We start from the raw sequence: 72,089 nt of genomic DNA, 5'->3' as shown, positions 1-72,089 counted from the left end.
AGGTAAAGAAAGACAGAGTGAAAAACACAAAGATGGCAATGTATGTGTGTTTGCGCGCCAGCACAACTTCAGCTGAGTTTACATAGAAGCGTTAACCGGCTTTAACATGTTGATATTCATCAAAATTTGTCAGACCACGACAAGCTTGTGCATACCGTGTATAGTTTATTTTTTAATATCGCCCTTAAAAGCCATATTGTTTTTAAAACGAATTAAATTTTCTTTGTAAATATTAAATATAAAATGAACAATTCTATTTTTATATAATAAACAATATATTTTATTTATTTATGAACCTTGACAAAATAAAAAAAAAATTAAAAAAACGGATGGAAAAAAAGTGACTATGTGGAGAACTGTGGTGACTATGCGGGGAAGTGACTAATACAAAATAGTTAAAAAGTTCAATAATTATTTGATAAAAAAAAAAAAAATCCTGTCTAATTTACAAAAAAAAAAATTAAATAATTGATATTTTGTTTGTTTAGAAATCTTTTTTACGTGTCAATAATTTTTCAGTAAAAAAAAAAGAACAAAAAAAAAAAAGAATAACATCTTGTTATTTTTTTACATAACATAATGGTAAGTCAATTATAATTATAATTGTTATAAATATAATATAATCGTGGTTTAAGAATTATTTTTTACTTTTTTCTTCCAATCAAAATAAATATATTTTTTTATAAACTAAATATATATAAACCTATATTTGATCACTGAAAAATGACGTCAGCATTCTCTTTGTTTGAAAGAAAAAAAAAAATATATACCATGTCTCACTTTACTTTACATAAAAACGTAAAATTATTGTTGATCATGTTGTAATCGAATTTATTTATTATATATAAATTGTACGAAAAAAAAAATAACTTATTTTTTTAGTTTTACATATTTTTTTCATTGTAAAAAATATATATATATATATTTTTTTTTTTGTTTCAAAGAACAACAACTTGATTTATTAATATTTAAACTTTTGATAGCGAAAAAAAAAATAATGATAAAGATATTTTGATTACTGACTTCATTTTGGTATTAAACCAACATAATCTTCATCACAATGGCGACAAAAATTTAATATTATATTTGCATTATTATATTCTTCTTTGTACACACAACTAAGCAATATTGTTGTTTTATAAATATACCAGATGTTACAAGTCCAACATAAAATGTGAGATCAACTCGTAGTTTACTTTGATTTAATATTTTATCATTAAATTTTAATAATAATACACGTTGCCAATTTTCAATAAAATATTCTGAATATTGAAAATATGTTTGATGCATGAAACTAGATACTTTTATTGCAGCATTATTAATAGTCCTATTTAATTTTGCATTAACCAATGCCATTTTTTTCTAGGATTCTACTGATGATGAACAAGATTTGACTTTTTATGTCGACCCAATAATTGCAAGTCTAGATATTCAAAAAATATTATTGAAAAAAAGTTTTGGTAAAGGACCAGCAATCGTTGAATACTTCAAAAAGGCTAATAAATTAAAAAATGGAGAGTCAACACGTCGATTAATTGGATTTTATATAACACAGTATATTATCACAAAAAAACAAAAGTGAGATAAATATTCAATTTTTAAAAATACTTTTGAATTTAATTTGTTTGACTTATAATTTATATCATTTGTAAAATTAATAAAACTTTTTTTATTTAAGATTCACATGTTACGATAAGAAACATTTAGCTAAAAAAATAGCAGAAGCATTTCCTGGTGAAGATGCTAATTACTGGTATACAACAGAAGACGAAGGTGGGCCTGGTGGTTATTTTCATAGTTCAATTAAAAATCAAAGACACCGCCTAAAAAAAGAAAGAGAAGTCACACCACCTCCTGAAATACAAACACCAGCAGGTAATTTTAATAATTTTTTTATCACTGAAAAAAATTTTCCATTGATGATAAATTCATTGATAAATTTATTTATTTATAATTTTTTTGTAGTGGATCAAGATATTTTGACTTTCATGGAATATTTAGAAAGCCATCCTGACTGTATACCATTAGATAAAACTATTGAGGCATGGAATGGAACTGAGTGTTTACGCAAAAAAGATCTTGATGCATTTCAAAAAGAAAAAAAAACATTGAAAAAAAATAAAAAAAAAAATAATGATCCTGATAAAATACCATTTTATACAATTGAAAATTATATTGAAAAGTAGAAATTTAAAAAGTGATGAAGGACCACAACTCGTTGATCAAGATTTCTTATCGTGGTATCCATTAGCAATTGGTTTTAATGAAGCTAATTTTGACAATTTTTTAAAATTTATTACAACTTCGTTTGGAAGAAAAAAAGAAAGTGGCAAATGGATATTGATAATGCCAAAAGATTAATTGAAAATTCCAACAATACCAATGTCATTTTTGCTGCAAAAATAAGAATGTTGCCAATGTTGATTGCTCCACGTGGAAGGACATCTTTGACATTAAAAACATCAGTTGAAAAATGTCAATTAAGCATGTTAATTCTAGTAAAGGTAAAAACTTTTTACACATTTTTTATAAAGATTAAAAATAAAATTTTGAAAGAACAAATTTTGATTAAAATGAAAATTATTTTCATAAAAAAAAAAAATGAAAAAAAATTAATATATTTTTTTATTTAAAGTTATTTTATTTATTTATTTTTTTTTTGTTTCATTAATTTTAAGTAAATTTTTAACAAGTGTTATATTTTTTTATTTAATTTCAAAATAATTTCATTTAATAATCTTATGACTTTTTTTCATGATAATCCATGTTAGAAGTTATTTTATTTTATTTTTATTAATCTTAGTATATTTTTTATTTTTCTGTCTAGGATATTACAGAAATTAATAAAGCATATGACGAACGAGCCAATGAACTAAAAAACAGGGGTAGTTCAGTGTCACCAATGATGATTGCTGTGGGTGAAGATTGGGAAAATATTGATGAAATATACATTTGCATCAATAAAAATCTTTGGCTAATGAAAAATATCATCGTTGCCTTCGATACATTGTTTAAAAGCTTTCATGTATTGGGAACAGGATTTCCAAAAGAAAGTTCTGTCTTGTGGGGAATCATTCAAAGATTCATATATAAAATGGATTTACCACAAATAGATTCTGGAGCTACCGGCATACTGGTAGACTTGAAAAGAATTTCAAACACAAATCGAATTGGTGATCAAAATTTAAATAATATTCAAAGAACATTACAAGACCAGGCAAGTAAACAAAATACACAAGTTTATGGCATAATAACCAAAATTGCTAATAATCAATGTATAAGTTAGAAAAAAAATTTGAAAAAATAATGATATTTCATTTCACCAACAGCAACAGCAACCAGAACCACAACAACAACCAGGGCCACAACAAGAACAGCCAAAGCAACAACAACAACCAGAACAACAACAACAGCCAAAGCAACAACAACCAGAACCACAACAACAACCAGGGCCACAACAAGAACAGCCAAAGCAACAACAACAACCAGAATCACAACAACAGCCAAAGCAACAACAACCAGAACCACAACAACAACCAAAGCAACAACAACAGCAAGAAAAACAACAACAAAACAAAAGTGCTGAAATACAAAATATGGATGTTAGCGACGATAATGATAATATAACTTCATCAAATGAAGAAAGAAAAAGTTTAGAAGTTATTGATAATAGTTCATCAGAAGAAGTTGAAAAAGATGATATAAAAATATTGAATAAAAAAAAAAAAACATTTGCTAAAGACTTAAATAATTTACAAAGCAAAAAAAGAAAAGTTGAATATAAATAAAAAAAATGATTTTTTTGATAAGAAAAATATTAGATATATAAAAAATAATATGATAAATTAATTTCATGTTTTTCTGATGAGCAAAATTCAATATATATACATTAGATTATTCAAAAAATATATTAAGTATTAACGTGCAGAGCACAAAAAAAAAAAAATTAAACGATAAAAATAAAAAACAATATTATTACAAATATAAAAATGCTGCATACGTAAAACGTTTTACAAAAGAAATGAATATGTAAAACAAGTAACAAATAAAATAATAAATAAAATTATTAAACAGCATAAAGAAATAATAAAATTAACAAAATATAAAAATAACAAATCATACGTTAAATGTTACTATTGAAACATCTTATGATGTTGATGATTCAATAGACTTAAAATAATAAATAATACATGGAATATTCATTACTGAACATCTTGCATTGAAACGTGGTGCACCATTTTATATAATTGCCAGTAGTAATCATGTCAAATCATTGGCTACATTTGCTTGTATTAATTTTTATTGTTATATTTAAATTATTATTAATTTATCTATTATTATTATTATTGACTTGTTTTTTTTTTAGGAGTGTAATATATGAGCCAAAAACTTGACATCATTATCAAATTTCAACAAATATTTATAATAATATTTTTTATGAAAAAATAGATAATATTAAAACTAAAAATACATCTAGTAAATATAATGACACATTATATGATACTGAATAAAAAATGGATATTATGGAATAATTTGTAGTCTAAATTAATTCCATCGAAAATATTGCTAGAGAATTAATTTAGACTAATAATTAATTTATTCATTTTTAACTGAATAATTTTTTATAAAGAAAAATTAAAAGTGTCTATAAAAATATAATGTGTCAAAAAAAAATGAATGAAAAACATTTTTAATTGTTTTTTTTTTTATTTTTTAAAAATGAATAAAGTGTATCAGAATCTACAATCGTTAGCAAAAAAAAAAAAAAAAAAAAAAAATCATATTAATAATATCAATATTTTTTAATAATAACAATTATTATTATATATTTATTAGATAATTAAAATTTTAAAAATAATAAATTATATAATAGTTTTTATTGAAGAAAAAAAATTTATATTCCAAGTATTAACGTGCAGAGAACAAAATATAAATTAAACAAGATAAAAACGAATTAAATTATTAGAATCTTAGATCTTTTTTTTTTTTTTTTTGACTACAGACAAAAAGTTAATAATTGTTTTATTTTAATAACAAATAATGATAACTAATATTTCATAAATTTCAAAGAAATTTAGCTAGTTAAAATCAAGAAAAAAAATGATACTTGTAATTTTTTCTAATTACATTTAAAAACAACAAAAACCTCATAACTATTATGAAAATTATTTATAGTCAAAAATAAGTAATGCACTAATGAGCAAAGATTCTATTTGTATGGCTTAAAAAAAGCTTTTTAGTTTTAAAAATATCATGACTAGAAATTAAATTAAAAACATCACGTTTGTATTGTATTATTACAAAATTGGTATTAAAAAAAAATTCTGTTGCATCAAGTGTTTGTAATAGTTATATTTTCTAAAGTTTATCATAATCATAAATAAATACTTGAAAAAAAAAAAGCTTAAATGTATCCAATACTATTATAAATTTTGTCATAATTTATAATAAAAATTAATTATTGTTGCTATACTGAAGCCTAGCGCAAAAAATATTTGATTAATTATGCTTTATTTTATACATAATTTTTAATAGAAAAAAATTAAACTGTTTTTTTTTTTTTCTTTTAAACTATTAATAGGTATATAAAAATTTCAATAATTCTACCCTATAAAAACTCATTGATAATAATAATAATATTGATAATAACATTATTTGAATAAAATGCATTTGATTTAATTAGCGTATTCTATATTTAATTACATAAAAATTATTTTGATGTAATTATTTTAAATTTTATTATCATTGTTTTGATTTTTTTGCCAGTAGATGGCTTATGGGCATTTGACATTTTCTTATGAATTTTTTATACTGTGAACATTTACATGCATGCTGATTTTACGGTCAAACTAGATTTTTTAAAAAATCTCCAACTGACTAGTACCAGCTGGTATTTCAAATGAACTAGTGAATTGGCATTTTAAATGAAAAATAAATTGCCCTATAAATGAATAAATTAATTATTATAATTATATATTAAGACTGAATGATCAAATTATTATTAAATTGATAATTAAGATCATTTTTTTTTCAGATATTTTTATCTCAAATTTATACTACAATGTGAAAAAAAAAAAATCTATTTCATTTACTTTTGGGTATTGAAATATTAAATTAAAACACGATGAATCTCTTTTGAGACAGTTTGAACTTAAATTAAAATTTAATAGTAAAAAATTAAAGATTTATGATTTTTTTTTTTAACATTTAAATATCTAATAAAATTATAAAAGTTAAAATTTGATATATTTTAATTTCAAATAAATATATAAAGATAAAAAAATAAAAATATTTTGTTTGAATTTGAGATATTTTGTACTCAACTTCATACTTAATAGTAAAACATTGAAATTTTTAAGTATTTTTAAAAAATATTTTAATATACAATGAAATAAAATAAGTTAAAATTTGAGATAATTTCATCTCAAATAAATACTGAAATGTAAAAAAAATAGAAAGTTTTCCATTCATTTCAAGATTATAAAATATTAAATTAAAACACGATGAATCTCTTTTGAGATACTTTGAACTTAAATTGGAATTTAATAGTAATAAATTAAAGATTTATGATTTTTTTTTTTAACATTTAAATATCTAATAAAATTATAAAAGTTAAAATTTGATATATTTTAATTTCAAATAAATATATAAAGATGAAAAAATAAAAATAATTTGTTTGAATTTGAGATATTTTGTACTCAACTTCATACTTAATAGTAAAACATTGAAATTTTTAAGTATTTTTCAAAAATATTTTAATACACAATGAAATAAAATAAGTTACAATTTGAGATAATTTCATCTCAAATAAATACTGAAATGTAAAAAAAAAAAAAGTTTTTTATTCATTTCGAGATTATAAAATATTAAATTGAAACATAATAAATCTCTTTTGAGATACTTTGGACTCAAATTAAAATTTGATAGTAAAACATTAAAGATTTATAATTTTTTTTCAAAACATTTAAATATTTAATGAATTTATAAAAGTTAAACGTTGATATATTTTCATCTCAAATAAATATATAAAGATGAAAAAATAAAATTATTTTGTTTGAATTTGAGATAATTTGTACTCAACTTCATACTTAATAGTAAAACATTAAAATTTGTTAGTTTTTTCTTGGAACATTTTAATATTAATTGAAATAATGTAAGTCAAAATTTGAGATATTTTTATCTTAAATTGGAACTTAAAAGAAAAAAAAACAAATTTTTTCCGTTTATTTTGAAATATAAGAATATTAAATCGAAATACATTAAGAATTATAGGAGATTCTTTAATCTCAACTTGACACTCAAAAGTATCACATCAGAAATTTTTAGTTTCAATATAAAAAACCTTACGATTAAATAGAAATAAATACCACTTACCTGGAAACAAACTATGTTTTCTGACAACACTCAACCGTATTCATTAGACACTATTTTTTCTCATATCCAAACAAATGTATTTTCTACAAACGCAAAAAATTATCTCGAATTAAGATCTTTTTCTTTTCGACTCAATATAAATTTATCTCGAGATAAAGACGATTTTTTCCGAGATATTTAAGTTTTATTTTAGAACGATTTTTTTTACAGTGCAACTTTTGGTTGGTTGTCCATAAGTGAGAGCTACGAAATACAGTGTAACCACGCTGTAAATACTTGGGACTTGTGTTTCTAGAACCTTTATTGTTGACCTTGACGACTAGTTCACAGTTGTTTGTGGTAACTTTTCTGTCGCAGGTTGTACAACATGTAGTCCAATGTCGTTTCATGAGTTCCCTTTTACAACGTGCACATTTAATGATACTTGCTCCATGTTCGGATCACAGTTGTGAGTTATGCATTAATAAGTATATTTCTTCACTGTTTGGATCTCGCTCTCCGGTGTAACATTTCATGCAGTAAAGCGTTTCACTGTTTCTGTGAACATTCTGGTATATTACTATACAGGAGACACCCTCTACTGGTTGTACACCTTCTCCCTTGATGATATCTTGTTTTACGCCAAAATTCTTCCCATCTGGTGCATAGACCACATCATCGTCTGCAAACGATTGTACTTGGGTTACGAGGTAAGTAGCGCTTGATATATTTTGCCGACCTCATCTTGTTGTTGACCCTCCTTGTTGCTTGATGCTGGTGATAACAATTAAACATTTATATAAATTACTTTCTACTAATTATCGACTACTTCTTATATTTGAAACTATGATTTATTCGATACTTATTTCTACGTGTTTATGTTTTTAATATGTATAACGTTATCCCACTTGAAGGGATAAATAATTTAGAGGTTACTTATTCCTTCAAGTTGGTTTTTACTTCACTCTCAATTCGTTTATTGAATTATCTTAATATTTTGCCTATTTGTCTGTCTATTTCCGAATATTTATTTTTAGCTTCTTTGTAATCTTACAATTCTTTGATGTAATTGACTGTTTCCGTGGCCATTAACATATGATTCAATATATAATTAATGACCAATTAATATACATATATATTGACCCTGTATATATAATTTAATGATAAAAATTGAAAAAGTCCGGCGTTTATCGCTGTAATGTATATCGTGAATTCGTGATACTTTATGGTATTCACAATAGGTTCAAATACCAAAATGTTAAAACTGGTTGCCGGCTCAGTTCTGGTAGGTGGTTCAGGGTCTTCGTGTGTTAATAAATAGTACAAATCAATTAATAATGTATAGTGTATATTTCCAAATTATTCAATTTATTCAGTTTAAATTCCCGAATATTATTCAATTTCTTGATTCGATTATTCAATTGTTCAATTATATTATTCAATTATCCCAATTAACTTGACTTTACTCGTAGATTCGTGGTTTCTTGATATCGTGGTCTCGTGAATCTCCGCGATGTACGCGCCCTGGATCTCACTACTGGTCTAGTTAACTCTTTCTCCTTAATTACTCATACCCCGTTCCCAGCGGTAATCGTAATTAATTGTAGGCAGTCCGTTGCCGGTACTACCACCTGGTCTAATTGTAGTCCGTTACCGGTACTACTTCTCTCACACACACACTTTAGAACAATATCGTGGGGGTAAGCGGGCTTACCACTGGGCATACGTTTCCAGTTGGCAAAGAGCTAAAACCAGAGCATTTAATCTGTACCAAAAATAGCCAACGTTTCCTGACTTTGACTTTTAAGAATTCTTTATTTATCCATACAAGTACATTAATGTTTTACACGTGTTCATTACATTGGTGTATTGTTACATATTAGTTTTATTGTTTTATTTGAGGTTTTATCTTTTTGTAGATGTAACGCAAATTAGATGTAAGTTTTTATTTATTTAAAATTATTAAAAATGAGTGTTTGTGTTAATGTTTAGCCTAACATCTTTCATAGGAAAAAATATTCATTAAAACCTAATTGGAATTTCCAACGTTTCCTTGCCAACGTTTCCTTGCCACACGCTCCCGGTTAAGCGAAGCGTGTATACTGGGCAGTTGAAAAAAGGCAAACGATGCGTAGCCCCCTGGCGTCGGACGCCCGAACTAAACATTAACATTATTATATTTTTTTACATTGTGACATCGTCACATCGCAGGACATTACACATTAATGTAATCGATTGAATGTACACACAGAAAAGGATATGTTAACAGTTAACATATCCTGTTTAATGTTAACATATGCCATGTTAAAATGGGTGGTGGCTGATAAGTTTACATCAAAGATATATATATTAACATTAAACATACGTATCTTAAAAGTAAATATGCGTATGTTAACTATTAAGATATCTGAAATTGACACAATTTGAAGGTTTGGCTGATAGTTGAAGACATTTACGTATGTAAATATAAAAATTGAATGTAAAATTAAGAATGAATTTACAAAAAAACTAAATTTAATTAAATTTATGACAACACGAGTACATATTATATTATATTACAATTAGAATAGTATCACAATATAATGTCAAAAAAAAAGATGAAGAGAAGACGCATCAAAATCAAGAGTAGACTGGCGCATCAAAATATTTGGCCGCGTAAAGATACGTATGTTAACTATAAACATACGTATGTTAACAGTTAAAATATCTATGTTTATTGTTAATATATATATCTTAACATTAAACTTTTGTATGTTTAATGTAAACATATTGGTATGTTAACTGTTAACTTATCCTTCTCTGAGTGTAATAAAATATTTTTTAAAACAAGATAAATATTTTTAATAGTGTTGCCGCGATACGATACGATACGATAATCCAGGCATTATCGTATCGTATCGTCAAATTTTCACGATATTATCGTATCGTCGAGGGCATTATCGTATCGTATCGTGAATATTGTGAATATCGTCAAAATTATCGTAAAATTATCGTTAAATTATCGTCAAATTATCGTCAATATTATCGTCGATAATTTCGTTAATACTACGAGATTGTCGTGAATATGGCGATATTATCGTTAATGTCACGAGATTGTCGTGAATATGACGATATTATTGTGAATAATTTCTATTATTTATATTAATAAAATTAAATAATTCTGATATTTTATTATTTAATATTATAATTTTTATTTTGTCGTCATATTACTGAGATTTATTCTGCTGGGCATTACTATACGTATGAAGAAAAAAAACAAAAATAAAAATACTCAAAATAGGAATTTTTTTTTTACAGTGTGCCAATAGATTGTAATCAATGTGGAAAAATATTGTTAGAAAACCAAGAACCGACCAACTGTACAGGGTACACGGAAAAATCTCGTAACCACAATATATAAGTTTGGAGAAAATAAATTCGGACATTTCTTCAGTAAAGAAATTTTCTGTTCAGAACTCGAATCAATTAAATTTGAATATTTTATATCAGTCCATTTTGATTGATTTACTTCATTTTATGATTTGCAAACTGTGAAAGCAATTTTTTTTATAAATTTATTGATATATATCTTTTTATTATTACTATAAATGTTTTATAATATTCATTTAACTGATGCAAAATGTTGTACTAAAATGTAATTTTAATAAGTTTATAACTAACTTTCATTTTATATTGATTATAGTTGAAAAACCCGAAAATTTAGAAATTTGGACTCACGCATTTTTTCCTTCGATAAAAAAAAAAATTCCTGAAAATGGCACTTACGCCCTTCTTCAGTATTATATATCTTATTGTCAGTATTAATATTATTATTATTATTATTCAGCGAGATATTCAGCCTGACATGCAACTACTCCGAAAGAAGTTTCACTCCCCTCGCGCGTACTCGCAACACGCTAATTTTTTTTTTTTAATTATTGATAGACCTTTTCCGTTACTTATTCACTTATGTACTTTTTAAACTTGAAGCAATTAAATTTCCGTTAAATTTAGGTCGAATTGCGACAGAAGCTTCACGTCCCTGTGCGTACAATACACTTTTTTTTTTAATATGCGGTGTCCACTTTTTAATTCTTCCGAGTTTTTAAAAATTATAGAAAATATTCTTGAAAATACACTTCATTAACTTGAATTGCTTGTTATTAGTTTTATTGTGTGGTATTAGGTCGTAGGTAATCGATATCAGCGTTTTTCAGCAAGAAACACTTTCTTGATTTTGTTAGTCGTTTGCCAAGAAGTCGTTAGTAATCGTCTTGCGGGAAAAAAATATAAAATTTTGAATATTGTTAACAATGACTTAAAATATTCGGGTCATTTCGGAAATTTTTGCGAGTACCAATAAAGTTTTTATGTTACAAGGGCAGTGGGAATAATGTGTGAATTTCCAAAGCGTAAGAGGGGTAGTGCGCTTTTTGGAAATTCACACATTATTACCACTGTTCCTAGTAACATAAAATATAGTTCGTTACAAGTGCCCACTCAGAGAGTGTGCTCTCAACGAATTTGGAGGGGCAAGCACGAGCCTTGGCGAGAAATATACTATTTTCTCATCAATAACCTATCACACAAAGAATATTCAAGTACATTCATTAATTTCGTTGGAATTTTAATACAACAAGTCGAATTCTCTATTCTTTAATATATTCAATAATAACAAAAGAAATGACTTGATAATCGAATATAACGATTCCAATGCAATCTTTACGATTGACATAATTGTTAATTTTAATCAATTTCTTTTTTTTTTTTAAACAACCATGCATACATAAAATATTTATGTACAATTCCTTCAATTTTTCTTTTCTTCTTCATATGAAATACATAATGAATAATCAATATTATAGCAATTTGTATGTGACATATTTATTAACTCTATATTTTGTTATCATGTATAAAGAACAACTCTTAAATATATCCTACTATTCTGTGAATTGATATAAGCGCACGAACATCGAGAACAGTGAATTATCAATGAAGAAAATATCCTTAATTATAAAGGCGACAAGGAAACTTTTCATAAAGCTCTTATATAAATCTTTTACACCCATCTTGATATTTCTAAACAATTAAAAAAACTAAAATTAGTGATAAAAAAAAATTTGTTATTGATTCGAAGAATATCTTTTGATGAACAAATATTTAAGTCTATATGTATGTTTAAAAAATTATATGTCTCCTCCTGAAGATCAACGACTCAAAAGCAATATATATTCCGTGTAGTGATCTTGTTCAGAAATGATAAAACCGTCAGCGCAACCGCAGTATTATTGATCATCAAGGAACTTGGGTGACTCCCTTTTGTCAAAGTATTCAATGGATTTATCTAGTGAGTCTTGCAGACCTGGTGACTGAGTTGAGTACACTGTGCAACTACGATATAAATACAGAACTAAAATCTTGGTGCAGTTGAATAAACTGTTGTAAACGTTTGTAGTATCATACTTATCGATGATCACTCATCACGTTTTCAAGTCTTTAGTACATATCTTTTGAAATGTTAAAATTTTTTATTAGAACGGACAATTAACTACTGGGAAACAAGAACTTGCCAATTATTGAGACATAATTGATGCACACAGTGAGTATTTTTTTTATTTGTAAAATAATGGTGAAAATGATAAAGAGAAAACATTTCAACTTCACATTTTTTTGATTCATCGACAATTATTAAAAATCAGTTTCAGTTTTGTCAAGTAAAGTTTTAATAGAATTATGTTTTCTAAAGAGGATTGTGAGCCTGCAGTACTTTTGACTCATTTTATTTATGTAATATTTATTTCACGATACTTGATCCATACTGCATAGTAAAAACGTGCACTTCAATAATTCAATTCAGTTTTAGTATTTGAAAAGTTATCTCCAAAAGTAAGAACCACAGATGGTAACGAATACGACCATTTCCTTATTAATGAAGCTTCATGATAATCCAGTTTTCTTAGAATAATATTAATTGTCTAGGCGGTGGAAATAATTCTAGAACCATTTCGATATTATTTAAATATATAAAATTTTCACTTTAAAGAAATGAAAATAAAAATTTTCTTGTTAAATGGGTCAAAATGACTACTTCTTAAAACCATCCACGATTTAATGCTCATGTTACAGTTTGTGACGTGACTGCGTTTTTCCCAATGCATAATCTATAATTTAGGTTTTAAAAAATATAATAATTCTGTCATTTTTCATTTGCGTACTTTAACAGCCACTGAAAAACTATATCACTCAATTTTTAGACTGTCAATAAACTACATTATTTAGGCATCAACTTAAATTATTTTTTGAAAATATTAAGATATTAAAATCAGCAAGCAATTGAATTTAGATTTGATAGTTATGACTGGAATAAGATTGATTATAAATCCTGACGATAACATGAGGTTCGTGATAAAAGAGATGAATTAAGAAAGAAAAATACAAGGTGTCTCTGGTGTGTCAAGGTGTATATCTGCATCAGTAAGACACAATACAGTGTGGGAAGAACAGAAAATGTTTGATTATTTTAATCTTTGTGAGAATAGAAGCATAAGCAAAAAAAAAATTATCGTGTTGCGAGTACGCGCGGGGGAAGTGAAACTTCTTTCGGAGTAGTTGCATGTAATTCTCCCCTCTTTATCCGCTTGTGGCCGAGCGTATACCAGAGAGTATACGAGAGAGTATACGAAAGCTTGTGACAGAGAGTATACGAGAGCGTGTGACAGAGAGTATGCGAGAGCGCGTAACGCTAGCGGGGCCTCGAATTTTGTCGCTACCCTCCGTAAAGAAGTTTCACTTCAAAAAAAAATCGAATAACATTAGAGCTAAAAGTGTACTTAATAAATCCAGGCATATTACTCATATCGTGTTATAAAAAAAAATTTATCATTTCTATAAGTAATTTTTTCTATATTTGTTAACACGCACAAATATCAAAAAAAAAAAAAAAAAAATTTTGTGAGCCATCTAGACTCGCGGGTTTATTATGTGTAAACATCTTCGGCGTGTTTCTACGAAAAATTCCTACGAATGCGCAAAGTGGTTAAAAATGGAGTTGAAATATGAAAAAAACGGCTATTTATCGGTTGTATGTCGTATAGTTATTGAAATAACGATTAATTCTCAAATTTAATAATGGCAATCAATAGAGATCGTCAGGGAGAAGAAAATGTTTTTAAAAAAATTTCGATATCTCGAATAGTTTTCGAGTTGTAATATTTCTTAAAATTTCGATTTATCGATATCTTTCTAATGTTAATAATAATTGTTTCATAATTTATAATATAATGGAGCTAAGTAAAAAAATATAGCTAAGTAAAAAATATAGCTAAGTAAAAAATATAGCTAAGTTAAAAATATAGCTGGTAAAATTATGTAGATATTGTGTGTTTGGCTATAAATATATACACGGAGAGAATTTTTTATTTTTTTTTACGAAAAAAACATAGCAAATTTTACAATGGCCCATAGCTGAGCTGCGCCATCTTTCGGTTTCATGATATTTTCATATGGGCCATAGCAAAATATCGTGTGGGCGTGGCTATTTTTTTTTTTGTGTACCATAGTAATTTTTGTTATGGTCAAACGCAAAATTTATTCCATTTATTGAAAATATTATAAAAATTTTTTTTTTTATTGTCAATATCTATATAATTTATTTATTTGTTTTTTTTTTATTTCTTTTTATTTTATTTTATTTTTTTAATTTATTAACCTAAACCAGGATTTGAACCCCAAACCTTCCGAACAGAATGCCTACGCGTTATCCGCTGCGCCACAACAACATTTACAAAAGCTAACATTTGTTTGTTTTTCATTAAACATAAGCAAAGACACGCCTGCGCGATCGGCTAAAAAGTGGGGGTGGTTGACATTTCTGAGTCTGTCATTGCTTTTGCTATGGCCCATTGTAATTTTAACCATGTTGCTTTGTATTTATCAGTGACACCTATAGGATTTCTAAGAGAATTAAATTTTTACTATGGCACATTGTAAATTTTCAGAGGATCATTTTAATTTTGTCCACAGCAACAACGTAAAATTTTATGAATAACAAAGCAAAAAAAAATATATATATATTTTGCTATGGTACAATGTAATTTTTAGGCTGGATTATTTTAACTTTTAAATTTGGCCTTCGTAAAATTTTCTTTATGCATTGTAATTTTTAATCTGAACATAGCAAAAAAAAAAACATTATATAAATTGCTATGGTACATTTTAATTTTTCAAGACAAAAATTGTTTTTTTTTGTTAACATAATAGTAAATATTTGAATAGTCAGAAGATAGACCCTCAATGATATGGCGCCATAGCAAAATTTGCTGAAAATTTTTCTAAGTAACTAAGCTAAAAAAAATAGTGTAAGTAAAAAAGATAAGTAAAATTATGTAGGTATTGTGTGTTTGGCTATAAATATAGCTAAGTAAAAAATATTGCTAAGTTAAAAATATAGCTAAGTAAAAAATATATAGCTAAGTAAAAAATATAGCTAAGTCAAAAATATAGCTGGTAAAATTATGTAGATATTGTGTGTTTGGCTATAAATATATAGCTAAGTAAAAAAAATAGCTAAGTAAAAAATAAAGCTAAGTAAAAGATATAGCTGATAAAATTATGTAGATATTGTGTGTTTGGCTATAAATATAGCTAAGTAAAAAAAATTCCTAAGTTAAAAATATAGCTAAGTAAAAAATATATAAGTAGCTAAGTAAAAAAAAACAAAAATTTCGACTTTTTTTTTGAAAAAAAAAAATTGTATACATTTTAAAAAAAATATCGATAAAATATCGATAAAAAGTAATATATGCAGGTGAAACGTTCAACTGACTAATGTTTATGAAAAAAAAAAAAAAAATTTCATTGTCTATTTACAAAAAAAAGTAAATTGTAAATAAATTTCAGTTATACCTGTTAGAATTTGTATACAATGTCATTTTTAGATTTTTTAAGGTAAAAAGTATGTGTTTTATAGTTGATTTGAAACAAAAAACAAAATGTTATGTTTAAAAATTTACGAAAAAAAAACGAAAAGTAAATTTTAAAACAATTTTGATTATGTCTGTCCAAATAGATATATAAAATATATCCAAATATAAAATAAATTGATTTTGTATTTTCATTGAATATATATTTTTTTCACTTATAAATGACATATGTCAGATATCTCCTAATTCATTAATATTCAAAATTGCCTCATGGTAACAGTTACCGACCGCTGGATAACCTATTATACTATACATAATCTACCATTGCGCTTATTATAGTAATGGAGTCAGGCTAACATCCGTCACAGGATATGACGCTCTTTTTTTGGTTTTTTCATTTCACTCTTACTGGCACCCGCGCCTAAAGATGTTTACACATCAAAAATATATGAAAATGGGAAAAAATATGAATATGGATTTTTTAGAAGACGTAAAATGAGTATAAGTAATTGTTAATTTTTTTGCAGTGTTTGCCGATTTACACAAAATTTTTGATGATTAAAAATTGTTAATATACAGACTGTATTTAATCTGACAATAGATTGTTTTAGAAGAATATGCCTTAAATTGAAAAATAAACAAATAGTTTTTGTAAAAATTATGGGCCCCAAACGAAACGCACAGAAAAAATTTATTTTAAGTAATAATTTTAGAGAAAAATCCATTGTCAGATAAAATGGTACCTTCTGCATATAAATATATATCAAGGATTACCAGTATTATCTTATAATACAATAATCATCGATAAAATTTATCGTCTCATAAAAAAAAAAGTGAAAATTACATTTTTTACAGATTAGCGATGGTTTTTGCCCAGGTGATCCCTCGAAGAGTTGTCGATAAATGTAGAGGATTTTTTATTTATTGATTTTTTCGATTAATCTATGTAAGTTGCCGTTGATGACTTCATAGCGTTGCTGACTTTGAGCAAAAAAGTCACAAGTTCAAATCTTGCTGGATCCTAAAAAATTTCAGTTAGTTTGTAAAATACTTTTAGTGAAAAATTATTGTTAATCGATAAGAAATGTAATTACAAAAAATTATATATCTTAAAAAATAATAAAAACAAACATTATTAAATAGTTTTTCCCTAATTACTGATATCTCATTAATAACGTGGGTCCGGTACAGACTGGATCCAATTTGAGTAATGAACCAGATCTGATTTGGATTCATACTGGACTCAAATTTTAACGTCCGGAACCGCTAAGGTTTCCGTATAACAACCAGATTCAATCCAGAGTCTGGCCGGTGTTACGTTTTCAGTCCGGAATGGATCTGGCAAGCCGTATCAGATTCAAAATCAGGTGAACTAGATATGATTCGAATCTGAACTGGACTGATATTTTTACTCGGGCTTATGCCATAATTTAAATCATTCCACTTTTATTTTAAGAAGTGGCTTCTTGAATCAAATAATGCATGTCTTGAAGTACAGATATTTCATGTTTTTAATTACTCGCGATTGTTCTGAAATAATGAAATTGTCATTTATTTCAAATCATAAAAGTATATAATAAATGGTTTATTTTTTAGTTTTCGGCTGCCTCAAACTTATGATTAAGTTTGAGTTCCAACGGGAATTTGAACCTGGAACTTTCTGAATTACCTAATTACTAAAAATTTGAAACCTATTCCTCTCAAGACGTGAGACCCGAGTAGAAATTCAGTTCAGGATATGATCAAAACTTGATCAGGCAACTTGATCTCAGATCAAGTTTTGATCAGACAACTTGATCAAGAATTGATCAAAACGTAACGCAAAAATGGATCAAGACTTGATCAAGATTTTTGATCAAAAAGTGATCAAGAAACATTATCAAAAAATGATAAAAAAAAATTATTTATCAAATCACTTTTTTTTTCTTTTTTTTTAATCAGCTAATTACTTATTATTTCTGGGATAGCGTTAGAGATAGATGTGCTGAAATAAAAGACAAAGAATATAATTAAGTAAATTTGCCCAACTAGAGGGGATCGAACCTACGAACAACGGATTACTATTCTAAACGCACGCTTTAGCCCGCTCAGCTACCGGACAATCGATGCAATGTATAGTTTTTTAATCCTCATATTTTACATCCACTCACAAGAGGCAAAAAGAAAATGATAGATTCAGAGGAAGATTAATAATCGGAAAAAAAATAATTGTGCAATATAATAATTATTCCTAAATAATTATTTTTGAATATATATTTTAATCAATAAAATACGAAATAATTTTTTTGTATTAATTATTTGTTAATTCGTAATAAAAAATTATGGATACATATTGGAATAAATTATTTAATAGAAGAAATATTATACAGAGCTGTCATCAGCTCTACATTTTAAATATGATAAAACTAAGAAAATGTTGATCATAATTTGACCAGGTTCACTTGATCAAGATGTGATCAAGATACTTGATCCTATCTTGAACAGAAAAAATTGTTTTAAAAAAATATTTATCTTAAATCATCCAACTTGATGATTTTTTGATCAAGATTTGACCAGACTCACTTGATCAGGATGTGATCAAGACACTTGATCCTATCTTGAACAGGAAAACTTGTTTTAAAAAAATATTTATCTTGAAAAAAACCAGAAACTTAGAAAAAATAACGAAGTTCTTCCGCCCGGAATCGAACCCGGGTCTTTTGCTTTCCGGGCAAACGCCTTGACCACTAGACCACAGGGCTTCTTATTTTTTCTAAGTTTCATCAAGTTAACTCCGACGTCCTTCTATGCGTCAATTCATTTTTTGAAACTTGATGATTTTTTGATCAAGATTTGACCAGACTCACTTGATCAGGACGTGCCAGTTTTTTATCAGAATCAACAAAATGCTTGGATGAGTAAGGAAATATTCGAGGAATGGTTTACCAATGAGTTTGTGCCACGTGTAGAGAGGTTTTTAGAATCTAAAAATCTTCCTCTTATTGCAGTGCTATTCATAGACAATTGTAAAGCACATAAATTTTTAAAAATTGGCAATATTGAGGTAGCATTTTTTCCACCAAATGTTACTTCTCTTATTCAACCTCTTGACCAAGGAATTCTTCAGGCTTTAAAATTAAATTATCAATATTTATTGGCGACTTCTATATTAACATGTCAAAGACAAAATATTTTATTGATTGACCATTTGAAGACAATTGATATTAAACAAGCTATTGAATGGATCGCTGCAGCATGGGAAAAATTGGAACCAAAAACAATTTATAAGTGCTAGAAAGCGCTTTGGCCAGTTGAAAAATGTGATGCTGAAACTCAGACTGACAACAATTTGTTATGCTCTGATCTCTGCCTTTTAGATGCATCAGCTTTTGAAGTTGCAAATGACGTTAAACTTCAGAATAATAATCATTTGATTGATTTATTGCAACTGGTCAAACAGATTGACGGATATGAAGAACTTGACAAGGACACTTTGTTGAATTGGATAAACGAAGTGGAACCAGGCATTCGCCCAGGGAATAATGTGTGCTGTAAGAGGGGTAGTGCGCTTTTGGAAATTCACACATTTATTTCACTGTTCCTAGTAACATAAAATATAGTTCATGTGCCCAATCATCAGCACACTCTCTGAGTGGGCACTTGTAACGAAATATACTATTTTCTTTTTCTTTTTCTTTTCTTTTTTTTTATTATTGTTTATTTTTAATGGATTATGTACATAATTAGTTAGTCAAGAAGAGTGGTCAAATGACAAAATCATCGAGCAAGTGCAAAATACAACTTCAGGTAGGATTTATAATAATATTTTTTAAATATCCATTGATTATTTAAGCTATTTCAACATGTGAACTAATAATAATTTAATTTGTTTTATCTGATTTTAGAGCAAGCTTTACAAGAAAGTAATTTTGAAGAGGATGGTGAAGATTTTTTATCAAATTTTTTATCGACATCGTACGATACTTTATACGGAAAAGAATAAATACTCATTATTTATTCTCTCATATTTATTCTTTTCCATACAAATTATTATAATTAATTATAATTATTTTATCTAAATAAATAAATAAATAAAAAATAAATAATAATAAATTAATCAATCATATAGTACATGTCATTTGTTCTTTTGATTTTTATTTTTCACCTCTTTGACAAATGACTTTATTGAGAACGTGAGTTTAGAATTATTTCAGCTTGACGTATGACACAGAGGTGGGGGAACCTTCGAGCACGAAATAGGGAAAGCGGTCTTATTGCGTGCGGCTTTATTGAGAACTTGTACTGTATATAGATAGATATATATAGATTTTTTACTTAGCTGGTAGATATTTTACTTAGCCTTAATAATAGCCAAACAATCAATATCTACATTATTTTTCTTAGCTATATTTTTTACTCAGCTGTAATTGTAGCCAAACAATCACTATCTACCTTATATTACCAGCCAAATCTTTGACTTAGTCGGTAGATTTTTTCGTCAAAATTTTTTTTTTAGGGAATTTTAATTTCCTATTGTTTTCGCTTTTCTTCTGGACCCCCCCCCCCCCAACCATGGTAGACGCCCCCCTAAAAAATTTTCTAAGTCCCTTAATCTCAATACGATAGATATGGAAAATATCAGTAAATATAAAAGGAAATATAGAAAAATCAATGAATATAAAAAAAAAATCGATAAATATGGGAAAATATCAGTAAATATGGAGGAAAAATCAGTGAATACAAAGAAAAATACGATAATTATAGGGAAATATCAGGAAAATATCAGTAAATATAAAAAATTTTCTAAGTCCCTTAATCTCAATACGATAAATATGGGAAATATCAGTAAATATAATGAAAATATAGGAAAATTCACTATAAATAAAAACGAAATTTCTCCGTAAAATTCCGGAAAAACTCCGTAAAATTTCTAAAATACTCCTTTAAATTCCAGAAAGCTCCGTATCGCACCGAAATTGGCCCATTAAAATTTCGGACAGCTCTGAATTATTCCGTAATTTTTCGAAGTGAACCAATTCCGGAATAATCCGAAGCAATTCGGAATGAGCCGGAGCAATTCCGGAGAAATATTTCCACCAGGGATATAGAGGAAAAATCACTGAATATAAAGAAAAATACGATAATTATAGGAAAATATCAAGAAAATATTAGTAAATATAAAGGAAAATATAGAAAACAATAAGAAAATATCAAGGAAAAATTACTGAATATGAAGAAAAGCACGATAAATATAGAAAATATCATTTATTAGAAATAAATATAATTTACATAAAAAATTAAATTAAAAATTCAATACAGTGATACACTTCGGGCACGAATTATACATAAAAGTGAAATAAAAGAATGGAAAAACGAACGAGAAACTGGTAAAAAATTTACGATGGATATATGTGATGAAACTGACAAAATAAGATGTTTTTTTTTTGGAGAAGCTGCGAATAAATATCATGGATTGATTGAGGTACCATTATCAATAAAATGTATAAAACAAAAAGATTTAAAAAAAAATTATTTACATGATTAATTATTAAACATTCAAGTTAAACAAAATATATACGATCACTGAAGGATTAGTAAGAAAAGTTAATGAACAATACCTATCAATAAATAATAAAGAAATAATGATACCAGTACAAGCTAATATAAAATTCAAAGACGATGAGGAAAATGAAAATATACCAAAAATTAATTTCGAGTTTAAAAAAATACAAGAAATCATACATCTACCATTTAATTCATTTGCAGGTAAAATTACTTTAGCAAAAAAAAAAAAATATAACGATGACTTCAACAACAATTAAAACGTTGAATCCTGATTCAACCGAGGGAAAAAAGTAAATAAAATAAATAAAATTGAATTCGACAATTCCATAAATAAATATTTGACATTGACAGGCTAAAATCATGTGTAAACAAAACACAACAAAATGAGTAAGAACAGAGAATTCAAAAAGTTAAAAGAAAGTGATTCCGGACATGAAGATGACCCATTAGAAGGAACAAGCAAAATGAATGAAAATTAAATAAATTTTAGTTGTAACAATAATCATTGTAACGATGGAGAATGAAATAACTTTGTAGTCACGAATTTCAATATATTAAAAAAGAAATTAAAATTCGCCCCGCAGGGCAGGCACAGTTGCTTCAGCAACTGTCTCATCATTTTGTTTTAATTTTTGTTGTCGTGATTTTTTTTGTCGTGATTTTTTTTATCGTGATTTTATTAAGTTTTTTTTTAAATCTTTTTTTGTCGTGGAATCAAATTCTCTATTTCAATTCTATGTTGAAATATTCATTACCTAATTTTTCTAAATTGTTAAAAAATTGATTGAAAATGCTATAACTTCCAGGATAATGAGGATAGAAACATTATATCAGGCTTAATTGAAAGTTCTCAAAAAGCTTTGTTGTAGGAAATGTGGGGTTTTTTTTGGCCTTGAATAGTTTTTAAGAAAAAAAATCAAATAAAGTTTTTTTTTTTCTTTAAAAACTATTGAAGATGAGAGGAAAAACCCACAATGGGGGCGATAGAGTTTTTTGCGACGCAAAATATGAGCCTAATACGAAGTCTCTATTCTTCGTCAGGTTATTCAATATCTAATTTTTTTAGATTTGTTTAAAACCGTTAGAACTTTCGGGATAATATAGATAGAGATATCGAACTAGGCTTAGATAAAAGTCCTCACGAAAATTTGTTATGAGATATGTGGCTATTTTTTTGGCTTTGAATAGTTTCTGAGAAAAGAAGTTAAATATCTGATTTTTTTTTTTTCTATTTTAAAGTTTTTTTTATTTCTTCAAAAACTATTGAAGATGGGAGAAAAAACCCACAATGTGGGCGATAGAGTTTTTGAGACACAAAATATAAACCTGATATGAAGTCTTTATTCCAATTCTTCGTTGAGTTATTCATTGCCTAATTTTCCAAAATTAAAAAAAAATTGATTCGAAATGCTATATCTTTTAGGACAATTCAAACAGAAACACTGTATTAGGCGTAATTGAAAGTTCTTCGACAGCTCTGTTATGTCATATGTGGGTTTTGTTCGGCCTTGAATAGTTTTTGAGAAATTTAAATATCTGCTTTTTTTTCTATTTTAACGTTTTTGTTTTTTCTTCAAAAACTATTAAAGATGGAAGAAAAAACCCACGATGCGGGCGATAGAGTTTTCGAAGACACATTATTTAAGTCTAATACGATGTTTCTATGTCTATTTTACGTTGAGTTATTAATTGCCTAATTTTTCAAAATTAGTAAAAAAAGGATCAAAAATTTTTTCAAAAGTGCTGTAACTTTCAGGACAATGAAGATAAAAACATTATTTTAGACTTGATTGAGAGCTCTTGGAAAGCTCTGTTCTGAAATATTTGAGTTTTTTCTCGGCTTCAAATAGTTTTTGAGAAAAAAAATTAAATATCCGATTTTTTTTTTTCTATTCTAAATTTTTTTTTTTTTTTCTTTAAAAACTATTGAAGATGAAGGAAAAAACTAACAATGCGGGTGATAGAGTTTTCGAAGACGCATCATTCAAGCCTATAGGATGATTGACCTTGAATTAGTTCGTAAGTTATGAACGTTTTTTTTTTTTTCGTTATAAAATACAATCCTGCGGCTGAGCCTATGGCTCCTAGCCTCCGTTAAAAAATTCTTTCGTTTCGTCAATACAAATAAAATCGAATAAATTTTCAATAAAATGAATTATTCATTCGACAAAGTAAAAAGACTTCGAATAAAAGAAGTATATAATAAAAAAGTATCATACAACCATAATTTTTTTTTGGCTGTTGAAAGTTTCACATAACATGTTTAACTTTTTTATAAAGCTGCTCTAAAAATTTAGAAAGATTGGTGAAATAATTTTATTTATTTCAAACTCTCTTCAATTTTCGTTTTCTTTTCATTAAAATATTTTTCTCACCTTTTAATGATAAATCTTTTGAGAAAAATTTTCCATCTATAACCCTCTGTAAATTTCTGTATAAATCACAAACGTATATACTCATAATGTAAATATGTAATAACACTTACAGACTATACTCTGGCTAAAGAATAACAGAAAGATTCATTTTTGATGTTTCAGATGAAAGTTTAGTTCAACCAACTTAATAATACAAAACGTCAATTCATAAACGCCGTGAGCACCATATAAAAAAATCATTACAAAACTTATTTTAAATCAAGTACGCAAAATTCTTGAAGTGAATACTAACTTCAAAACTAATACATTTTTGGAAAAAGGTATTCAAACTAATTGAAAAAAAATTGTCATAAAAACTGTCAAACAAAAAAAAAGATAGTAAATAAGCTTTAAAATTTCTGAGCTTAAAAGTTACACAAATTATTGTGGGCCAGCTCTATCACACAGCACCATTCCGTTTTCCACTTTCCGTCAGTCTTTTACAACTAATGTCAACTACTTGAAACGAAGGTATTTAATTATAAGAAAAACTTTTTTCCAGTAAATCTTCCTGAATTACTTAATTTTTATGTTTATTCGAAGATTTTCGTCGGGAGATTTAAGCTCCGAGTTAGATGATGAGGTGGATCAGGAACCAAGGATGGTCACCATGGTTCACCAAGATTCTTCTCAGCCTTATCAAGCTATTTCAGATCGACCATTACAATCACAACCAGCAGCACCACCACCACCAACTCAAGTGCCTATACCAGGAGCTCCTCTGACAAGTGTCGTCACGTCTAGTGATTTGAGTCTCAACTTGAGGTCAGGGTCAAGGACCACAAGCGCACCATCATCACCCGCTAAAACTAGAGAAAGTCTTTTGCAGCGAGTTCAGAGTCTTACTGGTGCAGCTCGTGATCAGGTAATATTATTCGTAGGCTGATAGGCGTAGGCATTCTTCTATATTTTTTTTACGTGATTCTACTATATCTACTGCCATTTTAAATCAGGACATTATGCCCAGCACCCCTTTCCCCCTCCTTCGTGCAATTCAATTATTTGTCAGCAATTAGTGATTATAATAGTATTGAAAATTTTGTGTTCCTATTTTTTTTACTATTTTTTTATATTGAATGATTATATTGATAAAAAATTAGTAAATAAAATTAAATGATGGAAAAGTGCAATGCCGATATTCTTTATCAGTTCAAATAAACATAGAAAATTTATACATGTACAAATAATCGAGAATAGTGATGGTTTCATAATTTCTTTTCTAAACGCCTATATCGGATTAGTTGAGGAAAAAAAAAACGAACGAAATTTTGCAAAAGACAGTTTTCTCAAATCAGGACATTTGATCCAAAAAGGACATTGCCAGGACAAAGAGGTTCCCAAATCAGGGCATGTCTTCATGGGATTTTTCATATGGTAACCCTAGTAGATATATGCCTAAATCAGTACTGATATAATTTAAATAATTCTTATACTTGATTTATAACGAAATCAGAACGTACTTTAAAAACACAATTTGTATTAGTTTAAATATGGTCAGATATTAAATTTTCAATATTTTGAAATAAAAAAATAAAAAATATTATCTTGAACATTATTATTTGCAGTTGAATCAATTATCATTATGATGAAATAATAATCATTATAATAAAAGAAAATATGTCCAATATTTATCATTATTCATTAATTTTTTATAAACAGCAATTATCATATTTATTAAAATTTTTGATTACGCTCAAGTGTAGTCAAAACGTAGTCCTATGTAGTCAATGTAGTAAAACGTACTCACAAAGTCAAAAGTTTTTTTGACTGTAGTCATTCGTAGTCACCAGCTGCTCGTAGTTACGTATAGTCACTCATCGCTGTAGTCACAGCCATTTTGACGACATTTCGGCTACATTTGTAGTCGTTGTGTCACTGAATCAGGGCACGGATGGCCCATTGAAATAAATATATCATTACGAAGGGTAATTATATTGATAATATCAATAATAATATGAATAATAGTATTGTAATTAAGAATAATAATAGTAATATGAAAAATAATAATAATATCAATAATATTAATACGCCGCCTTAGCAAATATGTCCCTTCCTCACTTGATCTCATTAAGTGTATGGGTGAACGCTTCAGCGCTAGGGAGGTGACGCGTCACTTACGCTCAAGTGTTACATAGAGTTTTTTTTATCACTACCGAACAAAAAAGAGTTTCATTCAAAAAAAAGATAGTCAAGTTCCCCAAGGTGCACCCTAAGTGTTCCGTAGGATTTTTTATTTTTTTTCTTGCTGTTTACAAAAATATTGTAAAAAAACAGTTTGTAACACTACATATCGTTGAATAGAAAAAAAAATAAACGACCGAAAAATTTGAAAAAAATATCGTAGAGTCTGCAGATGAAGCGTCGTCGATTAAAACATTGCTGGAATTGATCGGTTGATATTTGGAATTGGGCCATGTCCAACAATGGGCATATTAAATCTAATAAGGCCCCAAAATTGGAAATAAATATGACGATTGCTTTTGGCTAAAAAAAATAAAGAAAATGAGCATCTCACAAGCCAATTCGATTCAGGACTTTTCGTTTTATCTCAAAATAACAAAAAGTCACAGAAAAGCAAAAACATAAGTGTCCTACGGAACACTAAAAAGTGTATTTTATTAGAGTAATACACGGAAAAAAATAATTTGTAAATTTCGCATTTTTTTTTGCGATTGAGGAATCCGACACAATTCATTTAAAAATTTGCATTTTTTTTGGTAAGATTTACATTTTTAAAAACAAAACTAAATAAACATTTTTTTTTTGTAAATTTTGAATTCTTATTGGGTAAAATTTAACGATAAAAATGTTGAAAATTGATTTTTTTGTTTTACTTAAAATTAATTTAAATTATATCTATGAAAAATGCGAATTTTACAAATAAATGCGGTAAAAAAAAAACAAAAAAATAATCATAAATGATTTTAGATATTGTTTTGCTGAAATCTGCAGCTTTTAATTGTGATTCAGAAAAAAAAAAAGAAACAAGAATAAAATGTAAATTTTACATCTAAAAACTGTAAGGTATATTGGGAAAATAAGTTTATATATATTAACAAATTTAAGAGGTAGATTTTACATTTTTTTATTGTAAAAAATTGGGATTGTATGATTTCTCGGTTCTGGTGGGAAACATGTGTGCATGACAAAAGTCATTCATCTTTTCTTCAACTACTGATTTTCCTTGGACATTTTATTTATTTATTAAACAAAATACATATTATTTTATTTTTAATAAATGAAAATGTACAAGGATAAGCAATAGCTAAGGAAAAAATGTAGCTGAGGAATTGATGTTGCGTAAAAAAAATTTTCTTAGCTACTATTTTTCGTTGGACATATTTATTTTTTTAAAATAAAATTTTATGTATTTTATCTGTTTAATAAATAGAATGTCCCAGGAAAAGCAGTAGCTAAGAAAAAGATGTAGCGAATTACAGTTGCCAAAAAAATATTTCAAGTTACATAATTTCCTTGAAACATATCCTTAACATAATACCTTAGTTACATCTTTCATAGTTACTGCTCCTTGGACGTTTTATTTTTTAAAACAATAAATTACATGTATATTATTTATTTAATAAATGAAAATGTCCAGGAAAAGCAGCTAAGGAAAGATGTAGTTAAGAATTACAGTTGCCAAAAATTTATATTTCAAGCTAAATAATTTTCTTAAAACATGATTCTTATAACATTTATCCTTAGCTACATCTTTTTTCATCTACTGCTGTTCCTTGGACGTTTTATTTTTTAAAATAATAGAGTACATGTATATTATTTATTTAATAAATAAAATGTCCAAGGAAAAGCAGTTAAGAAAAAAGATGTAGCTTAATAGAAGTTGCCAAAAAATTATATTTCAAGCTATACAATTTTCTTGAAACATAATTCTTTGCAATATCATTCCCTTAGCTACTGCTTTTCTTTGGTCGTTTTTATTTTTTAAAAATAATAAATTACATGTATATTATTTATTTAATAAATGAAAATTTCCAAGGAAAAGCAGGAGTTAAGGAAAAGATGTAGCTAAGGAATTGCAGTTGCCAAAAAATTATATTCCGAGCTACATAATTTTCTAAAAACATAATTCTTTACCAACATTAATTCCTTAGCTACATCTTTTCCTTGGATATTTCTGTTTATAACAAATAAAATTACATGCATTTCATTTTTTAAATAAATAAAAATCCTAAGGAAAAATAGTAACTAAGTAAAAGATGTGGCTAAGGAATTAATGTTGGTTAATCTATATGAATACTGTAATGACCCATCCTCATTTATTCCTCTGCCATAATTCTCGAAATGAAATCAAAGAATTTTCGCAAATTGCCGAGGAAACAATAGAAAACTTCAACACAATTCATTCTTACATGAGTTTATCACCGAAACGAATTTGAATATTCCAACAAATCAATTTAACACGATTTTTTAATATTTTTAATGATCAAATTTTTATTTTTATGTTAATTCTTCAATGTATATAATTCATCAACAAAAAGTTTTATTTCTGTCGTTATTGGAGGTTATTCTTAATATGGACAAAAATTTTCCACTTCAACATAAACACGCGATAGCTTAAGCGTTAAGGCGCTGGCTTTAAAGAGATAGAATAAATAGCTTCAGGTAGGGTCGTAGGTTCAAATCCCGGTCAGTACACGTAGCAACAAAAAAAAAAAAAAAAAAACAACTACCGACTCTCTCCATTTTCAAACAAAAAATATACATTTTGCATTTTTTTCTACTAAGCATGTTATTTAGTAAAAAAAAAATTTTAATTTTACATTTTTTTAATGCAAACTGTATCTCCGCGATGAAAACAATTTTTAATTGTAATTTTTACATTTTTTTTTGCCGAATTCCTTACTTACAAAAAAAAAATGTAACTTTTACATTTTCTTTCAATAAGCATGATGTTTAGTGATAAAAAATGTAAATTTTACATTTTAATAATGTGAATTACGACTTTGATCTGATTACATATTTTTTTTGTAGTTTTTACACATTTTATGTTACGGATTCCCCAATTACAAAATAAAATTACATTTTTTTTTGTTAAGTTTACAAATTATCTTTCTCCGTATACTGTTCTTGTAATAATAAAATAATTCTCGAATCAATACTTCTTGAAGCATTGATTCAAAGAATGAATGATTTGAAATAATCCATCAGAGTTCTAGTTCATGACTAAAATACCTTAGTTACTTGGTTTTAGAAGTCGCATTTATAAATAAAATAATCTATGTTCCGAATCTAGGATAATTTATTCTTTTTAATAATGATTCTCATGAATTTAGTAAATTGTCATTTCCCCCCGGAAATATTTTATAAAATTTTGCAAAAATTATATAAAAGTCATTTTATAAAATCATTTTGTAAGATATGGGCAAAAAAATTAAGAAAATTATGTAAAAGATTTATAAAATTTTTATAAAAATTTCAATTTTTTTTTATAAATATTATATATATAATTTATAAAAAATTTGTAAATATTTTATAAATTTTTTGTAAAAATTTATCAGTTTATTTCGAGTATTTTAACTCTCCCCTCCCCCCCTATTTTTTGTCAAATTTTTATAAAAGAATTATTTAAATTTTCAGAGAATAATTAGAAAAAAAAACTTTTCAACGAAGAATCGAACTCAGACCATCTTGATGACAAGCGGGTGCTTTACCACGATGCCACAAATCTTTTAAGAATCTTTGATAAAAATGTACATAAGAATACTATTTTGTTAATTTTAATTACTTTTCAGTTTTAACTGTACTTTTCCATCGATTTTCATACGAATCCATATAAGAGTAATCAGAATTTATTTTTCAACATATAAATATATAAGAATCGATGAAAAAGTACGGTTAAAACTGAAAAGTAATTGAAATTAATAAAGTATTCTTATATTATATTATATATATAATATTTATAAAAAAAAATTGAAATTTTTATAAAAATTTTATAAATCTTTTACATAATTTTATTAATTTTTTTGCCCATATTTTACAAAATGATTTTATAAAATGACTTTTATATAATTTTTGCAAAATTTTTATAAAATATTTCCGTGGGGGACTAATTAGTCTAAACATAAAGGTATATGATACATCTTCCATTTCGGAAACAAAAATTATCTATTTAATCCGTATTGTAAACTCGAGGAAAAGATAAAAATCATTGAGACCAAAATCAACATACAAAAAGATCTGGTAACGTTTGTTAGGGCGTGTGGCCCGCGTTACCGTTGAAAATTCAAAATTTTCAATACTCCGGCTAGGGCCGTGTTAAATTTTATCTGTTAAATGATTTTTAAAAGTAACAATACAATATAACAGTACATTTTTTTTTTATTTTTCTCAAAATCAATTTTTTTTTTTTTTTCGTTCGAGCAAGCTATAACTTTTGTTAGAATCAACGGAATGACTTCAAATTAGTCTCAAAAAACGTGATTTTTAAAACTCTATCGCCCCTCAAGGGGTTTATCCTGATTCCAATGTTCAATTTTTTTCTATTTTTTACAATTTTGTAAAAACTATAATTTTTTTTGAAAAAAGTTTCAAGTAAAAGTTGTTGGATTTTACCACACATGCTTTTTAAGTCTTATACAAAGTATCTACACTCAGAGAAGGATAAGTTAACAGTTAACATACCAATATGTTTACATTAAACATACAAAAGTTTAATGTTAAGATATATATATTAACAATAAACATAGATATCTTAACTGTTAACATACGTATCTTTACGCGGCCAAATATTTTGATACGCCAGTCTACTTCTTGTCATCTTTTTTTTTGACATTATATTGTGATACTATTCTAATTGTAATATAATATAATATGTACTCGTGTTGTCATAAATTTATTTAAATTTAGTTTTTTTGTAAATTCATTCTTAATTTTACATTAAATTTTCATATTTACATACGTAAATGTCTTCAACTATCAGCCTAACCTTCAAATTGTGTCAATTACAGATATCTTAATAGTTAACATACGCATATTAACTATTAAGATACGTATGTTTAATGTTAATATATATATCTTTGATGTAAACTTATCAGCCACCACCCATTTTAACATGGCATATGTTAACATTGAACAGGATATGTTAACTGTTAACATATCCTTCTCTGTGTGTAGGACGATTTTGTTGAAAGTTAGAGCGTTTTTCAGAAATTACTCGAAAACTAGGAAAGCAATAACTTTTGATAAAATTGTAGTAGAGACTTCGTATCAGGCTCAAACAACGCGTCTTCTGAATTTCCATCACCCTTTATGAGAAAGAGCATTATGTGTTCGGTCACTTTTTTTTTTTTTTTAAAAACTAAATTAAAAAAAAAAAAAATCGATTTTTTAAAATTTTTTATTAAAAATGTGATTCATAGATCAAAATTTTCTCGGAGAGGCGATAAATTTTTTGAGTACGCATGTTTTAAGCTTAATATGAAGTCTCTAACACCATTTCATCACGAGTTATTGTTTGCCTAAAAAATGAAAACGGCACAAGCTATAACTCAAAATGAAGTAGTCGCAGAGGTTTCATATTAGGCTTAAAATAATCATTTTTCAAAATTCTATAACTTTTTCAATTAAATTTTTCCCGTACGAATAGTATTTTCCGTGAGAAAAAAAAAAAAAAATGGCCGAATAGATAATGTTTTTTTTTATTAGGGGCGATAGAATTTCCAAAGCCGCTTGTTTAAGCCAAATCTGAAGTCTCGACGACAATTGGTTTAAAAGTTATGAATGTTTTTTTTTTTGGGGGGGATAAATCCAATACTGTGGCTGAGCCTTTCGGCTCCTAGCCTCCGTAAAATCAACGATATGGCACTGCGGTAACGGTTCAGTTTTGTGACAAGGAGTTCACGGGTTCGATCCTGATTGAAATCGTAGGCAGATCATTTGGTCAATTATAGGATAAAAGCCCAGCCTAAAACTGTAAATAATCAATTCAATAGTGCTTAAAATAAAGAAAAATTATCAACGAAATATGACACTACATATCATTGAATGAGAAAAAAATTGACAATATTTATGATAAACTATACCTGAGTTAAAAGTAGTTCAAGATAGCCTGAACCCTGATCCAGGCTGGATCAGCATATCGTAGGGCTTTTTCTATTAAAGTAACTCTATTGAATCCTGATCTCCGCTAGATCAGGCTAACCATATCATATCCTTAATAATCAAGTCCTGGATAGAACTGGCTTAATTCAGAACATATGAAGATATAAAAGCATCAAATTCATTTCTCTTTATTCTACAGATTGTCTGGTCAGGATAGCATTAAGCTATCTCTAACACATCCTCTATAGTAATAGCTGATCCAATCTGAATCAACTTTATTCAACTTTAAAAAATTATTAGAGGAAAAAATGTTTATAACAAAAAAACTGTCAGGATATTCTGTTTCTTGCAACGTAGCTATGAATGTACCTCAACTGGACTCCAACTCGGGACTGATTAATTTTGAGGCTCTACCCATGAAAACAAGCAAGACCGGTTGTTTATAGAAAAACATGACTTTTGCAAGCCTCATTTTTTAACTCAAAAAACGAACAGGACTCAAGTATAACAATGTAAGCCCCGAAAACGACTCAATCAACGTATTTACTATTTTAGCACGATTCAATCGAAAGAGGAAAGGGATAGCTTCTACTCCCGTAACGATTCTCAGTCTATAACAAACTCGCCAGGTTTGTCACAAGCTTGTCCCCATTGATTGACTGTGCATTCGGGCTTGATAAGATTCATTCATATAAAATATTTTATTTGAGGTTAAAAGTAAATAGAATTTTCAACTATACATTTTTAGATATTTTTGTCACATCAAAGCCAGAATCATTATTCATTTTGTTTATATTTTTTGTTATTTTATGGAATATTGCTGAACTTACTATTAGCTCGTACCTCTTTACAACACAGATTCTTCAAGCTCTTGAGGATCATTTTCGTCTGTCAATTTAAAAAGATAAAACTTCCTATGATAAGCAAGCAGACAAAGGTCGTTATAATTTCATTCGAGAACTCTGTTGTTGCTATCTATTTTCTACTCGTTGTGGTGTCTCACGTTCCAGCTATTCTACAACACTCACACACATACCATGCCATACCATGTTTTACGATCTCTATTTTCTTGGCTCTGGTAGTATGTGTTTTAGTACGATCTTTAATATCTTCTATGGCACTAAAAATACGAGACAACAAATTGACAGTCAAATCTTCTTCGTACACAGTATAAAATATTAAGTTTTCAGCTATAGTTATTATTTGATACAAATTATCACTTGATTAAAGCAACTTTCTACTGCTTTCCAATTCTATTAATTTGTTTCTATCTAAAGATATATCAGTGGTTAAATTAAAGATACTACTCTCACATTTTGTAAATTTTTTTATTCTCCTTGTATATCCAGAAACGGAGGTTTTCACTTCATCGCTCGTATACTGTTGAACATAGTCATGATCAAATGGTTTAACGATCAAACTGTTGTTTGATTTTCTAGAACAGATTAAAGTTGTGAGATTAATTTTTGTCTTTCACTAGCTTCAGTCTTGGATATAATATCTTCAGGTTTAAGTAGAGTAATAAGCATTTCATCTGCATGAGCATTTAATCTTTTAGGTCGTTTGACTAAGGAGTAAACACTTAACAACCTGAATGCTTGAGGAGTAAACACTTAACAACCTGAAAGCTAAAAGCAACAGGAGTAGGGTGACTATTATTTCCACATGCAATACAAATAACTGAAAAACATCTCTAGAAAATTGATAATATCTTGTAGTAAAAAAAAATTAGCGTGTTGCGAGTACGCGCGGGGGAAGTGAAACTTCTTTCAGAGTAGTTTCATGTCACGCTGAATATTAATAATAATAATAATAATAATAATAATAATAATATTAATCCTGACAATAATATTCGAATATAAATATTATTAGTTAATAATAATTATTAGTATTTATATTTCGAATATTATTATTATAAATTTTATTATTTATATCGACACATTAATGGAAGAAGGGCCTAAGTGCCATTTTTAGGAATTTTTTTTTTCTAAAAGGAAAAGGGTGTGAGTTCGGGCTTTGCATCTAATTTTAAGGCTTAAAGAAAAAAAAAGTGCGTATGTTCAGGGACTTACGCCTTTTTTCCATTCTCAAAATCATTTTTAATAAGAGATGAAGATTTGTAATTATTTTTATGTTTTTCGTATTGATAATAAATTATGTATAATTATCAGTAAACAATCAATAATTTAAAAAATCCTGCCATTAAATAAATTTCAAATAAAATTGAAAATATGCCTTTCATCTTCTATCAAAAATTATTTTGATAACGGGAAAAAAGGCGTAAATCCTTGGACATACGCCCTTTATCCTTTATCAAAGGTTGTTACGCCCATTTTCCCTTTTTTTTAAGTATTAAAATTAGATGAAAAACCCGAAAATTTATAAATTAACACTTACGCCCTTTTTCCTTTAAAATTGACGTTTTTGGCACTTCATTCTTTAATGCGACAATATAATTGATACCATCGATATTATTACTAATATTATATTGATATTATTGTTAATCATAATATTATTGGAGTTATTATTATTTATAATAATATTATTCATATATAACCATATAGTATAAATAAAATGATAATTTCAAAAATATCATCGATGATAATAATATCAATATAATATTAGTAATAATAACAATAATATTATCGATTTATAATAATATCAGTGATATTAATAATATAAATAATAACATTGACAATAACATTTATATATAAATATTGATAATTATTAGTATTTATATTCAAAATATTATTATTATAGATATTATTATTAATATCAATACTATTGTGAATAATTGGTAATATTATCATCATTTATATATATTTATAATAATTTTATTGTTATTATAATAATGATTCTTTAAACCCGCGAGATAACTATTGCTTAATACGTTTAAATGAATTTTTTTTTAAAATCAATTATTTAAGTATTAAACTCAGTTGAACTGTTTAATAATATTTAAATAAAAAAAAAAAAGTCGCTCACGCATACACACATAGCAGCTGACGTTCCGAGTTTATCCGCTTGTGGCCGAGCGTATACCAGAGAGAGTATACCAGAGAGAGTATACCAGAAAGAGTATACGTGACAGAGAGTATAGGAGAGCGTGTGACAGAGAGTAAACGCGAGCGCGTAACGCTAGCAGGGCCTCGAATTTTTTTGCTACCCTCCGTAAAGAAGTTTCACTTCAAAAATCAAGTTTGATTTCTCACTAAAAATTAAAATATTTTAATTTGTATACCTCTTAAGCATCCTGGTTTAATATACATGTCATTATGTATGATAAATTATCACCTTCTAGGTCAAATAAATATTTATGCAAGTCTAATGTTGCCCTGATCGTGCCTCTAAGTCCTGTTAGAGTAGAATTAGTAATGGATTTGATAGTTTTCACATTCTTTTTTTTCATCATCAGTAATATCTCCTAGCATAATTTTTTCCTAAACATTTAAATAATCTAAAAAATTTTCAAGTTCCTGTAAACCTAAAAAATATCAAAAAAGGATTTTAAGTTGCCTCTCCATTGATATCTTGGATTTGATGAATTTTTGTCTTTTAATACAGCAAAAATACTTTTTTTAAAACTAAATAAACTATCAAATGAACTGATATATTTATGAAGTGTTTGTCTTGAAGGTAGAGGTAATGTTTCGTTGTTTCTCAAGCAGTCATAAAGACTAGGTCCTTTTATTCTTAACAATAAAGTTGTTCTTAACAATCGGTTAACAACCAATAAATCCATTTTATATCATTTCTGATACCTTCACCAGTTTTTTATATCATATTTGATACCTTTACCAGTTTTTTTAGCTATTTGAAGACATGTTCTCATCAGTGTTTTTTGGGACTCATTCAAATTGAAAATAGCATCTACTGCAGCTTGTAATCCAATACTCCCACATTCACGTCTCAATTTATCAATATGTATTTCAATTTTCAAGTGAATCAATCTAAAAAGTACAGATTGTAAAAGTGTTAAGGTTGATTCCCAGTCGCATCACCGAACCAATATTTATGCCACGAAGGGCCCGTATATCAATAACGCTATTTTTTATTCCCGTGTCCTAAAATTTTTTGTGGCGCCACTGATGAAAAAACTAAGTTCTTTAGTAGTATGTGTGTGCGTGGCTACACACTAGCAAGCGAAGATTACATCGTACACTGAAACCATGCTTGTGTTCATGTCTGTGTGCTGCGCTTCTCGCGAAATTTTTGAATTTTAAAGTTATTTATTTTTAAAACGCAACAGACGAAATACTAAAAATTTATATCAAAAATTTGTCTTTTCTAGCACTACAAACTGATAGAAATTTAACGTTGCGTTTTGAAAAAGTTATTAATAAAAATATGATGTACCGCCTATACCTGGCGTGTTAAAGTTGTCAACTTTGACAGTAAATATCTCAAAAAAACCACACAAAAAAAAATTGAAAAAAATTGACAATGTAGATAATTATTTCATTTAAACATAAGATAAAAAAAAAAAAAATCTGTTGCGATTTCAGATTTCCAGAATCAACCTTAATAAGAAGTATCAAAAAAGATAATACTATAAAAATCAACATCAATTATTATAATAATGTCAATAGCAACTTTTGTAATATTTACCTTTCGCTTACATCGTTTTACTTTTTGTTGCAAAGTTTTATTTTACAACACGTTTCTTGTTGTAATAGTTAGAGGTTTTCTAAACTTCTGGAAATCTAGTTTTATAAGACAAGACATGCATCTTAAACTTGGTCGACCAATACCTTGTTTAATACGAGAAACAATACTTTCACAAATGGTATCAAAAACTAATCTAAAACGTAAACATATAAAGATATAATAATAATTTATATTGTATTCAGTTAAAATAATTTACCTTCCAGTATCTTTTAAAGTGTCATGAAGTTTCAAATTATACCCTACAATAAAATCGTATTAATTTGTTCAAATAGAATAAAATTTGTAATCCTATTTATATTTATGAATAATCATTATACATAAATTAAGTGTAATTAAAACCACCAGTTACAAGTCATATTCTTTTTGAATTAACATCTGATTTTCACGAATTTACAGGGCGCTTCTATTCTTGGTGCTGCTGTTGGTGGTACTAATCGCATTCCACCATACAATAAAGATCGTTGCTTCACTCTACTGGTCATAGATGATCAAAATACTGATTGGAGCAAATATTTCCGGGGCCGAAGACTTCATGGTGAATACGAAATACGAGTTGAACAAGCTGAATTTCGAGAGTTGTCACTGACTGCCTGTGAAAGTGGTGCAACAGTCTCTGTCGCAATTTTACGAAACGGAACCAAAGTTATCAGGTAATGTTTTTGATAAATCGAGTATAACGAAATTTTACGTTGATATTAATATTACTTTCGAGTTTTGCAGATCGTTTAAACCTGATTTCGTCTTGATCCGGCAAAATCTTTGTGATGCAAATGAAAACTACAAAAATCTTCTTCTAGGTTTCATGTATGGAAACATTCCCAGTGTCAATAATTTATCGGCTATTTACAACTTTCAGGTACTTATGACTCTATAACGTTTCAAAATAAATCTTGCTCGGTTATTATACAAAAAAACAACTTCTTCAATAAGATCCGTGAAAAATCTTCCTGCAGAAGTTTTTCAGACCGAAAGAAAATCTCCCTAACCAAACATCACATGTTAAAAAAATCCACAAAAAATATTTTTCACAATGGAATCTCTCAACAATATTGTTATCAAATATAGTAGAATTATAAGTATCATTTGTTAAAAACATAGAATTACCATCTTTTTCAAATTATATTTATAAACATTAAAAAATAATTATAGTCGAATTCTAAGGCTGTTTGCTAACGGCATACTCGAATTAATATTTGTAGTTTAAGAACCCCGTATATTACAACACTAAATTTTATGCCCGTGAACTCAAAATTTCTGTTTTAGAAAAAAAAAAAATTATTTTGTCCCATCCTCGTGTATAAAATTTCTCAACTTTGACATTCATTACACTGAGAAAATGTTTGGATAAAAAAAAAATTATTGTTGACAGTAAAAATAACCGCTTTTAAGGAGAAATAAAATATTTATTAAAAGTAATAAATGTTTTGTAAAAAAAAAAAAAAAAAAAACGTGAACCTCGTTACTCCTCGAAAGGAACAAACTTACAATTATTATAAAAGACAAGCTTTTCTGTTTTAAATGGCAGAGGGACAGCAACAAGAAAAAAACTCTCAAATTTCTGCCACTGGCTGTTTGATACAAACAGTATAATGACTATTATGATAGATTAGTTTTTTGTTTTAAACGATAAAGGACTTTTGACAAGAAATGCAACTATAAAAATATGCCTCAATAGTTTGACTCAAAGCAGTAATGGCTTTGAAGTCGAAAAATAGACATTTCTTACGAACAAATTATTGTTTAAAACGAGCAACTTTAGTTTAATTCAAATAATTCAAAGTTTGATAAAATTTTAAATTAATTTTAAAAAAACTATTCACAAAAAATATTCATTTTTTGTTTTTTGGTTTATTTTTTTTAAATTCTGTTATTCAAATTCTGATCTAAACCTCGGTTGCTGAACCCAAGATTTGAACCCCGAAACTCCAAGTTCGGGTGGGATTGCCATGGCCACTGCACCACGATGAGAAGCTCGTTAGATAGAAATGGTTATTTTTTTTTCATCCCATATTTTTTATTCGAATATGAAAAAAAAACTTTTATTGTTATTTTTAAGATTAATTCAAAATTTTATTAAACTTTTGATTATTCAAATTGACCAGAACGAAGCATATTTTAAAAAATTTATTTCTTGTTGAAAACCCTTTATCGTTTGAATCAAAAAAGCTGATCCATTATAATAATGATCATAATGTTCGTATCAAACAGCCAGTGGATAGAAGTCAGAAAATTTTACCTTTTCGTTGTCCCTCTGCCGTTTAAAAGAAGAATTTTGTCTATCATAATAATCATAATTGTGTTCGTGTCAAGTAATAACGTGTTTAATGTTTAGACTTCTTTTCTTGATGCGAACCGTTTATCGTTTGATACAACACTGTCTAAAACTCTAAAATAAATGATCAAATTTGCTAAGTTGAAGAATTTTCTTTTTTTTTTATAAAACAACTCAAACACAGAAATTCAATTCTCGGCAAACAGCCTTATTCTCGGATTATACCAGTTTACTGTTCTTATAGACGCCAGGAGATTCAATTCCTAGTTTTGCCGAGTTCAGAGAAAAAAGAGAAACTTCCGTTCGATATGGGAAACGGTAAATTCAGATTTGCCAGATCCTTCTGAGCTGATTGAAAGCTATCCTCTTTCCTCACTCGCTTCTGCGCTTTCGCAGGCAAGGCAGTTACCTTTTCCAATGATCCTGCTTCCTCTGTTTTCGCCTTTCTGCATGCTGAGCTACTCAGACTGCAGACTTGCCTCAGACTCTCGGTAGAAAAGGATTCACTTGACGGTTCCTCTGCCCTAGTAGATGATCAACATTTCTGTGTCTCATCTAATAATGTTTGTAATTATTAAAAATGTTGAAGTGAAATTTAAAGTAGATTTTGTCAATTTAACTCATAACCTTGTTTTTCTTCATTCTTATAACTTATGAGAATCGAAAAATTGCATTAGAAGAAAACCAATGGTGAGCTATAATTGTTTAATAAAAAATACACTGTATAGACTTTATACGTAAATGTTATTGATAGCAAATTTTTTAGCAATATTAAATTACCGATGTAATTATTTTTTAACTAATTTAGATGACCTGTGATCATTGAAAGTGATAATCAATTAATAAAGATATTTTTTTTTTCGAAATAACAATGACCAATTTTGTCGCATGATAAATTTTTTGTACAGGATAAGCCGTGGGTGTTTGCACACTTGCTGGGAATAAGTCATCGGCTTGGAAAAGAGAACTTTCCTCTTATTGATCAAACATATTATCCAGCTCATAAAGAAATGGTAAGTTTATAATGGTACATCCCTGGTGAAAAAAATCTGGAAAATTCTGGCAGTCGTTCCAAAAACCAGTTTAAATCTGGCAGAATCTAAAAGGACCTGCCAGAATTTGAAAGAATCTAGCAGACTGTTTAAGAGGGAAAATCTGTCAGCAGAATCTGCCAGATTATTTCCCCCGGGGCCCAGGCAGAAATCTAAGTCGATTTTCGACAGTCAACGTTCACCGTTGTTTTGTAATTGATATTATCGTTAAAAATAAGTTTAATAATGTTTTATTGCAATTTTAATAATAGTTAAACGTCCACTTTTTGATTCGTTTGAGTTCATTTTATACGATTCTGTTCTTTGAGATAACTTATTTATTTATTGAAAAATGTACAGACGTTTTTATGAAAAATTGATACATATCTATTAGGCTGCTTTGAATTTTATTTTTATTTTATTTTATTTTTTTTTTGGATTAACCGGTTCTATCGTGAAATGGCAATTGCCGAGTTCGTTCCGACTCCCCCGAAATGCCCGGATTAATTTTGGAAGGCGGGGCCTGTTCATCCAAGTTCGTTCCCGAAAAAAACTCCGAGTTCGTTCCAATCGTTTCCCCTACCGTTACCCTCTACTTTTCCACAATTTAGTTTTTATTTGTATTACTTAGATGTTATCTTTTCCTTAGCTAAATTTTCTACTTAGCTAAATTCTTCACTTAGCTATAATTATAGGCAAACACGCAATATCTACATAATTTTACCAGCTTAATTTTTTCTTCAGCTACATCTTTTCCTTAGCTAGATTTTTTCCTGAGCTAGATTTCTTACTTAGCTAGATTTTTTACTTAGCTACATCTTTTCCTTAGCTTCAATTACCCAGGTAGGAAGTGACGACGGGCACAAGCCTGGGACAAGCCTGATTACTCGGCTCTCAGGCCTGTGTCAGGCCTGAAACACAAGCCTGTGTCAAGTCTGGAATGTTCACGATGTATATGCTGGTGTATCAGACTAGTGTATCGGGCTTGACACAGGATTGTGTTCCCAGGCTTGACACCGGCTTGCAAAAAAAATTATAAAAAAATATAAATAAACAATTATTATTTATTTATTAAGTTGACATTATTATTTTTTACGCGATACATTTTGAATTAATGATAATAAACGGCGTAACGGGGGATCAATCCTAGGTCACTCACGTGGAACTCCAATGCTTTATCAAGTCAACCACCGGGGTATTAATGAAACAGTCAGTCAAAATTTTTTATATGAATGAATTGTTATTTAAAATTTCTATTTACAATTTATAGATCTAATTAATATAATTTTTTTTTTTTAATTGAATATTTGCACAAGGCAAGTCCCGTGTGAGGCTTGGTAAAACGGGTAGGGCTGGACACGAACCGAAACGATACCGAATTTAGACAAGTTCCGTACCGGTTTCGTCTAAACTCAAAAATTGCTGGTTCCGTCCCGGTTCGGCTCCGGTTCCGTCAAACCTTGTTTCGTTTTGGTTCCGGTTTTGAGTGAGCTTCGTAAAATTATAAATTGTCAGTGTCGTTCCGTTTCAGTTTCGTTAGTTTCGTTTTTTTTTTTTTTACTGGAAAAAATTTTTTATGAACAAATTTCAACTCTATAAATAAAATACGTAATAAATAAACAGGCTACAGGTGACTATTTTTTTACGTTTTTTATTTTTTTAAATCACTGTAAAAAAATTACAAATATTTAAATTATCAAAAAGCCAAAGACACAAATATTTTATCATTTTTTTTATTATTTATTTATTAGTTTATTATACTCAAAGTATAATGTTTGTTTTCAATATTTTTTTCACCAACTAAACATCGTATCAAGAATGGAGACACAATGTCATTCTTGCCGATTCATCATTCATTGAACCTCTTAACTTTGTCATAATTAAACCAGCAAGAGAAAAAAGTCTTTCTGATGAGACTGATGTAGCCATAATTGAGAACAATTTTCTTGCCATACGTGCTAATGTTGGAAAGGTTGTTTCGTAAGTTTTCCACCACTCTAATATGTCTTGGTTTTTTCCAGCTCTTCTCATGGCTAAATATTCGTCCAATTCGACTTGATAATTTCGATGTGTTGGTGTATCTTCAAAAATTGACGTAACATCAATTTGGTTCTTATTTTTATCATCATTTTCTTGTAAACTCACTTCTTCATGTACGTCAGTTTCAACAGAATCAGCGTATTTTTTGTACATGGTATTGAATTTTTCAATGGTTTTTTTTTTTAAATTATTACCCCATGTAGTAGAAGAAAAAGTCTCCACTTTGTGACGTGGATCAAGAATCAACACAGCACAATAAACCAAGTTGGTTAGATTATAATGTTTCAACATTTTATCACGTGCTGCCTGGAAAGCGAGTATTAAAGTTTCATCGACGTTAGACCTCTCTACTTTTTTATCTAACTGATCAACAATTGTGTCAATTTTATCAAATAACATGTTGATAGCAATAATGACCAATGGCAGAGTGACATATGTTTGTCCTCCCAATGTTTTTGATACATGTTTAAAGTGTCCCAAAAATTCATGAATCTGATTTAATATATCCCACTCATCTTCACTCAAAGTAAATTTTTGCCATAAACTAACGTCACTAGTCCACATCAAGTTCAACCCTTTCTTTAATTTTAAACTATATTCAATCATATCATATGTTGAATTCCATCTTGTAGATACATCTAGTACTGGCTTCATATATTTAATGTTAACAAATTCACAACTACGATTGAGTGAATTTTGTAAAATCTCAGACCTTTTGATTTTAACCAAAGTCTTTCTTAATTTATAAATGGCTTTTGATGGATTTAATTTGGCAAAAAAATTCTTATCTGGATTGTCTGAATCATCTGTAGTTTCAATTTCAAAAATACAGAATCATTGTCACTTGAATATTCATCGTCATGTTCATCACTAGACTGCATGGTCATCATCATTATCATTTACAACGTCATCATCGTCATCATCATCATTTTTTACTTTCATAGCTTTGAGCAGGTCTTGCACACCAAGATTCAACACGTGAGACATACAACGAAAATGTTGATTTTCGTTATCAAAATTAAAACCAGAATCTTCCATCAACGTCACCAATTCGCTCATGAACTTAATATTTGCTGATGCATTATCAAGTGTTATTCCCTCTACTTTGTCTTGGAGTTTATACTCTTTTAAGCAATTAAAAAATAGTTGTGCCATGTCAATACCTTTACGCTTGCCTTTAGAAGGAAGAAAATCTAAAGCAAAAGAATTTATTTTCCAGTTGTCATCAATAAAATGGCATGTTATACCAAAGTACGACTTTCCATTTAAACTAGTCCAACCATCCATTGTAAACGAAAATTTAGATTTATTATTTTGTATAATTGTTTTAATTTTCTCTTGTTGGTTTTTAAATTCAGCAACAAACATTGCTCAAGTTTTTTTTCTACGAGGTAGTTCTTTTTCTGTATTCCAAGACCGGAAAAGCTTTCGTGTAATGTCATCATCAAGAAAATTAAATGGCAATTTTTTTTTTGCCAACCAATTAATAAGAAGAACATCAAGCTCTTGATCTGTCATTTTTTCCTATAAAAAATAAAAAATTACAGAATTTTAGAATTGCAATTTTTACTTTTTTTAATTTGTTGAATGTACATGTATAGATAACAGAAAATAATTTAAAACTTGTATTGTTAATTTGTTACTGGCTAATTATTTTTTAACAATTTTATTTTTGTTCATTACCATTGCATTGCAGTATAAAATAAAAATATTATAAAATTAAAAAAAAAATAACAATCAAGTCAATTTATGATTAATATGATTCTAAATTGTTTTCTAATAATTATTAAAATATATTTTTGTTATTCTTAATAATTTTTAAAATATATTTTTATTATTTTCAATAATATTTTTATACTTTATTGACAATTTTTTTATTTCAATTTCTAAATTTTTTAGTATATCCTTTTATCAATATAAAATAGAATAAAAAATTTAAATAAAAATACTAGTTAAATACTACACTTGATTACTTGTTTTAAATCATTGTCTAAATCTACTTTTTTACATACACAAAAAAAAAAAAAATATTACCTTTATTTGGAAAAGTGTTTTCTGACCAGATGGTAGTTCATTTGTTTGGTTTTTTGTCCCATTGAATTCTTTTTGCCAAACCATGGGATGAGCTGATTTTAGGTGTTTTGTAATGCATGATGTACTTCCATCTTTGTGTGAAACGAATTTATCAAACTTTGACTTTTTACACACAAGACATTGGGCCTCTCTTTTATTATCACGCACAACAAAATCAAAAAACTGAGAATATTTAGAATGTTTTTTGCTTTTTTCACTCTGAGATACAATACTTGGTGTCTCACTCTCAGTTGGATTACTTTCGTCCAAACGTCTTTTTTTTGTTAGTTTGCCCTTATCAGACATAATTGTAAAATTTAAATTCACAATTCAAAACACAACGCAATTTATTAAGAAAAAAAAATAGGTTTGAACTTGTCGACCACCAGCTGGTTTGTGATTTATAAAAACAAAATCGTAACGAGTTGTGGGCATATAACACTCACACCGTTGCCGCACTCTCCTACGCTTAAAAGAGTAATAAACAATTGAAAAAAAAATATAGTTTTTTGTTTTGCTTTAAAATTTGAGGAACCATAGCATGATAAACTATTTTTGTTGAGAGCAACGGCTTCATATTTCAATATAATCTCAGAAATGTTTATATAAAATAAAATATATTTTAAAAAATTTTTTTTTATCGTACTAATATTGAATTTCAAAGACATTAAAACCAATAGAAACATAAATATTTTTATGACCCATAAAATTTAAAAAAAAAAATTAAAAATTATCTATCCGAAGCCGAAACCTCCGAAACTTTCGGCAAGTTTCGGTCTGAAAAGTCGAGTTTTGTAACGGTTCCGTTTTGTGGACTAAAAAGTCAGTGTCGTACCGGTTCCGTCCCGAAAAACCGAAACGAAACGGAACCGATACCAAATTGGTTTCGGTGTCGTGTCCAGCCCTAAAAACGGGCTTGACACAAGGCTCGTGTGAGGCCGGGGAAAACAAATAAAAACAGGCTTGACACCAGCTTGGCCTATTGAGGCCTGTGTGAGACGGGGGGAAACAACAAGGACAGTCTTGTGTCAAGCCTGTGTTAACAAGGCTCGTGTGAGGCCGGGGAAAACGAAAAAAAAACAAACTTGACACCGGCTTGGACTATTGAGGCCTGTGCGAGGCCAGTTAAAAACAACGGAGACAGTCTTGTGTCAAGCCTGTGTTAACAAGGCTCGTGTGAGGCCGGGGAAAACAAAAAACACAGGCTTGACACAGGTTTGGATTATTGAAGCCTGTGTGAGGCCGGTTAAAAACAACGGGGACAGTCTTGTGTCAAGTCTGTGTTAACAAGGCTCGCGTGAGGCCGGGGAAAACAATGGGCACAAGCTTGTGTTAAACCTGTGCTCCCAAGGCTTGATACACGACCCTCGCACAAGCCTGGCACAGTTGTTTAAGCCCGAGAACTCCTACCTGGGTATAGGCAAACACACAATATCTACATAATTTTACCAGCTAAATTTTTCCGCCAGCTACATTTTTTTCCTTAGCTAGATTTTTCACTTAGCTAGATTCTTTACTTAGCTTTAATTATAGGCAAACACACAATATCTACATAGTTGAGCAGCTTAATTTTTCCTTCAGCTACATCTTTTCTTCAGCTAGATTTTTTCCTTAGCTAGATTTCTTCATTAGCTACATCTTTTCCTTAGCTTCAATTATAGGCGAACACACAATATCTATATAATTTTACCAGCTTAATCTTTCCCTCAGCTACTAATACTTCCCTTAGCTAGATTTTTTAGATTTATGATTTTAGATAGTCATAAGCCTGGAGAAAATGTGAATAAAAAAGGTAAAAGACGGGGTACTCAAAACTAAAATAGGGGAATTTGCGATAGGAAGGAACTCGGCTGCAATAGTCCCCCCCCCCCCCCCCGGGAACGAACTCGGTTTTTTTTTGGCCTCAATCCGGCTTGGGAACGAACTGGGTACCAGCCCGTGAAATAAGCCTTAATCTTCAGCTAGATTGATTAACATATAGAGGTCACGCGAAACGCAAGTCGTTTTTCCATTCGATTAACATAGACAAATGGTGTTTATCTGCTTATCGTCATTTTGAAACTTAATGAAATACTTGTCAATGCTATATTCTATGAAGAAATTTATAACTTATTATACTGCTTATAAACCGAGATGATCATTAGGAGAAACCCACTGAGAAAGCAAGATTACGATGTCCGTGACGACAAGATTTTATGACTGATATTAGAACGTCCTTTGGAGAAAAAAATGATGACCACAACAGAATTTCGATATCTCGAATACTTTTCAAAGATATCGAAGAAACAAGAAATTGAATTTTTTTTTTCGTCATTCTTTCATAAATAAATGGCTCGAAAAAAATAAACTTTAAGATCGATTCTAATAGTATCTTTTAAGAGGAATATTATAGATTAAACGGCAATATCGTATCTTTAATAGTTTTCGAGATATTAAGCTTTGAAGGTAAGCTTAAATTATATATAAGAAAGACTCAGATAAACACCATATGCCTATGTTAATCAAATGGAAAAACGACTTGCGTTTCGTGCGACCTCTAGACGTTAATCAATCTAACTGAAGATTGAGAGGTTTCTTTTTTGAGACTTTTTTCACGATAGAACCGGTTCATCCAAAAAAAATAAAATAAAATAAAAATGAAATTCGAAGTAGCCTAATATATATATATACTATCTGTATATACTATCTATGTATACTATCTGTATATACTATCTATATATACAATCTGTTTATCGATATATACTGCTTAAAAATTAGACAACCTTCATTTTGCGATAGAAGTGATATAAAGACTTTTTAAAAAGCTAAAAAAAACACTTTTGAAACTAGCCAAGTATTGAAAGTTTCTAGTTTATAATAGGTTTCAGGGGTCATAGGCCCCACAAACGTTATCTGGTCTTTTCTCTATTTAATTTTTACATGGATTTTCTTGTCTTATCTAAAAATTGACAACAACTTTTTGGTAAATAAATTTTCAACAGTTCTATCAAATGAAAATATAGAAAAACAAACATGGAATTCTCGATTGTTAATTAGTAGAATAGTTTCTATAATAAATTTAAGACTTATTTCAAAATTAAGTATTAAAAAACACAATTTTTAGATTTGTCGAGTACTCGGCAAATGTTGGGGTAAAGACAAAACAGTTCGGTCATACATGGAGAAACGGCATCAATATCACTATTAGTTCAATTATATGGTGGATGTATTTGATTGTTCACTTATATTTCAGATATCAGCACCGCGATATCCGACAGTCGTGAAACTTGGACATGCGCATGGTGGCGTTGGTAAAGCTCGAGCTGAAAATATACAAGAATTTAACGATCTTGCTTCACTTGCAGCATTAACTTCATGCTACTCGACTGCTGAACCATATATTGATGCTAAATATGATGTCCATATACAGAAAATTGCTAATAACTACAAGGCATTCATGTAAGGTATTTATTTGTATTGAGTTTGACTCTCTATTAATAATATTTCAAATTTCTAACAGGCGTAAAAGCATTAGTGGTAATTGGAAGTCAAATACTGGTTCAGCAATGCTTGAACAATTGGCTGTTACAGAAAGACACAGGTTATGGATAGACAATGTGTCCCAATTATTCGGTGGACTTGACATCTGTGCGATTGAGCTTCTTGTTGCAAAGGATGGTCGTGAATATATCATTGAATTGAATGACAGTGCTTTGCCACTGATGGGTGATTCACAAGAAGAAGATCGACGTAATATTGCAGACCTTGTTACAGCGAAAATGCAGGTACATATATATATGAACTTTTTACTATGAATAAACTTTTAAATAAACCAATATTATCCTAACACATAGTACCACATTTCTTTAAAAGGCATTCTGCAAAATTCCTAGTGCAATGACAAAAACTATATCACGAGGATCAATGTCTGGTCTAAATCTGTTATCAAGTCCAAGTGAAGAACGAGCCATACAACTTGGTCCTCCAGCTGGTACAGCCCCGGTTTTGACGCATCATGGAACCAAACCATTAACCACGACCGTTGGAACATCTGGTCCGATAACAAGCAACGTCAATGATGTTTCTTCATCGGATGGGCATCAACAGCTCCAAAGACGAGATTCACATGGTACAACACACTTTTCTTTAGGATTTGACAAAGTAAAATAAAAAAAAAAAATTCTTTTTTTCCAGCTACACAACCAAGCAGCATAAATGCAGCACCACTACCACTACGTCGTTCTGAAGAGCCACCACCATTACCACCATCCCGTATATTATTAAGTCGTCAAACAAGCCAATCGTCACAACATTCATCGATATCAACGACAGCAACAATGATTCCGAGTGAAGATTCTGAAGACACAATGAAGAATCTTCGAAAAACCTTTGCAGGGATATTCGGTGAAATGTAAAAGAATGGATAACGTATCATAATTGTTATCACGAACAATAAAAGGGCAATAAGAAATTATCTATTACTTCTATCAAAAAATATATAATACATATATAATATATACAGTTCAATTTATTATTATTTAGATTCAATAGGTATCATTGCAACAGTAGTTTTTTAGAACGCTCTTATTACATGATGACATTTATCAGCATTATTAAAATAATTAAATTCAGACTATAAATTTGAAGAATTCAACCCTATCTATCATTATTGACATAGTTGTTCTTACGTAAGCTTTTGATATTTGTAACTAATAAATTCATATGCTCAATAATTTCAACGATCTCCATTTGTTTCACTACATAGAAATTATCATGTGTTACTGTTACCCATCCATGATACACTAACACTGGCATAAACATTGTATGGTGAAAAATAGTATAATGTGTAACAAGGGCGCAATGTGAGTGATTCTCTCTTGCACTCAGCACAGCACAGATGATGCAAGAGAGAATCACGCACATGGTGCTTGCGTAACACATACTATTTTTTTGCCAAGCGAGCGGGAAACAACAGTTTGTCGCCAAGAATTTGTTAGGCTACAATCTCATACTTTGCGCCACAAATTCGTGGCGACAAACGAGTATTTTCCGCCCACTTGGCCAAAAAAAAAAATTTCTACGCTGATGCTCGATGTCACTATAGCGAATTTCGCTATAAAGAAATTATACTGTAACGAGTATCAAGTGAAATATAAACTTATATACAACATTATAATGAACTTTTTTTTTAATAATAAAGAATATTATATACATTATTATAAGGGTTGAATTCGCGTCAAAACATTTTAGAATGCCGTTATTTTTTCTTTTTCCGTTTTTGTCACTCAGGAACAATTGAAAATTTGTTATTTTCCTATCTTTCGTAACTTTTTATTCTTTTCTGTATAGATCTTACTCTTGAATACTCATAGCTTATTCTATGTAGGCTTATAGTGTATCAAAGGCTATTTTCTATATTTGATGAAATACAATACTAAAGATAGCTAAAAACAGAGTAATCTTTTACTCAATTATTGTAGGTTCCAATTCATCTAATTGTTACGTTTTCTGATGCAATTGTTCTATCTTATTTGATGTCGTTATTAGATCAGTTATATTCCATGAATTACGTGATTCGTCTCGTCTCCTATTCACGGTTGACACCTCTTCGATGTTTAATCTCAGAAGCAGTTCTGATCTCAATTAAATCTAGAAGAGGTAGATAAATTGTATCCTGTGTTTATGAATACTTATTTAGTAATTACAGCAGCAGGTTTAGCTTGTCTGTATGAAAATAATGTTTTCTTATGAATGTGCTCCCATTAGAAAATAATTTTATAATTTTTTATCTTATTCTAGACTCAAGTGAGCACTTTCCCAAATCAAAATACTGTCGTGAATGATAAAGATAAAAAATATACTTATAGATGACAACAGAAATCAAAATACAAGAGAGTTTATCCTATCATGTCCATGATTATTGAAATTTAATGATGAAAGTCCATCAGTATCATCTTTTAACACAGCTTGAAGTCCACCAATAAATGTATGTTTAATATCTTTACTATAGTTAACCTTGAAAAAAAATTTATGAAATAGAATTCGTTGAAATATTTATTGCTTGTGAAAAAAATTGAATATGTACTCGCAGCATTGTTAACAACATATTTGATTATAATAAATGTTATGACTATAAAATTATGTGATTCGGTAGTGCTCTCAATATGAAGTCTCGTTCTACCATTTTAAGTTCCTTTCATACAGGTATAAAAGTACATGCTTGCATCTATTCATTTCTTTGTTTACGGAGAGAAAAAAAATAATCTCAAAAATATTTAAACCATTACATAAAAACAATTTCATGAATTAACATCTGCTATTGCTCTAAAGATTCACATTATTGGTAAGTATTCACAAAGATTTCACAGAGATAAGCCACACTTAAAAATCCTAATTTATTGCTAACTGACAACGTTTTTTCCACCTTAGTTCGTGTAGGAATTGTCAAGACTCACAAGACGGCCGAGCCTTGACCCAATAATGGCATCCAATGCTCGGCAGCCAATCGTGCGTCGTCCATGGGCCAATGCTCGGCTGACTTTTGGCTGGTTCTTTGCTTACCAAGACTCGTATGCCAATGCTTGGTAACTTATTGGGTGGCCAGGACTAGAAACAGATGATTAACGTACGGCTTGGCTCATTAAGGTCTGGCCAGTCGTTGATCGACCATTCATCGGCCAAGTCTTAGTTAACTGGGTAGCCAGGACTGGAAACAAATGAGCCAAGGCTTGACTCATGAAGGCTAGCCAGCCTATGATCAACCATTCATCGACTGAGTGTTACAAAAATTTATAAAATGGATAAATAACTGAATACCATAAAAAAATACAAAATGTAAACAATGAGGATATAAAATATATAACAAAGAAATTCAAAAACGAAATTTGATGTTTTCGTTTTTAATTATTTTTAATTGAAAACTGTATTAATTGTAAGTTAATGCAATGCATGTATGCAATTTCAAATTGTTTTTTGTAAGGATTCTTTAACAATTGAAAATACTCACTGGGAAAATTTATTTCTAACATTGAGAAATTAAGTTTAACTTCTTGGATAAAAAATTTTTGAAAAAAGGAATAAGTTGTTTATTAAAAATAATAATTGTTTTGTAATAGGAAATAAAAAATCTTGAATGAAACGAAATTTGTTTATTCGATTCGGATAACGTTTTGTACCAAACGATAGATGGTTTGCGTCAAGAAAAAAAGTTCTTAACGTGAACCTCGTAACTCCTGGGAAGGCTCAAAATTATAATTATTATAATAGACAAGTTTTTTGTTTTAAATGACAGAGGGACAGCAACATAAAAAAAACTTTTAAATTTCTGCCACTGGTTGTTTGATACAAACAGTATGATTATTATTATGATAGATTAGATTTTTGTTTTAAACGAGAAAAGACTTTTAACAAGAAATAAATTTATTTCCCACACGGAAAAAACATGTATAATTTATATATAAAATTATATATAATATTTATATATAACAATTTTATATAAGATTGGGCGAAAACGTGTATATAATTTATATAAAATTTATATATAACGATTTTATATAATAGTTTATATAAAATTATATATATTTTATCACCCCCCCCCCCACCCCTTCCCATGAATTATTTTTATTCAAAAATTTTCTTAAATTTTAATATACAAAAATCAAAAACATATCTTCCATCAGGATTCGAACTCGAACGCTTCTAGTTGCGGGGCAAGTACTTTACCGCGAAGCCACAAATCTTATGATAGATTTCTATAAAAATATACATAAGAATATGACAATTCTAAATTTTTTTACTTTGCTGTTTTAATCACAATTCTATTACTAATTTTTATTCAAATATATAAAATTTTAATCTTAACATCTCTTCGTTCATATTTTTATAAAAAAAAAGATAAAATCGGTATTAAAACCACAAAGTAAAAAAATTGAGAAAAGTCATATTCTTATTTATATTTTTACAAAGATCTGTCATAAGATTTGTGGCTTCGAGGTAAAGTACTTGCCTCCCAACCAGAAGGTTCCGGGTTCGAATCCTGATGAAAGATTGGTTTTTGATTTTTTTTAAATTAAAATTTAAATAAATTTTTGGATAAAAACAATTCATGAGAGGGGAAGGGTGGGGGGAATCTGATAAAATTTATATAAAAAATATATAGAATTTTAAATAAACTATTATATATAAATTATAATAAAAATATATTAAATAATATATAAAAAAACCTAAAAATGGTTATTCTTTTGTTAATTTATAATAGTTTTATTATAAATTATGAAAAAAATAATTATTCTTATTCATTCAATAACATAATAAATGAAATTAAAGGAAATTGTTAATTTTTAAAGTAAATAACATGTAATATATTTCTGGAATGAATAATAATGTCCAAAGAAAATTAAGGTTGCCAAAAAATTACGTTTAAAGCAACATTAATTCTTCAAAACATAATTTTTTGGCAACCTTAGTTCCGTAGCTACATCTTTTCCTTAGCTACTGCTTTTCCTTGGAATTTTCATTTATTTGATAAATATAATACATGTAAATTTATTTTTTAACAATAAATATTTTAAAGGAATAGCAGTAGCTAAGGAAAGATGCAGCTGAGGAATTAAGGTGATGAAAAAATTATGTTTTAAGCAACATAAATTCTTCAAAACATAATTTTTTGGCAACCTAATTTCTTTAACTACATCTTTTTCTCAGCTTCTGCTTTTCTTTGAACATATTTATTGTTAAAAAAAAAAATTACATATATTTTATTTATAAATAAAAAAAAATCCCGACGGAAAGCAGTAGTTAAAAAAAAGATGTAGATTAGGAATTAAGGTTGCCAAAAAATTATTTTTTGAAGAATTAATGTTGCTTGAAACATAATTTTTTGGCAATCTGAATTCTTTAGCTACATCTTTTCCTCAGCTACTGCTTTACCTTGAACATATTTATTGTTGAAAGAAAAACTTACATATATTTTATTTATAAAATAAATAAAAACCCCGAGGAAAAGCCGTAGCTAAGGAAAAGATGTAGCTAAAAAATTGAGATTGCCAAAATATTATGTCTTGAGAAATTGATGTTGGCAACCTTGATTCCTTAGCGAATAAGGCTATTCGCACTATTTCCGCAAAAATAACGCAGAAATAAAATTGAAATAAGGCAAAAATAATTTCTGCCAAAATAACGCAGAAATAAAATAGAAATTACGTACGAATAATTTTTATAACGCAACAATAACGCAAAGATGATTTGTTCAACGCAACAATAACGCAAAAATAATTTGTTTAACGCAACAATAATTTTTATAGCGCAAACATAACGCGAAAATAATTTTTTTTAACGCAATAATAACGCGTCAATAATTTTTCAATGATTGATACGTGCAAATATAAATAACGCAAGAATAACATATTTATAATGCAGAAATAACGAATCAAGTTGAAATGTGATTAACGCAATAGCAATGCAAGACTGAATTACTTTGATGGAACAGTGTTGAACCAGACTTAGTAGGTCTAATAAAATCAGATAGTCCAATAGTAAGTTGAGAATTTCTACTTGGGCAAGTGGAACACACTCTCTTGCATATATGAGTTAAAAATGAGTTAAAAAGTATCCCAGTCGATTTAATTGATGTACCAAGTTGTAGAGATATTTTTTTATTTATAAAAAATGAGTAAAAGAGTATCTAAGCTAATTAATATAATTTACTTTATATAATAAAATTAATTTTTTATTAATAAAAGAGTGTAACAGCTGATTTAAAACATGTACCAACTAGTACAGGTACTTTTTTACTTTTTTTTTATTAATAAAAGAGTGTAACAGCTGATTTAAAACATGTACCAACTGGTACAGGTACTTTTTTACTTTTCTTTTATTAATAAAAGAGTGTAACAGCTGATTTAAAACATGTACCAACTGGTACAGGTACTTTTTTACTTTTTTTTTATTAATAAAAGAGTGTAACAGCTGATTTAAAACATGTACCAACTGGTACAGGTACTTTTTTACTTTTTTTTTATTAATAAAAGAGTGTAACAGCTGATTTAAAACATGTACCAACTGGTACAGGTACTTTTTTACTTTTTTTTATTAATAAAAGAGTGTAACAGCTGATTTAAAACATGTACCAACTGGTACAGATACTCTTCCACTTTTTTTTATTAATAAAAAAGTATAACAAGTGATTTAAAACATGTACCAACTGGTACAGGTACTTTTTTACTTTTTTTTATTAATAAAAGAGTGTAACAGCTGATTTAAAACATGTACCAACTGGTACAAGTACTTTTTTACTTTTTTTGATTAATAAAAGAGTGTAACAGCTGATTTAAAACATGTACCAACTGGTACAGGTACTTTTTTACTTTTTTTTATTAATAAAAAGATATTTATATAAAAGTATTGCTTACTGGTTATGTTGGTAATAATAATTAGTAATGGTTTCGTAGATGACATCAACACACAAATTTGTATTTTACATATACTCAAATTTTATTATTAGTTTAAATTTTGTTATTTCATAATACTTTAAATCACTTGATTTATTTTTTTTTTATTTATTATTTATTCTTTTACGTTTAATTCTTATTGGTGTACAACGAGTATCAATTCGTTTTTGACGACCAACTTGTTTTGATTGTGGTGGGAGAATAATACTTGAAATATTTACTCTTCCTTTTTCCAATGACAAATTAGCAAAACTTTCCTCGATTCCACTTGTTGCCAATTGAAGTACTTCAGTAGGAACTGTTTCGTTTCTTGTCCATAACGATTCAATAGTTTTAAGTCTGCTCAATTCACATTTAAACTCGTTTGTTGGCAAGCGAGTTCTTTTTCTATCAAGCTTCTTGATCAATTCTTCTAAAGATTTTGTCGTTATTTTCCCAGTTGTTAGTCCTTCTTCTTCATCATCATCATTTTCACTCTGAATCTTATCGGCAATACTTTTTAAAATCAAATATCTTTTTTGAAATTTTTCCTTCTTACTTTTCAGCACCATGAATAATAGTACTTTTAAAGTCCATCGAAGATCGGATACTTTTTCTAGTTCACTCATTTCATTTATTTCTAGACCATGATGTAGCTTAAACTTTGGTGTAATCACGTCTTCTACTTGTTTTTTTTCTGATATGTCTGATCGATGCCAACGTGTACATAATGTTTTTAGAAATAATGGCAAATCAAACAAATGACGAACAGCTAAAATGTGTTTGCAAATTAACAAACTAGCAACCCATTGAGAGCAACCACACTCTACAGGTGTGACGTAAATCACTCCATCTTTTTTATCATTCACTTTGCATTTTTTTAAAAAACTATTTATTATAAACAATTTAACTGATAAAAAATTTTTGATTCCATATTCTGCTTTCTTAAAAGCAAATGGAGTAAGATGCTTTTTGTATTGTTGGAGTACCTGATTATCATCTAATTTCTTGACATCTACTTTTAATATTTCATTTATTCTTCTTGATCGCTGATGATCTTTACGGTATACTAACCACTTTAATAAATTTTTAATGCACTCGTCATAGTGTCGTTGGGTTTCATCCATTCGGGCTTTTTTATTTTTGAGTTATTCGACTCGACTCTGTTGTTTGTCAGGTTGTCAAGATTCACTACCTGGTTCATACCAAATGTCGTCCATTGAAGCCTTATGCAGTGCCAGTTGGTATTAAAATAGTCAAGTAATTTTTTATTACCAGCAGCAGCATCACAAAATTTTGCATAAACCATGTTATATTTCTCTTCCGTGGTACTTTCGCACATTTCATCCAGCAGGTCTAAATATTTTTTAACCATTGGATAAGATATATCCATTTTTTTCATTGTTACATTTAATTTGAATGTTTTTTTGGTGTGGAATTTGCATAATATAGTTTTAGCAGTTGGGAAAATTTTATTGATGACTAATCGTTCGACGAGATCTTCATCCGTCATAAAAGTTTGAATATCATCAGAGATTGCCCCGTGGCTTTCTCTAAATTGCTCGAATAACCAGCTGACTGTACTCAAAGTTTCATTGGCTAAAATCCCAACGCCAACAAATTGTGTCTCACCAAATTTGTCTTCAACTGCAAACAGCTGGAGTACAAATTTTCGCTTGAACAATTTGTATGTGCCATCGGTGAACACAATCTCTGAAGATGCTTCCATATCCTGAATCATTACATCTGTCACAAAATATAAAGCTTGAAATATGTTGTTCGATCGTAAAACCGAAACATCAGCACCTGTAAAATATAAAAAAAAAAATTATATATAATCTATACATAAAACCGGAAGACATGAACAAATTATGAACAAAACAATAAAAAATAAATAGCATCACGGCTGAATTAAATATTTTTTCAAGTTGTACAGATACTTTTTTATTTATAAAAATGAGTAAAAGAGTATCTGAGCTACCTTATATAATTCACCAACTAGTACAGATACTCTTTTACTTATTTTTATTGATAAAAGAGTATAACAACTGATTCAAAACATGTTCCAACTGGTACAGGTATTTTTTTACTTATTTTTATTAATAAAAAAGTATAAAAACTAATTCAAAACATGTACTCAGTGAAACAGATACTCTTTCACTTATTTTTATTAATAAAAAAGTGTAACAGCTGATTTAAAACATGTACCAACTGGTACAAGTACTTTATTTGATTAATAAAAGAGTGTAACAGCTGATTTAAAACATGTACCAACTGGTACAGGTACTTTTTTACTTTTTTTTATTAATAAAAAAGTGTAACAGCTGATTTAAAACATGTACCAACTGGTACAGATACTCTTCCACTTTTTTTTATTAATAAAAAAGTATAACAAGTGATTTAAAACATGTACCAACTGGTACAAGTACTTTTTCATTTATAAAAATACTGACAGCTGTTTTAAATAATGTGCCAAGTGTCCGAATCATTCATAGTAGAATTAATTGCAAATAAGTCTATTAATAAATCTACCTTCTTCTTGTAACAATTTCAAAGCAGCTTTTAAGGAATCATCATCAGTTTTCCGTAGTTTTTTAACTATATGATCTATGTCTTTTCTATAAATTTTTTTATTCGTTTTTTTTTGGATTTTTTCGCGGATTCCTGGTTTATTACATCCCATTGCATAATATTGCTGAACTTTGCCTTGTTCTGCATTGTTCAATCTTTGATTTATAGCTAGCTCATCCCTATATTCCTTAAAAAAAAAAAGATGCATTACCAATATGAAAGGGAATCTGATAAAAACTATCAAAATTTATTAAATTAATTATCAATAAAAAATATGGCAAAATAGTATCAAATGGGAATGAATATATAAACACCTCTAATCCTTCATGGTTTTCATATTTGTCGTTTAACTTTCGAAGAACAACTTCGTTTGTTTTTGAGTCAACAGAGAAATAAAAAAAAGCACCACAATTTTTTTTTAATGTCTTAAAAATTAAAAAGAGTATAAAATTAAAAAATATATTTGTTCTGCAAAATTTGTGATACACTAATATGTTTCCTGATACAATTAAACGCCTGATACTAACGAGCTTGTTCTTTTTCCTGTAGCTTGACTTTGACGAACTTCACCATAAACACATGTTTAATTTGTTTAAAAATCAAAGGATTTTCATATTTGAATTTTATTGAATGGCGCTTGGTAAAATCTTGCTTAACTTCATTTTTATATTTTTCAAAATCCTCGTGAAAATCGCCCCATCCATCATATCTTTTATTAACGTGTAAAATTGGTTGTTGATGTTCCATCTAAAAATATAATACATTTTTTTTTAAATTATAAATTCATTATTTTTGATATATATATATATTAGGGTGGTCCTTAAAAAGGCTATGGTGGAATTTGATCACTCTCACCCTTTCATTTAGTTAGAAATATATAAAAAAAAATTCTCTCAAATTTTCAGAATTTTTACTCAACATTAACCCGTGCCGCAAAAGCTTTTTCTATTTTCGATTTCGGGATTTTTAGCAAGATTACGATATTCATAGAGACAAGATTTTATAAGTAATATTGCACTTAACCAGGTTGTGCTCTTTATTCTGGCAGAGCTCACACGATTGGCTGGTAGATGTTGCCGCTAGAATTCCAGCGTGAACTCTGGCTGAATTTGGTTATAGAAAAGCATCATCTATCTGTTCCACTTTTTCCACTGTCTCCAAGGACCTTTCTCTTGAATTTAAAAATTCATGAAATTGCACCCAGGTTGGAGGTTCCGTGGTGTTGGCAAGGAGATATGTATTATGCGTGAGACTCTATATACAATTACATCGTCTCAATGCTCTACTGGTCAACCCAGTTTCTCTAGAGCTGAACGTGAATGTTCAACTTTGGTTATTGTACAAGATAACTTGTGAGCATTGGCTTATTTCATTTTTGGGATTCTTAGCGGGTTACCAAGTTCAGCATTTACCAGCTTTATTGCAAAGTCTTTGTCAGCTGTATCCAGGCCGTAGCGAAGTTATCGCCGATGACGGCAATACCACCGATTTTTTCTCTCGTTTTCTCATCCAACACCATTTGCAAATGACGGAACTCTGAAATGTCCGAGATCCCAGGCTTCAAAATAACGATCTGTTCAAACAGACTTTCAAACTCCGGCCATTTGGTAAAAACACGATTAAAAGATTACCTCCTTAAAGTTGCCTACTAAAATAGCGTTAATAACTGCTTCCACCATGAGCGGCTTGTTGTTCACCCAGTTCGACCTGGTTTCACGCTCTAATTTCGACTGATCAGCTGGTTAGCGTGACATCTTAATGAAATCTTTTTTTTTCAAATTACAACCTGTCATCATATAAATATTTTGATATTTTTAATTTTTAACCATTAATATCTAGAAAACTATTAAAGACATCAGAATTGCTGTTTAATACATAATATTTCTCGTAAAATTCGATATAAGAATCGATTAACAAATTAATTTTTTCCTATCCATTTGTTTATAACAAAAATAACAAAACAAAAAAAAATTTGATATCTTGTAACTTCGATGTCTCGAAAAGTATTCGAGATATCAAAATTCTATTGGGGCAATTATTTTTTGCTTGAAATGACATTATAACATCAATTATTAAAATTTGTCTCTACGGATATCGTAACGTTACCATGAATTTTAAATTTCAAGTTTAAAAAAATTGAAAATTTAAGTTTATCGTTTTTTTGCTTTTTCGTTGATTGCGTTCGTTTTTATAGAGAACCCAACTTGATTTTCACATATGTTTAGTGAAATTTTCTCAGCTTTTCGAAAAAAATATTTTCAAACATGTCAATTTTGGCGCAACGCAATAGAAGGACGCATAGAAGGACGTGTGTGTTATTCTATTGGGGCCATTATTTTTTGCTTGAAATGACATTATAACATCAGTTATTAAAATTTGTCTCTACGGATATCGTAACGTTACCATGAATTTTAAATTTCAAGTTTAAAAAAATTGAAAATTTAAGTTTATCGTTTTTTTGCTTTTTCGTTGATTGCGTTCGTTTTTATAGAGAACCCAACTTGATTTTCACATATGTTTAGTGAAATTTTCTCAGCTTTTCGAAAAAAATATTTTCAAACATGTCAATTTTGGCGCAACGCAATAGAAGGACGCATAGAAGGACATGTGTGTTATTGTACGCACAGGGAAGTGAAACTTCTTTAGTAATTCTAATAAATAGTAATTGAAAGATCTCTCGTTGCATTAATATATTTTTGACTAGTTGTCTTTTTCGCTCTTATTCCGAGTGAACTATTATGTTCATTTAGTCATTAACAATTATGACACACTCAGAGAAGGATAAGTTAACAGTTAACATACCAATATGTTCACATTAAACATACAAAAGTTTAATGTTAAGATATATATATTAACAATAAACATAGATATCTTAACTGTTCATATACGTATGTTTATAGTTAACATACGTATCTTTACGCGGCCAAATATTTTGATGCGCCAGTCTACTTCTTGTAATCTTTTTTTTTTTGACATTATATTGTGATACTATTCTAATTGTAATATAATATAATATGTACTCGTGTTGTCATAAATTTATTTAAATTTAGTTTTTTTGTAAATTCATTCTTAATTTTACATTCAATTTTCATATTTACATACGTAAATGTCTTCAACTATCAGCCTAACCTTCAAATTGTGTCAATTACAGATATCTTAATAGTTAACATACGCATATTAACTATTAAGATACGTATGTTTAATGTTAAGGGATTACCCACGCATATCTAGAGACCTCTTGCGTATGAAATTTAGAAACATAATATTTCTATGAGTGCAAACGAGATAAAAAAGAAGGAGAAAATCTTGTTTCTCACTTCAACTTGAGTATTTAGACAAAGACAAAAATTTATTTTTATTTATTGTAAAATAAAAAGGTCTCAAAGCCCTATTAATTTTTACACAAAACTTTCCTTATTGTTTCCTCTATCTATCTGCAGTTTTTGAAAAAGCTATCTGCGTTTTCCATAAAATGGCTAACCAGGTTTCTAAAAACTAAACCGGACTCTCCATAAGAACCTATGTATAACCTTCAAAATCAAAAATCAAAAATATCAGCCACCACCCATTTTAACATGGCATATGTTAACATTAAACAGGATATGTTAACTGTTAACATATCCTTCTCTGTGTGTAGAAATTTTTAAATTTATTGATTAGTTATAATATTAAGGTTCTATGTAAATGAAATTCTAATTTAAAAACTTAACACAGAATATAATTTTATATAAATATTTATTTATTGAACCGCTAGTCAGCTGAATACTTCTATTACTATTTTATGTATACATTCATTCTGTTTTATGTATATATTCATGAAATACTGAGTTTTTTCAGTTGCTCTTTTATCTTCAGGATTTTTGTCGGGATGATATCTTTTAATATTTTCCCGATATATTAACTTTAGATGACTTAAGCTTTCAATATTTTTGAATATTGAGTCAATTTCAGCCTCGTAATCTGACATGTTACACACTGCAAAAACTGCGCCTTTGGATTATAGGCACTGGTTCCATTGGATTCATGATGCACGCGTTACAGAGCGCGCTGCTCAATGATATTTAAGGAACTCCAATCCCAGTCTAGTCGCTCCGCTAATCCAAAAGCGCTGTTCAGCTGTATTCGTTGAGCAGCCTGAGCACATCGCTTGCTCAATGAATACAGTTGAACAGTGCCTATAAATACAGAGAGCGACGCTTGTGCATGTTTGCATATATATTATGTATATATAGAATATATATTATATAATGCATATATATAAAATAAATTTTATGAATAAAGATCTAAGTAAATGAACTAATAATAATAAAAATAATTTTTTACATTATTTATCAAAACACAATTAATCGTTTAATAAATATGAGTTCTTATATTTAAATAAAAAATATCGAGGAATAAAAATTGATAAAATTATATTAATAATATTAAATTGATTATTATATTAAAAATTTTATTTATAATATTATATATTCATATTAATAAATTATAAAATAAATTGTCAAAAAAAATTTTATTTTATCATCAGTTATGTTTATTATACCATATCAAATATTTTTACAAATAAGATTTTATTAAAATATATTTATCATTTTTTTTGTTTATTAAACTATTTGGTCGAGAATCACGTAATTCATTATAATAAATAATATGATATTCATCAGCAGTTTGAATTACTTTGTATGCATATACGTGGTCATCAAAAATAGTAATCATTTTTTGATAAATGAAAAATGGTAAATCAGAGTCATGAAGAGATACAAATCGAATTACTCCAAAACATGGAGTTTCATCGACATTATCTTCAATATATAAAACCATACCTGGATTATATTTACTTCCATTGATTTCTATCCAGTTGTAAATGTTACAATTTTTTTTAGATAATTGCTTGTTATCAATTAATAATTGATCAATTTCATCTAACGAAATATTTTTCGATGGTCCTGTTTTTACATTATTTGAGAGAGGATTATCAAAATACATTTGATATGCAAATTTTAATTGAATTCTAGTTGCAATAGTTTGACATAAATTTTTTGTTGAATTAGCTGTGATTGCAATAGCTCGTGACTGTCTATGTTTTGACTCAAAACGCATGCTCCAAAAATTAATAAATGGCCCAGACACATTCATTATAGTTGGATAATGTATCAAATGATGTTCTGTTGGTTTTAAAGTTCTATTTAATAATTTTTTTGCTAAGTAATGATGTTGTGCTACGAGGTTTTTTAAAAGTAATGATGATTCTTTTTGTAATGAAGTAGCAGTCGTGAGTGAAAGAATACGACGCAGGCTTAGGTATAATTCCCAAACTTCATCACCCTCAGGAATTGTATCACCAATAATTAAACCAAAGTGTCTAACAAAATTCCACATTTCAGAAGCTGACATTTTAATATTATTCTTTTTTAAACGTTCAAGAGTTATTGCTGGTGGAATGTTGCGTGAATCTATCATGCCAAAATCGTGATCTTTTAAACGCTGATTTAGCTCAGTGAGTGTGAATTTTTTTTGTGTTATATAATAATTAATTATCATAGGAATATCAGCGTTACATACGTGCTCTAAAACGTCATGAATTAAATCTGCTGATAGATTTTTTAATACATGAAAACCTGGAATTTGATTGAATATACATTTACCATTGATTCCAGTAGCTGATGGATCATTCAGCTCTATATCATTATTATATGATAATTCAGTTCGCATATAATATTTATCTTCTACAGTAGCTAAAGAGCGTTGTATTTTATTTAATTTGCAAAACCGACATGAAAAATTTCCCGAAAAACCTTCAATAAAACCAAGTATTGAATGAAGACCCAAATTATCACCTAATATTAAACCAAGTTTAAAATACAAAGTTGTAGTGGTTTGAGGTAACTTTATAACCACTCCTTTCGTCTCTAATAATTCTAGCTCTTCAAGTAGTGGTCTAAATACTGCAAAATTTCCATGAATAATTCTATCGTTGGTTTTAAATATAAGAGCATCAAAAATTGTATTGAGTGATGACGAAAATTCAGGAGGAAAACATGGTATTTGAACGTACACCCCAGCCATTTTGTTATATCCTGCATGACTACCAAGAGCATTACCAGTTTCATAATCATTATAATAAACGAATAAAGGTAGTACTTGATTAGAATGAAAATTACTTGTTATTGATTTCCATAAATTACTTTGAATAAAACTACTGATTACTGATGTTTCATTGTCTAATTTTTTTTTGTACTTCATGACTGTATCAAAAACTCCTGGTTTTTCAAAAAAAGTTTTAAAAATTTTATTAAGTGGAAAAAAATATCCTTTTGAAACATTATTTGATGAAAAAGTACCATCATGAGAACGTTTTAAGGCTTGATGATTCTTACCAATATGGTATTCAACTGGTTGAATATATTCTTTTTGGTTTTGTATTATTTTAATACGTTTATAATCAGAATTAAATTCAACAAAACTAGTAGTAAATACATGAAATAAACTACGAACATTTTGTTTGACATCTTCAATAGTCGATGTTTTTTTTGAATTATTTGTAACTTCATCGGTAATAATATTTTCTCCTAATTTTACAACACTCTCGATAATATTAAAACAAGCCTGAATATCATTTCTTGTTAAATTTAAATAATAAAGTTCTAAACTCACTTCGCAAAGTTTGTCATGTAATGCTTTTTGTAATTTTAGCATTGTTAAAATGTAATAAAATCAATCAAGTAAAATATAAAAATAAAAAAAAAAATAGTAATAAAATTTCACTCAACTACTCAAGCCAAAGAATTGTTTAAAAGATTTAAAATATTACTAATTGCTGGTGATAATGGAGTATCACTACTAACACGTATCTCGTAAAATTTTTCTTGTATTATTCTCCAAATATTGCATGCAACTTTCGGGTAATCTAATTGAAGACTAAAAAAGCTTTTAAAAACTGTGTCAATTGCTCGCAATGTTGATGGTACTTCATATTGAATTCCATTAATAAAAACAAAAGATTTGACAATGTTTTCCAAGCTGTGTCCAACAACGATTATTATTGGTTGTGCTGATAAACCATATTTGTTTAAATAATTTGCTCTAATATCAATTTTCTCTTTTAAATCGTTTGTTTCATTCTAGAATAAAAACAAAAAAAAAAATGATAAATATTTTTCTATTACAAAAAAAAAAAAAATTATTGCCATTAATAATAATAATTAATAATTAATAATAATACCTTGACATGCAAAATAAAATTTCGAACGATGTCTTTTCTTTCAGGACGCAAACTATTTTCTTTACTCAAACGAACAACTGGAACTGGACATAATGTTGTCAATAATAAAAATATTATTGTAACTCTGGAATCTGAAAATTTTACGTATACATTTAAACAAAATGTGATGCATTATCAAGACAATTTACAAAGAATAAATTTAAAGATAATACCTTTAGATGAATTAGAATTTAATGTATTTAATAGTTCTTTAACTTCATTCGTTTTTTTTTTTATTCGAGAATAATAACTCAAAATTTGTTTTTCAAATAACGTATATTTTTCACTAAGCAATGATGCCTTGTCTGGATAAATGGCTTCAAAATCAATGTTTATCTGTAATTTAATTATAAACATTAATAAAAAAATTGTTTTTATCTAAACGAGATGAAAAAAAAATTAAACATACCAAGTCTACTCCCAAATTTTTATGTGCCAGTGCAGGATACTGTGAATAATAGTCGAAAGTTTCCAATCTTTGATTTGTCACTAATTCTTTTATTCTTACTCTTGATGTAACTGTCCAATAATGTTTCACAACTTCTGGAGGATCAATAGAAGTATGAAGTAATTCTAATTTTTCTTTGCAATCATCATCAGGCTCTGTAAAAAAGAATCAAAATTTTTTATATGAATTTATCAATTTATCATTATCATCAAATTTAAAAATAAATATTCTTCGTTAAGACAAAATACAATTGGTAAACTAAACCTTCTGAAACATCATCTAGTCGTCCTAATCGTACTACTCCAGTGTTATTAACAGATTTTGATTTTGCTCCTTTTTTTTTATATGTCACACCACATTCAATGGCAATTCCACGGTACTGTTGATATATCTCAACAAACTTTCCTTTAGCACCAACTTTTTTTGAATTCGCTGTTGCAGGTGTGTATGGAATATAATAAGTTTGTTCACTTTCAGTTGGAAAAAGTTCTTTTATCATTCCAGTCAATTCTATAAATCGTTTTGGAGTTATTCTAAAATAAAGGCAATAAACAAAATATGTATATGAAATAAATATATAAATTTAAAAATTAAAAGTATATAAAGATAAATTCATCGAAGTATAAATATATGGTATACTATAAAAATTGTTATTACTATTGATTGACAATTAAGTTTTAGAATTTTAAAAATGGTAATAATTGTCTTACAACAAATCAGGATAAGCTCTGATTTCAATGTCTAAAATTTTTTCACACAAAAACCTCTGATGCCTTCCAGTTAACATTCGATTTTTTATATAATAAAGTAAAATGCATCGACCTATGAAAGAGTCATTCAATGTTGACAGTAAATTAGATATTGGTAATTGATATTCAGTTTGCTCCAAGTTTACATTTTCAAGAAGGAATTTTTCAATTACTGAGAGTGAAGTCGATTCCAGTTGGTCATGTGAGGTAGCTAGATCTTCTACTACTATATTTTCTTGAAAACAAATGATTTTAATTATTATTATTATTAAATATAATAATAAATAATTCTAATTTTTAATTCGAGAAAATCACTAATTTATATTTTTCACCTTCATCAGACAAAACCGAATAAATTGTCTCTGACTGTTGTATCACACTGTGTTGAGTATCGAAAGTAACCTGTTAAGATACCAACCATAAACATTAAATGTAAAATAATTGAAATAATTGAAATACTGATACGATAAATATTTAGAAAACAAATACAAATTGATCTTTATTTTTATCTTGAAACTCTTCTTTCCATTTTCTTTTGAATATAGCTAATGGCCCTGTCTTTCGTATCAGTTGATGCATCAGCTGATCATCAAGAGCCTTGAAAGATTCTTCATCGATTTGCTCTTCTGTAATTTTTATCATTTTATAAAACAACTATATTTTAAATTATATAACATTGAATGAACTTTGAATCTGGGATTAAAAAAAAAATTGATACAGGTACATTTTAATTTCAACAGAAAAAAAAAAAAAATATATATAACAATCTATTACACTCATTTAAAATTATATATTTTAAAAATGGATTGTTTTTATTGTTTTTACCATATATTTGTTGAAACACAATTACCATTTTTAATAACAATTAATTAAAAAAAACATATTTATCATTTATAGACAAAAAAAGAGGTTATGTTGTCAATCATATTTATAAAATTATAACAAACATTGATATAAAAAAATACTTACGTTCAAAAACACTTTGAAATTGCTTAAGACCCCACTCAATTAATTTATTTTTAACATAGGTATCCATTTAGAAGAACAAATTAACAATTAAAATTATAAAACAATATTTATTTAAAATTTTTATCACTTGTTAATTCATGATAGAGTGAGATAGCGAGAGAAAAAATAGAGAGCACTTGTACTTGCGCATGCGTGCCGAAACGCAAAATCTGCTCAACGAATATGTTGGTACAGAACTTATAAATTAAAGGAGCAACTGTTACGGAGCAGTTGGACTGTTGGATTAATGGGACGGCTCCTATAATCCAATGGTCTATCAATACCGGAGCAGTGCTCGGTTAATCCAAAGGCGCAGTTTTTGCAGTGCAGCCTGAAATATATATAAAATCAATACAAATTATAATGGAAATAAATTTAATTTTAATTTAGTAGCTATCTCTTCAATATTTGAATCAAAAAAAAAAGACCTGGTAACATTTGTTGGGTCATGTGGCCAGCGTTACCTGTTGAAAATTGAAAATTTTCAATACTCCGGCTAGGGCCATTGTTATTTTTATTGCTTAGACATATTTTAACCGTTAATTAACGAACACATTATTCATATTTAAAAGAAAGGCAATAGAGTTTTTCAAAGCTTTTTTTGGAGCCTTATAAACATTTTATTTCAACTCTATGATGACATTTTTTGATCCGTTTTTGGCAAAACTTGATGGCAAATACATTGGCAATGGAAATATTGTCATATATAATTTCATTTCCAGAATTAATGCAAGTAATTTTAGATTTGTTTTTTTTTATGTTATTGATAAATCCCCAGAATACCTTTGGATTTGTGTGAAGGCTGCTCTCAATATTTTTATTAAAGTAAGTGAAGTCACTCTTAACTTTTATTTTAATTGTACGAGTGATGGCCTTAATTCTATCCAAATTAATATTTGATTTATTTTTCTTATATAATTTTTTAAATTTACGTTTAATGTTAATTAATTTAATTAATTCAATGGAGAACCATTTAGGAAAATCTCTTATCCTACTATTTACACCTGTTTTAGGCTTTATACTAAATTGATTACAGTGAATTATTTTGAATACTTCAGTATAGAAGATATCCAGCATATTATCAACGGAAGTATCACTATTAACAGGGAAAGATTGAAATAAATTATCCCAGTTCAATCCTCGAAGTTGAGCCTTAAAATCAATTATCTTATTAATATCTATTTTTATACTACTAGAATAATCAGTATGTGTGTTATTCTTCCTGTTGGAATCAAATGTTAAACATTGTTTATAATTTGTAATATGCAAAACAAGTGGAGGGTGACATGCATCAACTGCTACCATTGGATCTACTACATCTACATGATAATCAGAAGGATTGTCACTAATTGTATTGTTGATAAATATTAAATCGAGAATATTCCCGCAGTGATTTGGTATCAAATTAACCTGTTTCAAGTTCAAAGTAGACATGAGATTAATCATGGCCAATATTGCTTTTGTATGATGCTTATTACAGTTAGTATTATCCATTAGTGTTGGTGTGTTAAAATCCCCAAGTACAATCAAATTTCCCTTCAGCTTAGATAAAAATACTTGAAGAATATTTAAATAATTAATTAACATTTTACTGTTGTTGTTAATTATATCAGGAGGGATATAGATTGTAAATAATTTATAGTTTATGTTGTGGTATGAAAAATATACCCCTAGAGTATCAATCTCATCAAATACAACCAGATCCAATGGTAGGTTAACAGTGTGATATCTGTCAAAGTCACAAGTTTTTAGTGCACATAAAACACCACCTCTACGTGTTTTGGTTTTACTCTTCCTATCTTCTCTAAATACAGTAAAAATATCAGTGTTAAAGAGGTGGCCTGATGCAACATCATCACTAAGCCACGTCTCAGTGATTGTTATGACATTATAGTTACAACAAGAAGAGTTCAACAAAATCTCTTGAGACTTATTTTTTAAACTTCTAGTGTTCTGATAATACAGCTGAAGTGGAATATGAGAGTATTTAGGTTTACTATTTACATTGACACATTTTGATACCTGATTATGTACATTTTTACCAGCAGATCCAGTATTGTCACTTGACAAGGCTGTATGATAGCTGTTACAAATAAAAGTAGCAGATGATGAAGAAAAATTAGTGATGGTGGAAGCAGCTAGTTGTGTTTCTGCTGATCAGATGTTATAATCTTGAATTGACCATTCACGAACTTTATCTTCTGATTGGGTACCGGAGATTGTTCTATTTCCAGTCTCAATTGTTGACGTTGACGAGTTTGAGCAGGTGTGAAGTCGTTTGTTATGAAGATGTGATTCATCCAACCTGTTAGTTTTTGATTTTTTTTGGCTTCTACGAATCTCTGCATAAATAATTCACGATTAATGATATTGTTGAAACGTAACTTAATCATTCTTGGTTTGGAGGATATATGAGAGAAAGGATGTATGCGAGAGAAGGTAAAATTAACTGGACCAGTTGGCAGAGTGTTATCCACTGTTAATTTATTAATTAAATCGTTAATCTTACCTCGGTCAACATCCTTTCTCTCCATGTCATTCAGGTTGTCACCAGACGCCTCAGGTAGGCCAAATATCATGACATTGGACATTCTATTAATGACATCCGTACAATTATTATTCTCATTTTGCATTGCTTGAATTTGAGTTGAATGATTATCATTTGACTCTTGAATTTTAGTAACATTGCGTGATAAGTTGTCAATTTGCTTAGTGACATCGTTTACTTTAGTGTCAAATTGTTTAAGTTTGTTTTTGACCTCAGATGTTAGTGATTCCATTTTACTGACAATACCATCTATTTTGTTGTCAATATTCATGTTAAGGTAATCTATTTTTTTGTCAATGCTGTTGTTTTATTGCTCGAACATAGTTTTAATTAATTCCAGTACACCTGGTTCATCTGTAGTTGAATTTTTTTTGGGTCTCCCCAATTTGACAGCAGGTTTAGATGCTTCTTGACTCATTTTGATCAGATCATCAACAGTTGTGTTATTGTGTATAATAGTATCTTTCGATACTGATTTGACTTATACGTTTGGATCACCAAGTGATGTACTACGTCTGACAGGTGATCTGAGCATTGAGTAAATATTGCATCAGTTGGTGTTATGAAAAATAAAAACTCAGAAACAACAACAACAGTAATCAAAACAACATAGGCAACACCCTCTGTGTGCCAAATAGTAAATAAAATTGTTTGTCAATAATGCCACTTTCTACTTTATCAACTTGAGTTGCGTGATGTCAGAGATTTGCACCAGGTCCCGGGGCAAATTGTACCATGGGATTATGCTGATTTTTAGGTTGTTAATTTTTAGGTTATATTGAATCCCAAAAATTAATGAAACTTGAAACACATTTATATAATATGCGTTGCACTAATAATAAAAGATGATATTATGAAATAGTATCAGCAACAAGTTGAGCAAAACACTTTATAATGGAAAGTCACTGTTCAGTATATTTATTCTACCATGAGTATAATTATTATTATTGTTATTATTTTTTTGCCAATGGTATTTCAATTAAATTGAAAGAAAAACACATTTAGATCACTAATAATGTAATAATTATTAATCACTATGTTAGTGGCACTTCAGATATATGTAAATTAAGATATATAAATTAAAAATATCAAATATAATATGATTCTTTACATATTTACGGTGAGCTGTAAATTAGTTGAACCTTACACGTCGGCCATCTTGCTTTTATTTTTATTTTTTTTTTGTGATTTATTTGATAATTTCTCTTAGATTTCCATTCGCATATTAAGAGGGGGTAACATAATTGAAATCATATTTTTTTTTATATATTTAGTGGTTTTTCTTCCATATTTTTCCATATTTATCATATTTTACTGATGTTTCCCCGATATTTTCCCATTTCATCGTGTTTAGATTAATTAAGGGACTTTCGTGGGATCTACTATGGTTAGAGGGGGGGGGGAGAACTTAATCGATATTTTCCTATATTCATCGTTTTTTTCTTTATATTCACTTCATATTTTTCTTTGATATTTTCCTATTTTTTTCTACATTTTCCTTTACATTTACTGATATTTTTGCCATATATATCGTATTTTTCTTTGAATTCAGTGATTTTTCTTTCATATTTACAGATAATTTCCATATTGATCGTATTTTTCTTTATATTCAGTAAGTTTTCCTTGATATTTGATGATATTTTCTTGATATTTTTTCATCATTATCGGACTTTTCTTTATATTCAGCGATTTTTTCTTTATATTTAGTAATTTTTACTTTATATTTACTGATATTTTCCCATATTTATCGTTTTTTCTTCATATTCCCTGATTTTTCTTTGATATTTTCCTATTTTTGTCTACATTTCCCTTCATATTTACTGATGTTTTCCCATATGTATCGTATTTTTCTTCATATTCCGTGATTTTTCCTACATATTTACTGGTATTTCCCATATTTATCTTATTTTTCTTTGTATTCAGTAAGTTTTCATTGATATTTACTAATATTTCCCTGATATTTTCTCATAATTATCGGATTTTTCTTTATATTCAGCCCTTTTTTCTTTATATTTACTGATATTTTTCTATATTCATCGGTTTTTCTTTATATTCAGCGACTTTTTCTTCATATTTACTGATACTTTTCCATATGTATCGTATTTTTCTTTATATTCAGTAATTTTTTATAAATATTTATAAATATTTATCGTATTTAGATTAAGGGACTTAGAAAATTTTGGGGGGGGGGGGGTCCAGATGAAAAGCGAAAACAATAGGAAATTAAAATTCCCTAAAAAAAAAAAAACATTTTTTCAAAAAATAAATTGACGCATAGAAGGACGTCGGAGTTAATTTGATGAAACTTAGAAAAAGTAAGAAGCCCTGTGGTCTAGTGGTCAAGGCGTTTGCCCGGAAAGCAAAAGACCCGGGTTCGATTCCCGGCGGGGGAACTTCGTTATTTTTTCTAAGTTTCTGTTTTTTTTTAATCTATATATATTATTTATATATAATAATAATAACTAAAATTCAAAGCAATAAAAAAAAAAAAAAAAAAAAAAAAAAAAAATTGAAAAAAACCAGAAACTTAGAAAAAATAACGAAGTTCCCCGCCGGGAATCGAACCCGGGTCTTTTGCTTTCCGGGCAAACGCCTTGACCACTAGACCACGAGGCTTCTTATTTTTTCTAAGTTTCATCAAGTTACCTCCGACGTCCTTCTATGCGTCAATTCATTTTTTTGAAAAAAAAAACATTTTTTTTTTTTTCCTGAAAAAGTATGCATCATAGAACAAAACATTTTTTG

The 72,089-nt window shown here is 28.4% G+C and overlaps 1 protein-coding gene and 1 non-coding gene across 2 annotated transcripts; one reads left to right on the top strand and one right to left on the bottom strand.

The window, feature by feature from the left end:
• Window positions 1-12,656: 12,656 nt before the first annotated feature.
• Window positions 12,657-50,476, top strand: LOC122851922 (synapsin). Its single transcript, XM_044151427.1, has 10 exons — window positions 12,657-12,931; window positions 24,335-24,682; window positions 24,755-25,076; window positions 37,337-37,590; window positions 37,661-37,796; window positions 40,121-40,225; window positions 47,589-47,794; window positions 47,856-48,120; window positions 48,209-48,464; window positions 48,530-50,476. The coding sequence occupies exons 3-10, from the start codon at window positions 24,813-24,815 to the stop codon at window positions 48,748-48,750; spliced, it is 1,707 nt and encodes a 568-aa protein (XP_044007362.1). The 5' UTR covers window positions 12,657-12,931; window positions 24,335-24,682; window positions 24,755-24,812; the 3' UTR covers window positions 48,751-50,476.
• A 21,410-nt stretch (window positions 50,477-71,886) lies between these two features.
• Trnas-gga lies at window positions 71,887-71,960 on the bottom strand. The gene has a single exon. It is a non-coding gene; the product is annotated as a tRNA-Ser (tRNA).
• Window positions 71,961-72,089: the final 129 nt, after the last annotated feature.

The sequence above is a fragment of the Aphidius gifuensis genome, linkage group LG3 (assembly GCF_014905175.1).
Source record: "Aphidius gifuensis isolate YNYX2018 linkage group LG3, ASM1490517v1, whole genome shotgun sequence".
NCBI lineage: Eukaryota > Metazoa > Arthropoda > Insecta > Hymenoptera > Braconidae > Aphidius > Aphidius gifuensis.
This window is presented reverse-complemented; position numbering and strand designations above follow the sequence as displayed.

Excerpts from the sequence above, each read along its gene's own strand:
- LOC122851922 (XM_044151427.1), top strand. The coding sequence starts at position 24,813 with ATGGTCACCATGGTTCACCAAGATTCTTCTCAGCCTTATCAAGCTATT. Across the intron at positions 40,226-47,588 it reads ATCCAGCTCATAAAGAAATG|ATATCAGCACCGCGATATCC; the intron begins GTAAGTTTATAA and ends CTTATATTTCAG. Across the intron at positions 48,465-48,529 it reads CCAAAGACGAGATTCACATG|CTACACAACCAAGCAGCATA; the intron begins GTACAACACACT and ends CTTTTTTTCCAG.